General features: G+C 40.4%; 5 protein-coding genes across 8 annotated transcripts in view; 1 reads left to right on the forward strand and 4 right to left on the reverse strand.

The window, feature by feature from the left end:
* rtn4a (reticulon 4a) overlaps positions 1-5,908 on the reverse strand; it is a 14,120-nt gene extending 8,212 nt beyond the window's left edge. Inside the window, exons 1-3 of one of the 3 annotated variants that reach the window (XM_028468759.1) lie at positions 5,075-5,908; positions 2,800-2,853; positions 1-1,238 (exon numbers count right to left, since the gene is read on the reverse strand). The exon at positions 1-1,238 is cut by the window's left edge and continues 517 nt beyond it. In XM_028468759.1, the coding sequence (XP_028324560.1) occupies positions 1-1,238; positions 2,800-2,853; positions 5,075-5,699 (1,917 nt within the window). In that variant the 5' untranslated portion in view covers positions 5,700-5,908. The remainder of the gene's footprint in view (positions 1,239-2,799; positions 2,854-5,074) is intronic. The other 2 variants (XM_028468760.1, XM_028468761.1) reach the window with 2 other exon arrangements.
* A 6,623-nt stretch (positions 5,909-12,531) lies between these two features.
* rps27a (ribosomal protein S27a) lies at positions 12,532-14,569 on the forward strand. The gene is made up of 6 exons (XM_028468768.1): positions 12,532-12,605; positions 12,724-12,789; positions 13,484-13,538; positions 13,630-13,715; positions 13,783-13,914; positions 14,396-14,569. The coding sequence occupies exons 2-6, from the start codon at positions 12,742-12,744 to the stop codon at positions 14,543-14,545; spliced, it is 471 nt and encodes a 156-aa protein (XP_028324569.1). The 5' UTR covers positions 12,532-12,605; positions 12,724-12,741; the 3' UTR covers positions 14,546-14,569.
* A 2,593-nt stretch (positions 14,570-17,162) lies between these two features.
* Positions 17,163-43,180, reverse strand: LOC114476884 (bone morphogenetic protein receptor type-1A-like). The gene is made up of 13 exons (XM_028468878.1): positions 43,021-43,180; positions 35,706-35,798; positions 30,060-30,260; positions 29,442-29,604; positions 29,225-29,327; positions 29,038-29,137; positions 27,197-27,284; positions 26,968-27,097; positions 26,668-26,860; positions 24,154-24,451; positions 23,784-23,959; positions 20,845-20,975; positions 17,163-18,557 (listed from the first exon to the last, which is right to left on the reverse strand). Exons 3-13 carry the CDS (start codon positions 30,124-30,126, stop codon positions 18,432-18,434), a joined length of 1,575 nt encoding a protein of 524 aa, XP_028324679.1. The 5' UTR covers positions 30,127-30,260; positions 35,706-35,798; positions 43,021-43,180; the 3' UTR covers positions 17,163-18,431.
* A 3,031-nt stretch (positions 43,181-46,211) lies between these two features.
* On the reverse strand, positions 46,212-60,688 carry LOC114477126 (LIM domain-binding protein 3-like). 2 transcript variants are annotated; one of them, XM_028469239.1, is made up of 12 exons: positions 60,436-60,688; positions 55,461-55,612; positions 55,181-55,253; positions 53,245-53,291; positions 52,750-52,905; positions 49,774-49,863; positions 49,338-49,597; positions 48,454-48,775; positions 48,188-48,368; positions 47,657-47,777; positions 47,463-47,578; positions 46,212-47,385 (listed from the first exon to the last, which is right to left on the reverse strand). In XM_028469239.1, the coding sequence occupies exons 1-12, from the start codon at positions 60,529-60,531 to the stop codon at positions 47,296-47,298; spliced, it is 1,704 nt and encodes a 567-aa protein (XP_028325040.1). In that variant the 5' UTR covers positions 60,532-60,688; the 3' UTR covers positions 46,212-47,295. The 2 variants fall into 2 exon arrangements, with proteins under 2 accessions (XP_028325040.1, XP_028325041.1); XM_028469240.1 differs by lacking the exon at positions 49,774-49,863 and having other exon boundaries at positions 60,436-60,681.
* Positions 60,689-64,598: 3,910 nt separating this feature from the next.
* Positions 64,599-67,729, reverse strand: part of LOC114476638 (melanopsin-A-like) — a 9,390-nt gene continuing 6,259 nt past the window's right edge. Inside the window, exons 5-12 of the mRNA XM_028468439.1 lie at positions 67,621-67,729; positions 67,300-67,503; positions 67,043-67,214; positions 66,537-66,695; positions 66,326-66,433; positions 65,247-65,421; positions 65,005-65,154; positions 64,599-64,847 (exon numbers count right to left, since the gene is read on the reverse strand). The exon at positions 67,621-67,729 is cut by the window's right edge and continues 25 nt beyond it. Coding sequence (XP_028324240.1) covers positions 64,683-64,847; positions 65,005-65,154; positions 65,247-65,421; positions 66,326-66,433; positions 66,537-66,695; positions 67,043-67,214; positions 67,300-67,503; positions 67,621-67,729 — 1,242 coding nt within the window. The 3' untranslated portion in view covers positions 64,599-64,682. The remainder of the gene's footprint in view (positions 64,848-65,004; positions 65,155-65,246; positions 65,422-66,325; positions 66,434-66,536; positions 66,696-67,042; positions 67,215-67,299; positions 67,504-67,620) is intronic.

Genomic DNA, 67,729 nt, shown 5'->3' on the forward strand with positions numbered 1-67,729 from the left:
CTCTGAATCTGAATCCTCATTCTTCTTCTTGTTGTTGAAGTCGAGAGGCTCAAACTTTTCGAGCATTTTGGGAGAATCAGAGCAGGAAAACCAATCCTTCTGCTCAATCTTCACCGGTTCCTCTTGCTTTACCCTTAATGGAGGGATTACTTCTGCCTCTTTGACGAGATCAAAAGCCCCAAAGATCTTCTCCTCTGCTGCTTTGCCTTTGTCAGCGATCTTCACCTCCATCTCGTCAGCCATCTCCTTCAGCAGGGACACTTTGGCGTCGAAGGCAAACGGGTTGTTAGCAGACAGATTGATGGGAGGGTTGGGTGACTCCATCATTCGCCTCTCCAAGATGGGGCTTTGGTCCTCAGGGCTTCCCTCGGAGGAGCCAGAGTCCACTTTCTCAGGGTTGAGTGGAGAAGACTTCAGAATGTCTGGAAGTGAAGGAGGCAAGACTGAATCCTCCTCTTCCTCTTCGTCGTATTTCAGACCAGTCGATAACGGGTTCACCGACTGCAGCAGAGAGTCACTGAGCGTCTGGCCGCTCTGGGATGTCTTCTCCTCCTGGAGGAAGGATGGAGGACAATCTTCAGACTCTGCAGTGAGCCCATACTGAACCAGGTCTGGATTAGGACTCTCTGATATCTTGGTTGCACTGCCGTCGCTCTTGGACTCCCCAAAGTGAGAGTATCCGCTGTCGGCCAGTGGGGAAAAACCATCAAAGGGGTTGTTGTTCTTGGTTTCGTACATCAGGTCATCGTCTTCGTCAGACTGGTCGCCAACGCGCTCCGGTTCGTACGGGGACGAGTCCTTGGGGAAGGAATCCATGGAGACCTTGGATTTGTCTTGAGATGTAAGGAAAGGTGTGTCCCAGAGCTCTGTTGGGTTAGAGGAGGGAGGGTGAGACATTGGGGGGTTCACAGGGGAGGGGCCTGAGCTAACTAGCTTCTCTTCGGGTGAGACGGAGACGCCGCTGTCGTCACAAGGGTTGTGCTTCCCTAGACTCAGGTACGCACTAGCTAACGGCTCCATGAGCTCAGTATTCTTATTACGACCTGGTCCAGGGTCGCCCTCGTCATGCTCCACGGTGGAGGCGGGGTCAGTGAAGGAGGAAGCCAGGGTGATGGCGGGTCCCGAGGTGGGGGGCGGGTTAGGACTCTCGGTCAGAGAGAGCTCCTCCAGAGAGTCGGGGGAGTGAAGAGGGGAGAGGGGAGAGACGGGAGCAGGGGAGATGCCCTCCTGCCCGAGCGCTTGAGTAGAGAGGGAGGGGGGAGAACGCAACACAGCACACATCAAAGACACACCCCCAATCCTCACCCGGGTACAACAAGCACCAGGAACACCTGGAGGACACATCAGCCCAGAACAGAGCAGTGCTGGACTTCCGTTGTTCCACTCTTTAACGCATCAGAAATGATCAAAAACTAGTTGCGCTAACTTTGTGGTAATGTTCCAACATTGTTTGATCAATGTTTAATATTCAGTAGGATTTAATTATGTTAAAATGTAAATGATAAACACATTTTCAATCTTGTTTTTTACACCTTTTAAGGAATTTCGTATTGTTACAAATTTTAACGGTCGATTCATTTGAATATCTTGTATCTTTTGGTTATTTATTTTACTCTTTCCTTTTATTAATTGATATAATTTTAAATTATTTTTTCCCTTCTAGTATCATCATCGTTACAGATTTTTTTTTTACCGTTATTTATTTTGAGGGGTCTCAACAAACCTGTGCTTTTACTTTGAAGGAGATGGTTTCCTAACTGATTACATGTGCTTTGTCATTTCAAAGCTACCAGCAGTGATATTATGTAACATCTTTTGTATCTGATCCGGTCCTTTTATTTTTGAAGGATACTATTGTATTCTCATTATACAGGCAGTTATTTGGTACTTTCTCAATGTCGACCCACTGATTATCAATTATCTGTCTTTAGTTTGAATATTTTTTATGCATTTATTTGGTGTTTCCTGTTAAAAATGTTTTGGAAAAAGTTTTTATTCTCATTAAAAAAAAACCTCCCACGGTTACATTTGTGATAAACACTTGATGTAATGTCATGTGTTTAGTTTCCAGCACTGGTCTGTTCTCAGGACACACACACACGCACGCACGCACGCACACACGCACACACACACGCACACACGCACACGAAACAATGAAAACATTGTTTGTTTGTTTGTTTTGAATGAAATCATTTCATCACGTTTAAATAATTCAATGGAATCTTTTCACAAAATATGCATTTTATTATTTTTCTATTTTGCATCAAATATATATTAAGTACATTTATATTTTCTTCTTGAAAGGGAAACAAATTAGTTGTTTTTATAAAGTGAAGGATCTTATTTTCTGTTGTAAATTCAGAATTGAGCTTTAATTGAGCAAATTTTATTTTATCAGATGACAACATTTAATCAGAGAGTTTTACGGTAGGAATTAAATCAACCTTTAAAAAATCTACAGATGATTTGACATTTCCAAATTTTAAAAAAATTAATAAAATAACAAAACGAACTAGATTAATTTATTTTAAAAATCTGTTCAATTAATTTTATTGTGTAATTTAAATATGTAATTTAACTACTTTTTTAAATAATCATTTTATGAAATGTATTCCAAATTTCTTACGATAAATGTAATAAACTAACTGTAAATATATGAATATAAAGAACTTTAAATGCAATACTTTGGGAGCACGGTTTTTATCGCTGCCCCCTGGTGGTCACATCTGGACTTTAGGTAATCATCTGCTTAGTCTCTCACACACGCACACGCACACGCACACACACGCACGCACTTGCCTGTAGGAAACTGCATCAGAGGACGAAGATGAGCTGGAGAAGAAGAAGATGGACCTGTAGAGAAGTTAGCGACAGGAACAGGTTCAGGTGTTTGCTAAAGGTACAGTATCTCGTGGTGACGTCAGAGGTTTGGTCTGAGTTACTGATTACACACAAATCTGTGCAGTCAAACAAAACTCCAGCTGTTACACAACACACTGACACTTCCCTGTGAACTTCCTGTTAGTGCATTAAAAGCACATTTTTACTTTAAATATGATCATCTGTGTTCCTGAAGCGTCTTTTCAAAATAAGAGTCTCCCTGGGTGAATAAAGGGTTAATTAAACTTATCATTAATAATGATTTAGTTTGTGGTTCGTATTTATTACACGTACACAGAATAAATTAATTAGATGATTAGATGATCATGTCTTCAATAATTCATCAAATCAAGATTAAATTAAACACAATTATTGAATAAAGTCAGAATTAGATAATCAAGCCTGGCTTGGAGCACAAATGAAATCCTCGAGTCTGTTTTATTGATCCAGTGTGAAGCTTTAAATCAGAATAAATGAGATGATCAATCAAAAATGAGTTTTTGGAACAGCGTCATTTTTTTTTGATCATGTTTGAGGCTAATGTCAGAATGTTGTGATGAATGAATTCATTGATTGATTAGTACTGTCTGTCTGACTAATGGGTTGGTGTTACCTTCACACCTGATGTTTATCTTGCAGTCACTGAACTAACCTGAGATCAGAACGACATTTGTTAAAGGAAACTAACTGGTAGCTCACTAGTGTGTTTCAGACCTCCATGGTCCTGGACCTGTCATTCAAATCAGTTTAATAAGACTAATCGTTGGCTCTAGAAGGTTCTAGACCCTCCATTCCAGTAGGTGGCAGTAGTTTAGCTTATGATTAAACCTCTTAGTCACAGTTCAAAGGTTTCCTGAAACCTTCAGGATGATCTACTGAGTTTATGTTTATCAGTGATTAAACTTCACTGACTGATCGTCATGTTTTAGTCTCAACTACCTTTGAAATAAATATTTAATCTCATTTATTAGTGACTTTCTGATTTTTCTGATCTCGAGTCAATTAAGGCAGATGCGTTAATTAACCCTGACACAGAACATTAAACTACAGCCTTAAATTGTCTTACATTATATTAAACTACAGCAGTGAACAATACAAATGTATGTTAAAACACGGCATTGCAGCAAAGCGTTGAACTACATTAAAGTAGAGCCTTTAAACGCCTGTAGTTTGCGGGTGTTTCTTATTAAAGTGCAGGGTGTGGTTCGGCTCGGAAGGATTCCTTTGTTGTAACTACGCCGTGCTAATACGCCCTGCTTCCAATGTCGGACAGCTGCTTGTCCGTTACTCAAATCATTTTAACCGTTAACCTTTGAAACTGACGTGGCTGCACTAATTAAAAATAATAATAGATGTGATAAATCTCTGATGTCACAGCCTGATTCTGTGTTTAAACCACGCAGGAAGGCCACCTGTGGCCCGGGTAAAGGTGAGTTTTGTATCCGCTGCCAGTGGAGCCATGCACCGCAGAGGCCTGTCCGATAATGGAAGCACCGTTAGCAGCAGCCGCAGACACGCAGCAGATTGACGCCGCCCCGACCACACGGTGACCGGGTGGACACACCAGGAGGTTTACGATTAAACCCTCCACCAGTGGACCAGTGGATCCTGGGGCCGGAGGTTACCGATTACCGGGGACTCACCGGGCAGGGCCCTTTGTGTCCGGTCCCCGTTATCATTCACAAACAGGTGGGCCGCATCACCACGGATCACAGGCCCCGAAAACACCAAACACTAACAAACGTTCACAAAATACACGTTCAACTTGTTAAAATGAGTGAGCTAATGTCAGTAGACCCCATAATGCCCCCCAGGCCCCACACGGAGCTCCAAACATCCGCAGCGACAGGTCGACACACACCGGCTGACCGCGGATGGAGATCCGCCTTCGGGCTTCACCCGGTCGGCTAACCGTTTTCAGCCTCACCGTAACACTAACATCCTATTTAAGACAATCTCACCCGGTCTAATCTTTGGTACCGGGCCCATGTAGATGAGGTGTGAAGGGACCACACGGTGGGGAGTTACCGGGTTAATCCGCGGTGCTCGGGCCACGAAAAAGCTAACAAATGTTTCTTTAAAAAAATTAAATAAAATCACACTGTAAGCGACACCGTTAACAAATAAAGGTGTTAAATCGGATTTAAAACGGGATAAAGTGTGACTACCAATCGGTTCCCGGTGTAACACTCACAATAAGCTGGAGCCGAAGCGTCCTCCGTCGCCGGTCGTCGCTCTACCGCCGCTGCGGGGGATGGCGCTCTTTCCCCGGGTGTGTCTGCGGGGCGGGTTGCGGGGGGCTCCACCGCCGGGGCTGTGATCTGCGTGTTCTCCGGCTCCGCTTTAGGTGCAGTGACCGCGGGGTGCTCCAGGACCAAGGGGCCGGTGGTGGTAGTGTCCGGGACTGGATCGGGTTCAGTTTGGAGCAGCTTGACCTGTTCAGGCTCCGGGTCTGATACTTTCACCGGTTCAGTCTCTGGATCGAGAGCTTTAAAAAGTGCAGGTTCAGGCACTGGTTCTGGGTCTAATAAATTATGAAGTACTGGTTTGGGCTCTGGCACTGGTTCTTCTTCAGGCTCTGGTTCGGGGTCCAGGACTCGGACCGTCCCTGGCTCCTCCTGCGCCGTGCTGTCCTCGGCTCTGTGCCGCTCCAGGGCGTCCTGGGCCCCGCCGACCAGGTCCACGATGTCGTCCACGGCGTAGAGGTCGTCCCTGGGTCCGGGCTGGGCCTGAGGTTCGGGCTCGGCCTGGTAGTGGTGCACCTCATCGTTGAGGAAGGAGCTGGTGGAAGAAACCAGGTGCTGGTCATGGTCTGCCATGTTTGTTTGAAAAGTTTCCGCTTCCCCTAAAGTTGTGCTCAAAGTTCGGGCTCCCGTTGGGGTTCGGTTCGGGCTCGTCCTGGTAGGTTGGAGTTTGTGACGGGGCCGAGTGGAGCAGCACGCCGCTCGACAGTCGCCTCGCTTCGGACCCGAGTCTCAGATGTCCCCGGGACAGGGGGCGGAGCGAGATGACCAATCACCTGTGTCTTACTCTGTGACTGACAGCTGCTCTGGCCAATCTCTGCGCCGCCCACCACGCCCTACAGAGGACATAAAATTTCTAATGACGTCACTCGTGCTCCGTTACATAAAGGAGGTAAAACTTTTTATACGTAAAATAAATGTTTAGAAAATACAACATAAATAATATTTTTTATGAAATATAATTATAATGTATACCATAAAACATAATAATACTGAAATAACATTTATTCTACCAGGCTTTTTGCATCCAAACCTTTCCACATTTGTATCTTTTAATTTCTGAAACAAAGATCCACAATATTTAATTCGATAATATTGTGTCTATTCATTTAATTTTAGACCCAATTTGAAAATCTAACCACGATTAACTAAAATGTTGATTTTAATTATGATTCTAAAGCATGAAGACAGTGTTTTTTTTATTACAAGCAGTGTTTAATTAATTCATTATTAATGCATAGTGAAAACCTATTTTTATTTTTATTATTATTATTAATTACGAGTGTTTTTAAGATATTAGACCCACTTTAGTGGTTTTTAAAAGCCCTTTGTGCTGTCACTCCTGTAGATTCTACACAGCTTTCTACTTATCCTGAGTTACCATGACTACCTGTCAACATTGAGCTGTTCTGCAAAGCTGCATTTAACTCACTCAGTGCCATTGACAAGATAATTCGTCATTTCAAGATACAAAATATAGTGAGCAAAACATTCAACTGTGAGCCAGATAGAAAAATAATAATAATTTTTTTTTAGAAGGAAACCAATGTTCAGATGTTATAGTTTTTAATAAAGCAAAAATAAAAATTGCTTCAAAGTCACTGAGAGATTTTTTTTAATTAGAAAAAGCCTGTTCTATTTCATAATATTTTGTGAGATGTCTCACTATGGGATGTGACCTCTGTCTGCATTCCTCAAAAGCATTTATTTCAATCTGCCAATCCTGATTGGCCAGTGAGGCGTGTCCGTCCACTAGGGGGTGACCCACTTCCTATAAAAGGAGGACGTGGACAGACGTGCACCATTCAAAATAAGTGCCTCTTCTCCTCATTCGAGCAAGAAGGGTTGTCTGGTGAGACATCTCACTCATATTACTCATAGAACTGGGGTTATATACATGACCTAAAGTTCTATTTCATAATATTTTGTGAGATGTCTCACTATGGGATATGGAAACTCCCTTTGTGCAGACATACTTATCGAGCGGCACCAGCCTCTAGGGCAGAAGTCTGATCATGTTAAGACAGTAAAGCCGCCTGAGCCACGTGCAGGCCCGTATGCGGCTGCAGACCCTGACACGGGTAAGCCAAAGCAATAGCTTCCACCACCCAGTGTGACAGGAGTTGCTTAGTAACAGACTTTCCTTGCAGGGATTGGCCCAGGAGACGAACAGCTGATTGCTCCTCCTGAGGCTCCTTGTTATATTCATATAAGTGCAAATCACACGAACTGGACATAACACATTCGGCCGCTGCTCACCCTGTGAGGCAGAAAAGGCCAAAAGAGAAAACAAGCCCACAACCTTTGGCACAAAAGCCGGGTTGAGTCTCAAGATGATCCTCGCATCACCTGGGAAAAGCTGAGCGCACAACGGATGAACTGAGAGCGCATGGATGTCACTGACCCTCTTGGCCGAAGCCAGAGCCAGCAACAAGACAGCCTTAAGAGAGGCAAACTTCAGGCCTGCCTTCTCCAGTGGTTTGAAAGGAGGATGTTTAGGTCCTTCCAAAACCACTGCCAGATCCCACGGTGGCACCAGTGATCTGGATGCTGGGAGGAGCCTACGTGCTCCCTTTATAAACTGGCAGATCAGCAGGTGCTGACTGGTGGACTTATCCCCAATGCGATTGCTGCCAAATACTTTCACAGTGGAAAATACTTTTTTTTTTGTCAATCAGGTCCTGCAGAAATGACAAAATCACTCCCACCGGGCACTGAAAAGGGATGTGGTTCGGGGATCGCTGGGACTAAGCAACGCCTGTCACACAGGGTGGTGGAGGCTATTGCTTTGGCTTACTCGTGTCAGGGTCTGCAGCCGCCTACGGGTCTGCATGCACACTCGACTCGGGGTCTTGCCACATCCTGGGCTTTGTTCAGGGGAGTGTCTGTTCAGGACATCTGTGCAGCGACGAGTCGGACCTCGCTCCTCACGTTTGTCCGCTTTTACATGGTGGACGTTTCCGCCCCGTGTATGTCACAGACAGTTTTACTGTCCTGATGTGATCAGACTTCTGTCCTGGAGGCTGTTGCCGCTCGATAAGTATGTCTGCATAACGGTGGTTTCCATATCCCATAGTGAGACATCTCACAAAATATTATGAAATAGAACTTTAGGTTATGTATAAAACCCTGGTTCTATGAGTAATATGAGTGATCTGTCTCACCAGACAACCCTTCTAGCTGAAATGAGAAGAAGGTGTTTATTTTAAATGGTGCGCGTCTGTCCACGTCCTCCTTTTATAGGAGGTGGGGCTCCCCCTAGAGGACGGACAAACTTCACCGGCCAATCAGGATTGGCAGATTGAAATAATGCTTCTGAGGAATGCAGACAGAGGTCACATCCCATAGTGAGACATTTCACAAAATATTACTCATAGAACCGGAGTTATACACATAACCTAAAGTTTTCTCATCTTTTTGCTCTGAAACTGGCAATTTGTGGAAAACTTGCTCTATTCAACTGCTGATTATGGGGGAACTAAACAAACTATTTTTTTTCTGATGAAATTAGAGACTTTAGTCTTTCAGAATCTGGTGTCATATTTCAGATAGTCATAGTACAAAATATTCTGTGGGTCTTTTAAAATCAGTCAAAATGCTCTAAAACGGCTGTAACTGAATGAGTTAAGACAATTTTTGAAATAATTCATGAACGTATCATTGCAGTCCAAACAATTCACAGATTCTGATTCACAGAGATAATTGACACGCACACACACACACACACACACACACACCTAGAAAGAAAAACAACTTAAATTTTTTATCAACTTTTTACTTTTTAAATGAAACTGTGCAGTTTTTATGAAACTAGTTCTCTGACGTGCAGCTGTTAAACTTGAAAGATGGAGCTGGTCTCTGACAGTGTTTTAATTTAATTAAATTAATTTAATTTAATCCAAACGTGTTGTGTATCTTTAAGGTGAAAGAGAATAAAAGTTGAGCATGAAAGTTTGTGTTGCAAGTAAATGTGCTGCCATGGGTTAGCTTAGCTTAGCATCGCTGAGCGGGGTCAAACTGCAAAGGGGGTGGGGCTGTGCTCATGTCTCCATAAATTTAACATTGTTGTGTGTGTTGCTCATTGTGCGTTTGTTGCAGATGTGTGTATGGAATCACAGAGTTGTGCGTCTGTTTGTTGATCCAAAAGATTTTGGTTCAGTGTTGGTGAGAGTTTTTGGATCTGGAGCTGAGCCTGAGATCTGGAATTACACAGTGAACTGATGACAGGAGCACACTAAATATAACCCTACATGTACGTCTGTTAGAGGCCACACACACACACACACACACACACACACAGATACACACACAGGTCACATGTGACAAGCAGCAGCACTAACAGACTATAACAGTTAGCAATGCTAAAGCTACGCTAACCTCTGTTTGAATAAAACAAAGTGAGGTAAGGACATCCTGTCCCTCAGATCATTGGTTTCACCTGAAACCAGATACACAATCAGAAACACTCAACCAATCAGAGTGTTTCATTCACTGAGCCTCACGTTAGCACAAGGAGGCCTTTAAAAACATGCGTTCTCACCGAACACTAGCCCATTGTTAGAATCCGACTAGTGATCATGTTATCTGATGACTAGTCAGGGTCACAGTTTAACTGGTGAACATGTCATCTTGTGACACTCGTACCTGTGTTAATGTGCGGCGCCGATTGTAATGTTGCGCATGCTAAAATAAACTAATAAGCAGCAACATTTTGCAACTTTTAGCAACAAACCATGTTTTAAAAAATGTATGTGATTTTTTTTTTTGTTACTTTTGACCAAATTTACAGCAGTGTTTATTACATTTCTGATACTTACTTTTATTGTAAAAGATAAATCTAAATGTTAAATCTAAATGTTAAATCTAAATGTTAAATCTAAATGTTAAATCTAAATGTTAAATCTAAATGTTAAATCTAAATGTCATGGGTGAAACTAATTATTTAGCTAATATGCACATTCACCCGGAAGTACCAAAATAAAATCTCATTGATGCAAACAAGCGCTATCCACAGTCTATTCAGACGGAGTGTGTGCTCCACATTTAGATTTAACATTTACCATTTAGATTTAGATTTAATACTTACATTTAGATGTAACATTTAGATGTAACATTTAGATTTTATATTTAACATTTACATTTAGATTTAATCAGAATCAGAATCAGAATCAGAATCAGCTTTATTGACCAGGTACAGTTTAGAACAATACGAGGAATTTGACTTGGTAGTTGCAGTGAAGAAGACACATCAACACATTTAAATGTAACATTTAGATTTAAATGTAACATTTAGATTTAAATGTAACATTTAGATTTCATATTTAACACTAAGATTTAGATTTTATATGTAAAACTTAGATTTTTTATTTAAAATTCAGATTTAGGTTTTAGATTTAACATTTAGATTTAACATTGACGTTATATTTTGACGAGAAAAGTAAATATGACAAATTTCTCAAATAGTTGTTTATTTTAGGATGTACAACTTCAGTGCCCCATTATGTTATGGTTAGAATAATAACTGTGTTATCTTGTGATTGGTTTCTGACACACCACCGACATAGAGCAGCTGATCAGCTGTTACATGTTGACAGAGTTTAAAGTATTTATTTTATAGTCTGTGCTCAGAGGAAAGCAATGTTTCATTGTTCCATTTGTCCCTGTTCACAACCTGACATCATAGTGCTCATTAATCAGCATTATCAGCACATTACATCAGACACAGGAATGCTGAGTCACACTCACAAATACACACTAATGGGCCAGGCTGCAGTCGGCCATGACACCCACACCTCAACCAGTTTAGTCAGAGTGTGGGAAAATAAACACACAGAAAGGAACAAAAATACACAACAATATGTATTTTTATGGAGACATTTTGGTGTATTTCTCTGTCACTTGTGTTGGTATTTTTGAGATGTTTTTGCAGATTTATTGTTGTCAATTGTATTTGTGTGTGTTTTTGTGTATAAATGAAACCACAAAACACAAGAAAACATCAAAAACGCCCAAAACGACAGAAATATAAGGCACAATGACTCCAAAAACACTGCTGATGCTCTCATTGGTCGTTGTTGTAATGAGGATACATGAATGTTGATCATGTGACCCTCAGATCAGATGTGTGGATCTGTGGTTACACAGGTGCTCATAATCTACGTGTGTGTGTGTGTTCTTTACAGTTCATGTGATGTAATAAAGATTGTACTGTTCTGTGGTGAAAACTGAAAAATATTTCTGAACAGGGTGCGGCTGTGTGTGTGTGTGTGTGTGTGTGTGTGTGTGTGTGTGTGTGTGTGTGTGTGTGTGTGTGTGTGTGTGTGTGTGATTTTCACTCAGATTAGCAGATATGAGGAAGTATGATGAAACTGAACTTCTTGAACTTAAAAAGCAGAAACCAGCACTTCTGTAGTTCCACTGATAGCCACAGGGGGCGTGGTTTGTTGTTATATCAGGAAGTGTAAAGTTTTTTTGGTTTTTTATGATTTCAAAGTCCAATGCTTTTATTCCACCTTCTACATGTCTCATAACCAGGTCACATTTCTTAAAATAAAGCTACTTATTATTAGGGATAGATAAACTTCCATTTCTGTCTGTTCTACTAAACAGTTTTATATCTCTTTGCAATAAATTTTTCAACTTTTTTGGTGCATGTATCAATAGTTTTTTTTCTTTTTTTAATGTAGTTTCTTTCACTCGTTTCTAAACATCTAGATATCTATATACCGAGGTACGTTGTTTCCTTTTTAACAGTGAAAGGTCAGAACAGCTATGGATGCTCATAAACTCATATTAATTTTTTATTTAGGAGCCGTAACAAACGATGGAGCGCAACCACTCCAAAAGATAGAAGATTCACTCGTGACATTTAGTTTTAACATTTAGATTTAGATTTAAAATGTAACATTTGGATTTAAAACTGACATTATATTTTTACGAGAAAAAAATAAAACAACTTTCACAAATACTGCTGTAAATAATAATATTATTTCCTGAAATCACTTCATTCTACTTTCCAGTCCGTAAAACTAACATTATAAAGTGTTTCCTGACTTTAAAGGAATCAGGCCGGTCGCTATGGTTACAGCCCGTGGAAAACTTAAACTTATGTTTAAACACAATTTAACACAACTCGACTTTATTTATCTACAGTATTTAGCAGCTTTCATACATAGGACATGAAGCCCAAAGTGATTTACATAAGAACAGAAAAGAGAATAAAAGATCTATAAAAAGACTAAAAGGTTTAACAGTCAGACCTGCACATAATGCAAAATATAAATAACATATAAATAACAGACACATACAAACATTGACATGTAAGCGTTTAACAAAAACAAAACATTTATTTAACAGCCAACGTGCCTGATGGTAAATTAATCTTTTCGATCAGGCACCTCTGGGGCCACCTTGCCCCTGCTCATCGGCCCAGGAAACCCCACGTGTCTCTCTCTCCGTCTGCCGCCATTACAGCAGTCACTGGTAAGAATCGCTCCGCAATTAAAAAGCTTTAAAACCGCTTTTAACGCACATTTAACCCGGATTAAAGACCTGTACCGGGTTAGCGCGGAGCCTCATCTGTTCTAATCTGTCTCCGTAGGTGTTCTTTGACGCCAGGATGCAGATTTTCGTCAAAACCCTCACGGGTAAAACCATCACCCTCGAGGTGCGTTCATGGACCGGCACAGTGGAATGATGCATTCAGGGACTTTTAAGATAGGAATGTATTAGTTAAAGGACATAAAAGTTAAAAATGTGTGCACAGCAGCATTTAGATAACCCATATTTAATCGTGTTTTATTAAAAGTTTTGGTAATGCTAAGCTAGCAGCGCTTAGACACGCTTGTGTTAGTATGTAGTTTTCGGTTTGAAGCTTTTCTCTGTATTTAACAAAGTAATGCGATGCTCGTAGGACACATGTAACCCTATAGAAAAGTTGGAGATTTACTATTTAGCAGTGTAATGTAGGCTAGCATATATAGTGCAACTTATTACTCACCTTAGTTAAAAACGTTGCTCACTGAGGACACCTGCTGGTCAATATTTACGGGGTATTTTTAGGATATTGACCCACTTTAGTCATTTAAAAAAAAGCCCTTTGTGCAGTCACTCCTTTAGATTCTACACAGCTTTCAACTTATCCTGAGTTATCATGACTACCTATCAACATTGAGCTGTTCTGCAAAGCTTCATGTGAGACAATTTTATGAACGGTATCATTAAAGTCCAAACAAATTGCACACCCTTGAACCAAGTAGCAGCCATGTTGAAAGTCTCAGGTCAATCTGAGATATTTGAGGAACACAGATTCTTTGCTTCATTTATAAATGTATTTTAACCTGACTTTGGTTTTGTTTCAGGTTGAACCCTCGGATACAATTGAAAATGTAAAAGCAAAGATTCAAGATAAGGAGGGTAAGACTTGATGAGTCATGTTTGTGACTCATGATGTGAATGATTCTAATCAATAAGTGGTAAATGACCTGTTGAACGTGTGGTCCTGCAGGAATCCCTCCTGACCAGCAGAGGCTGATCTTCGCTGGGAAGCAGCTCGAGGACGGACGCACACTGTCTGACTACAACATCCAGAAGGTGAGTTCAGAGTGACACGCGTCATGTGACGTTAGGAGAAAGCTACACCAACGGTGTGTGTGTGCAGGAGTCCACCCTCCACCTGGTGCTCAGGCTTCGCGGCGGCGCCAAGAAAAGGAAGAAGAAGTCGTACACCACCCCCAAGAAGAACAAACACAAGAGGAAGAAGGTCAAACTGGCCGTGCTGAAATACTACAAGGTACGACTCGTCTGATTGGCTTAAACGCTCCAATAACAACATTTTCCTCAACATTCACAGGATTAGAATCTCATTAAAGTGAAATAATCTAATCAGAGTTTAATGAGACATTTGTTCTGATCAATAATTCCCACGCTCAAATATTTATAGTTTGCGATCAAAGATCATCGTCCATAATGTTCTTTAAGAAAATAATAAACCTAATGTGAACATGTGATCAGTGAGTTAAAGATCCATTAATAAACAGAACTATTGACCAATTTTTAGGTCGTTTACATTTATTATATTTCTATTTTCCATCTCATCCTTAAAAAAAGCTAAATAATATTATTTTAATCTGAAACACTGCCCTCTGGTCAGTTTTATCAGTAAAGTGTGAATAATTCCAGGATTAAATTATGTTTGTTATAGCGGTGACTTTTTGATGAAGCTCCTCCCCCTGCTCTGATTGGTCACTCACTATCACTCTCTCTCTCCTCAGGTGGATGAGAACGGGAAGATCCACCGTCTGAGGCGTGAGTGTCCTGCTGATGAATGCGGCGCTGGTGTGTTCATGGCGAGTCACTTTGACCGTCACTACTGTGGGAAGTGTTGTCTGACGTACTGCTTCAACAAACCTGAGGACAAGTAACCAATAAACAGCCTGGAAACCTGAGCCAGCTTCCTGTCTTTATACACACAAGCAGAAAAACCTCATTAACTTAAATCACAGTCATTTCAAAGCCTATAAAACACTTTCTACATCCCTTCAAAATAAAAGCTAGTCTTAAATTTCTTTACTGCTCTGTAATCTGTGCACGTCTGTAACAACCTATACCAGAACAAACTGTAAAGGCTCCACCTAGAGGTGAGGGTGTGTCACTGCAGCTGATTTAATGTAATCGACCTTTAGTAATACTGTGTACAAAACCAAACACGCAGTGGTGTTAAACTCTGAGTCTATCCATGAAATCTAGGTCAACATATCCCACAATGGGAAACTATCTGATTCTATTACAGCTGGTATGAAGTGGATCAATCAACCCAGAGTATGTAAACCTTGGGTTACTGACGTGCATGCATGACAAAAAGCCATCATCAATGGATCAGAGAATACTCAAACTACCATGGTAACCACCCAGAATAGTGATATATTCACCCTGATGGTGAAATAAGCTGGTGTTTGATGAATATGATCCTGTTCTAAAGGTGTGTTCAGTCTTCAGTGATTATAGTGATTAAATCACCTGTAATTAATAACACTTTATGATCACATCATCACTTTATCTCTTCAGTGACGTGACGAGTGGTGAATAATATGAATAAAATGTGTCTGAGGAGACGTGTCAGCATCATAGGATGTCTGTATAGAGAGTCCTCCTGTTACACTGGATATAAACACAGTGACTGATGCTTCATATCTAATCATTTATATTGATTTTAATGTAATATTATCACCAGATTCATCTTAATGTCATAAAAAACATTGAAGCAGGACTCGAACCTGCAACCCATTGCTTCTAAGAGCAGCATCACAACTCACTGCACCGTCATAACTTCAAAGAGCTGTGATCTACAGATTTAACTGTATAACAATATAAAACAATAACCAAGCCTTAAAAGTGTATTAATTTAAATGATCATCTCCTTTATATTATCTACAGGTTTGTATTCAGTGAACTTTACTACAGACGTCAGTAGATGTTTTAATGTAGATCATCCTCTCAGTGTTTGTCACTAAATGATCTACATCTACAATGTTAGAAAGAAAACTACAGTTATCATAAAAAACTAAAACATAAATCAACATTAGTAATGATGTGAACACGTCTGTGGTGTGTGATGTCACTAATGTGTTTCAGAGAAAAGTGTTAAGGTTCATTAAAGTGTTCAGGTGGGCGGAGCCAGGTAGAAACCCAGGGTTTCTTTGATAAAACCAGGTTTAGTTCACGGACAATGTTACCATGGTAACATACTCAGAGTTTGAACATAACCTAGTTTATGGAATAAACCTCTGAACATTTACCAGAATAGTCTCCAATCAAACCAGAGTTTGTACAGTTATGTCCGTGGTTGGTCATAAAACAGGTACCACTTAAACCAGAACACCTTTAAATAAACTGTCCAGTCAGAGGGCGGGGCAGACACACCAATCAGGAGGGTGGAGTCTGTATGGTAATGTCAATGCACAAAATGACTCAAAAATGTGCATGTTTTATCCTGGGAATTAGCTTTTTTTTTTTTTTTTTAGATGTGTAGATTTCAGATGGAAGTGATTCTATAAATTACAATTTAATTAACATCTGTTAATCAGGTTTTAAAACAAATTAGCTTTGTGTTAACGTTAACAGAGTTCAAAGTAAGGTCTGTGGCCCATTTTTGATCCACCACAGCATCGAAGTTTGTTCATTTGGAAGAAAATGAGTGAAAACATTGATTATGAAGTGAAACTGTAAAATTCAGATGTTTGTGCATCACTGATGTGTTTAACATTTAATTTATGTCCACGTAGTCACAGCTGTGGTAAACATCTGGATATTTCCTTTATTAAATGTGGGTTGAATGTTACTCTTGAGTAGTGTAGTTAAGAACATCTCAGAGTGAGCTTTCAGCAAAACCTTTAGATGAAACATCCTCAGGCTTCAAAATAAAAGTCAGACTAAACGGCCTCAGGCTGTAAAACAGGACATGACGTCATGTGCTGCTTTGTATTTAATCAAATATTAATTTTAACCCAACCTTATTTGGGTTGTGATCATAAGTTTCTGGCGACCCCAGAGACATTTATTCTTTTTGTTTTTAAAATTAGTTTGATTGTAATAAAGTGGCAGGATTACAGCACAAAGTACAGTATTTTATTAATTTACATTTGAAAAAGCTAAAGTATAGAATACAGTTGTTTGAGATCGTGTGGTGCTTTAATTTGAAAAATATACCTTTAATCTGTAATTTTTAAAAATCAATTTTAGAGATTTCAGGCGACCCCATTGGGGATCACAAACCCAAGGTTGAAAAACTTGTTTAAAAAACAAATTAATACCAGCATTTCAACTTACTTTGTCACGAGTACTTCCGGTTCCTTCAAAATAGAACGTCATGTCCTGTTTTACAGCCTAAGGCCATTTAGTCTGATGGCTTTTATTTTGAAGCCTGAGGACGTTTCACCATACACAAGATAAAATGAGTTAATCAGATGCTTTAGGAAGAATCGTTACCATGGGAACAGTCTAACCTGTGTGTGTGATGCAGGAAGGAGGCGAGACGCTGCGTGTTGTTTACTAAAATAAGGTTATTTAATATTTACTGATAAACGGGTACATTGGACAGACTGCGTACAGTAAACTCATAATAAGGCACAAAGCAGACAGAGAAGCTCCGCCCCCTGTCGACCACACACGTGCACTGCAGGTGCCACGCTGAACACCGCCGATTACGCTAGCGGCTGCTAATCCCAATACGTCTCAACGAGAAAAACGACAAACACACATTTTAAATAACAACAAATACGTTACTAATAACACGTTGCAAGCAAACAGGAAGTTCGATTATTAACCAAGAGTCTGACAAAATAAAATATGTTGAATGAGTGACAATTAGTCTGTAACTGTCAGATCGTCTACGTAGTGGGCGGAGCTTAAACTAACCTAACTCTATGACTCCCAGTTTTCTCATCGGCTTTTTTCCAATTTTATTTTGGAATAAATGAAGATATTCAAGATCGGATGATTTTAGCAACAACGTGATTGGACGAGTCCAACATCAGTGGGCGGAGCTAACATGTGCATATAAATGAGTAAACATCTATGTTTAAAAAGTGGGTGCGGCTTGATGTCTTCACTCATCAAATCAAATGTTTACCTAAATGACTTGGTCTCCGCCCAATGATGTTGTCCTCGACCAATCAGACACATTTCATAATAAAGTTGTTAAATTGTCTTCAAAGACGGACGAAAGGGACAAACAGGACGGCAGACGTCACCGTGGCAACGTTTATATACAGAGTAAAATAATAGTACCTCAGTAATGTGAGCGAAACAGGAAGTGACCATGGCCTCAGGACAGGAAACAGGAAGTGACCATGGGATTTAACTAAAGTTCATTCCTTGCAAACATCAGAGCCCCGCCCCACCCCCATTTCCCGCCAAAATCCGGCTTTCACAGAAAGCGTTGAAAAAAGGAAAAGGAGGAGGAGCTTAGATCCTTTAAGTCCCGATGATGAAAGCAGCGCTACATTAGAACAATGGGGGGTGTGGCCTTTAGTCTTTTTTTTTATCTCCACCTCTTAATGACAAGAGCAAAAAAGGGCGGAGCTTTTATATATCCTCCAGATTAGTATATTTTGAATGCAAAGTGGGCATGTCCTTTAGATCCTCCCTTAATTGAGGGAGTGGGTGGAGATAATTATAAAGGAGGCATGTCATATGCTAAAGCTCCTCCCCTGATGACCAAGGGCTGAATTTCTATATTCTGATGAAGGCGTCCTTTAAACTCCACCTCCTGAGGGGTGGAGCCAGCAGTGGAGTGGGCAGAGCCTGCTCTCAGATCTTGATGTCCTGTGATTCCACCATCTTAGCCAGAGTCTTCTTCACTCTGAGAATGGTGAGGCGGGAGGCGGGGCTATGAGCCCAGCACTCACACATCAGCTTCAGCATGGCTCTGAGGCACTGAGGACACACACACACACACACACACACACACACACACGGCAAATTTATTTGTATAGCGTATATTTCATACACAAGGCAACTCAATGTGCTTTACATGATAAAACATTCAATTGTTTAAAATCAATAAGAACATTTAAAATCATCAGTAAAATCATCATGACATCATCAACATGACCATAAATCTCTCTCAATCATAGAAAAAAAGTTCCTTTAACTTTGATTTTAAAATGTTCACATGTGATGCTGACTTCAGCTCTGCTGCAGTTTGTTCCACTTCTTTGCAGCATAACAACTAAACACAGCATCACCATGGTTACTGTGAGCTCTGGGCTCCACTATCTGACCTGTGTCCATAGATCTCAGAGACCTGCTGGGTTCATACCTGACTAACATCTCACTGATGTATTCTGGACCAAACCCATTCACACATTTATAACCAGCAGCAGAACTTTACAGTCTCCTCTGAGGCTGACTGGGAGCCAGTGTAATGTGTTCTGACCTCTTTGTTCTGGTTCAGACCTGAGCTGCAGCGTTCTGAACCAGCTGTAGATGTTTGATGAAGACCATTACAATAGTCCAGTCTGCTGGAGATAAAAGCATGGACCAGTTTCTCCTGATCTTTCTGAGTCATTAAACCTTTCACTCTGGAGATGTTCTTTAGGTGGTAGAAGATGTTTTTGTGATAGATTTGATCTGATGCTGAATGTCAGATCGCACGCGCCCACCGACACACACACACACACACACACACACACACACACACACACACACACACACACACACACACACACACACACACACACACACACACACACACACACACACACACACACACACACACACACACACACACACACACACACACACACACACACACTAACCATCTGTTCCTTCATGCTAATGTAGGCTGCTCTGTTTGTGATTTGTTAGACGCTGATAACTCCGCCCCTTTAACCTGTTGGTAATCAGCTGATCTGGGATTGAATGTTTGGTTAGTGAAGCTAACAGAGAGCTATCAGGATTTATTGATCCAGGTTTTTACTGTGTGTGTGTGTGTTTGTTTGTGTACTGTAGTGTGTGTGTACTGTAGTGTGTGTGTGTGTGTGTGTACTGTAGTGTGTGTGTGTGTGTGTTTGTGTACTGTAGTGTGTGTGTGTACTGTAGTGTGTGTGTGTGTGTGTGTGTACTGTAGTGTGTGTGTGTGTGTGTGTGTGTACTGTAGTGTGTGTGTACTGTAGTGTGTGTGTGTGTGTATTTGTGTACTGTAGTGTGTGTGTGTGTGTGTACTGTAGTGTGTGTGTGTGTGTGTGTGTTTGTGTACTGTAGTGTGTGTGTGTGTGTACTGTAGTGTGTGTGTGTGTGTGTGTGTACTGTAGTGTGTGTGTGTGTGTGTTTGTGTACTGTAGTGTGTGTGTGTGTGTATTTGTGTACTGTAGTGTGTGTGTGTGTGTGTGTGTGTGTGTGTATACTGTAGTGTGTGTGTGTGTGTGTGTACTGTAGTGTGTGTGTGTGTGTACTGTAGTGTGTGTGTGTGTGTGTACTGTAGTGTGTGTGTGTGTACTGTAGTGTGTGTGTACTGTAGTGTGTGTGTGTGTGTATTTGTGTACTGTAGTGTGTGTGTGTGTGTGTACTGTAGTGTGTGTGTGTGTGTGTGTGTTTGTGTACTGTAGTGTGTGTGTGTGTACTGTAGTGTGTGTGTGTGTGTGTGTACTGTAGTGTGTGTGTGTGTGTGTATTTGTGTACTGTTGTGTGTGTGTGTGTGTGTGTGTATACTGTAGTGTGTGTGTGTGTGTGTGTACTGTAGTGTGTGTGTGTGTGTACTGTAGTGTGTGTGTGTGTGTGTACTGTAGTGTGTGTGTGTGTGTTTGTGTACTGTAGTGTGTGTGTGTGTGTGTGTACTGTAGTGTGTGTGTTTGTGTACTGTAGTGTGTGTGTGTTTGTGTACTGTAGTGTGTGTGTGTGTACTGTAGTGTGTGTGTGTGTGTGTACTGTAGTGTGTGTGTTTGTGTACTGTAGTGTGTGTGTGTGTGTGTGTACTGTAGTGTGTGTGTTTGTGTACTGTAGTGTGTGTGTGTGTGTGTGTGTACTGTAGTGTGTGTGTGTGTGTGTACTGTAGTGTGTGTGTGTTTGTGTACTGTAGTGTGTGTGTGTTTGTGTACTGTAGTGTGTGTGTGTGTACTGTAGTGTGTGTGTGTGTGTGTGTACTGTAGTGTGTGTGTGTGTGTGTGTGTGTACTGTAGTGTGTGTGTGTGTGTGTGTGTGTACTGTAGTGTGTGTGTGTTACCTCGTCACTGTTCCAGCGGTTAGAAACACTAGGTCTGCTTCCTTTCACACAAACGACCTCCAACATGTCTTCATAGGACGGATCAGATGGAACCAGCTCATAGTACGGCAACTGGTAGTCCTCCACCATGCCTGCACACAACAACAACGTTAACGTTAAACAACAACATTACACAAAGGGCCTATGTTACAGATCTAGATAACTATATTCTGGATTCATCTCCGTTAGCGGGCTTCAGCTAACCAAACATTGTCTGTCAGAGAGAAGCTGTTCTAGGAATCTAGATCACAACAGTCTGACCTAAGTGTGTTGATTTCTGTCTGGTTAACCAGTGCACTCTAGTGACGGAGAAGGATATTACAGCGTCAGACCAATCACACACAGAGAACTGTAGAATGTCACAAATGAGGAATAAGTCTATAAAAATTTGAATCCATAATTCAGATCAAAAACAACACTGTTGCTGCAGTAAAAGCAGAAAGTAATTAATGCAGGAATTGATGAGTGTTAATTGATGAGATTATAAATGAAGAATAAACACTCTGTTCACTTTCTTTTTTACCTTGTCTGTGTCTCTGATGCTGTGTTTATACAGATCTACATCATTAGGTGGAATATATTTATATTATCTACAGCAGCGATTCCCATTCTTTTTGTCCCATGTACCCCTTTGCATTTTTGTCAAATCATGTGTACCCCCCTTCATATCATACAGTGAGGCAAAAAAGTATTTATTCAGCCACTAATTGTGTAAGTTCTCCCACTTAAGGTTTTCACACACTGTTGCTGGTATGTTGGTCCATTCCTCCATGTAGATCTCCTCTAGAGCAGTGATGTTTTGGGGCTGTCGCTAGGCAACACGGACTTTCAACTCCCTCCAAAGATTTTCTATGGTTAGAGATCTGGAGACTGGCTCGGCCACTCCAGGACCTTGAAATGCTTCTTACGAAGCCACTCCTTTGTTGCCAGGGCGATGTGTTTGGGATCATTGTCATGCTGGTCCCTTTGCAGAGAAACAGCCTCAAATCATGATGTTACCACCCCCATGCTTTACAGTAGGTATGGTGTTCTTTCTCCTCCAAACACGACAAGTTGAGTTTTTACCAAAAAGTTCTATTTTGGTTTCATCTGACCATATGACCTTCACCCAATCCTCTTCTGGATCATCTAGATGTTCTCTATCAAACTTCAGACGGGCCTGGACATGTAGTGGTTTAATCAGGGGGACACGTCTGGTACTGCAGGATTGAGTCCCTGGTGGCGTAGTGTGTTATTGATGGTAGACTTTGTTACTTTGGTCCCAGCTCTCTGCAGATCATTCACTAGGCCCCCCCGTGTGGTTCTGGGATTTTTGCTCACCGTTCTTGTGATCATTTTGACCCCACGGGGTGAGATCTTGGAGCCCCAGATGGAGGGAGATTATCGGTGTCTTGTATGTCTTCCATTTTCTAATAATTGCTCCCACAGTTGATTTCTTCACACCAAGCTGTTTACCTATTGTAGACTCACTCTACCCAGCCTGGTGCAGGTCTACAGTTTAGTTTCTGGTGTCCTTTGACAGCTCTTTGGTCTTAGTGGAGTTTGGAGTGTGACTGTTTGAGGTTGTGGACAGGTGTGTTTTATACTGATAACCAGTTCAAACAGGTTCCATTAATACATGTAACGAGTGGAGGAGGAGCCTCTTAAAGAAGTTACAGGTCTGTGAGAGACACAAATCTGGCTTGTTTGTAGATGACCAACTATTTATTTTACAGAGGGATTTAATAATTAATTCATTAAAAATCCTACAATGTGATTTTCTGGATTTTTTTTCTCATGTTGTCTCTCATAGTTGAGGTTTATCTATGATGAAAATTACAGACCTCATCTTTATAAATGGGAGAGCTTGTACAATTGGTGGCTGATTAAATACTTTTTGCCACACTGTAATTACCATCTTCATAATTTCATGTTTTGTTTATATGTGGAACAGCGAGTTCTCATAAACCCCTAAATGTGACTCAAACATTGGTTTCCTAAGGCTTCATCTACAAATTCAAACAATGTGTGTAAAAAAAAAAACAATATATCATACAAATTATATGTGATTACTTCAATAGTAAATACATGTTAATTATAAAATGTAGCCAATTATTGTCTCCTATTGCCAGAAGTGTGATAAAATGGCCTTTACAGTATAAAAAAATCCTGTTTAAATACAGGAAAATATAGTAGTTTATTGAGCAATAGGTAAATTGTGGTGAATGTGCTAAAATAAAAAAAGCCTAAAAAGGAACAAGGAACTTTTCCCAACAGTTTTTAATCATTTGTTAAATCTGTCTGAGTACCCCCTGCAATGTGCTCATGTACCCCTAGGGGTACACGTACCCTAGTTTGGGAACCACGGATCTACAGGACCGAGGCTCTCAGTATCACCACACAATACATTAATGAATGAATTTATTCATTAATATATTGTGTGGGTGTGAAAGCGCCTGATGCACACAGGCTTTATCAGCTTATCAGATATAAATATCTGTTTACTAAATGATGTCATCAGTAAATGAAAGGATTGCATCAATGTCTAATTATTTTATCTCCCGTTAGAATCAGATCAGATCCACACAGTGACGTGTTCACACATCACCTTTTATTGGACAGCTCGTTTTCTAAGTGATCTGATTGGTCAGGAGGCGGGACTTTATCACTTGCTAAGATCCTAGCCAGAACAAAACCTGCGCTTGACCAGGTTAGTCGTTCAGCAAAAGTTACCATGGTGATTTAGCTCCGTAAGACGTTAGCGAGCTTCGTAATCCAGCACACACTGAAGTTAGTGTGAAAAATGGTAATCTAGATTCGTAGCTTACCCCCAAAAAGAACAACAACAACGTCAGCACAGCTCACTGTCTGTGTGGATTAGTTGTGTGTGTGTGTGTGTGTGTGTGTGTGTGTTTGTGTACCCCCAGTGACGGTGCGGCGGGCCATCTCCCACACCAACAGGCCGTAGCTGTACATGTCGGCCATGACGAAGGCCTGGAAGCTGCTCTTATTCAGACTCTGGTCCAGAACCTCAGGAGCCATGTAGCGACGCGTCCCCACACGGGCACTCAGAGGGACGTCCACCTCGTTAGTGTCGCTAGGGCAACCACACCACACAACGTTAGAATAATTGTTTACAAAAAAATATAAATCAAATATAGCTTTTGTTTTTAATCCATCTTGTTAGTTAATGGATCAAAAATATTTAAAATATTTTGTGTATAATATTATAATTAAGAATTGATCAAATATTTTTAACAGATGAATAATCCCCTAGCCACGCCCCCTGACCTGTTGAACTTGACGGCCAGGCCGAGGTCAGCGATGCAGCAGGATCCGTTCTTCTTGATGAGGATGTTCTTGCTCTTCAGGTCCCGGTGTGCGATGGCGGGCTTCCCCTGCGTGCCGTAGATCTCTGTGTGCAGGTGGCACAGGCCGCACGCCGCCGAATAGGCCAATCGCAGCAGGCCGTGCGTGTCCAGTGTGCTCAGACGCAGGAAGTCGTACAGGGAGCCGTTCTCGTGGTAGTCGGTGATGAGAAAGAGCTGCGTGAACGCACTGCTGCCGTTGATGTCTGCGGCGATGAAGCCTGTGTGTGGGGGGGGGGGGGGCAATCAATAAACGCCATGAAGCCACGCCCTCATCATTAATCAGGGTTAGGGTCAATTATAATTGTAATCAATACAATATTACATAACTAACAGTAATTGTAATTGGAGAAATCTGTTGCTGTTGTAATCATAATTTAATTGTAATTGACTTCAGATAATTCTCTTTTTAAATGATATTGTGATGAAATTCTATAAAGTTTAATTTATAATAAATATGAATATATTATAAATGAAATGTTTCACAAACTTTTCCCACTACCTGTCTGTTCTCTTCACGATCATTTTACCATTATTATCACTAATATATTCATTGATTAGGAAGCTTAACAAGGTAATCAATAGGTGATAAAATAATTAAATTATAGGTAAATCAGCTGTAAAATACTCTAATAAATATTAAGACATGGGTCAAACTGACCCGTTAGCATTAGAGTTGCTAATAAAAAGCTAACACAAGAAGAAGGTTATGTTTAATAAGGATTATTTATTAAAGTGATTGTGATTGTAATTAAACTGTAATAATTGAGAACAATTATAGTTGATGTTCAGAGGAAGAGTAATAATTTTAATTTTAATTGTAATTTGAAAAAAATGGTGACCCCGTAATTGAACGTGAAGAATTGAAGACCTAACTGCAAACAACCAGAAGTATACCACCTCAGTTTTCTAATGGCATCAGAGATGATGATAATCCTATAGACATAGAAAATAGTTGGTTTTTTTGGGTGAATATTGGTCCTTCACTTGCTAAAGATATTGTATTAAAGGTGCAGTAGGTAACTTATAAAAGTGATTTTTTGTCATATTTGCTAAAACTGTCACTATGTAAAGACAGCATTACATGAAACTAGTAATCTGTTAAAAAAAAAAAAAAAAAAAAAAAAAAACAGGCTCATTAAGTCCCGCCTACTGCAAATTGCTAGAATCCACCACAACTGAGCATATCAGCACTTTTATTTCCACCAAGTGATTAGAAGTGTGTGAGATCGCAGCAGCGTGACCTGACGTGGACGAGCTACAATATTCAAAGGTAGTGTTTCTATGGCGCTCAGCCTGGGGGGAGGAGATAAAGGAAGGAGGAAGAGCCAAGACATCAAACACTCCCCATCTCCGGCACACATCCAGGTTGGAGGGGACCCTAGTTTAGTTGTGTGGTTTACACGCCAGCCTCTGGGGGAGGAGCTTTGGAGGCAGGGCAGGAGAGCAGCAGGGAGGGAGGGATCTGAAAGTTGTACTTGTTCAAATTTGATGCTAAGTCCTCTCTCTCCTCCAAGTTACCTACTGCACCTTTAAGAGGAAAACTTACTTCTATAAAATGTGCTAAACATGACTCATTTAAATGCATTTGATCCTCCAACTCCAAATGAAGAACTTCAGACAATATTAAAGATGAGGGACGCAGCACCAGAACACAATGAAATTAGAGCTCGTCTAAAAAAGAAAGTAGCTTCCTGTATTATTGAGCCCTTGAGGAGTTGTACTTACACATCTTAAATTAGCCAAAGTAACTCCTTTGTTCAAATCTGGTGATTCCAGTTTGTTTAACAACTACAGACTGATTTCTGTTTTACCCTTGTTTTCTAAACTACTTGGGGTGCTACATGCCAAACATATCTGAATAAGATTTTATTGATACAAAAAACATTCTAAGAATTATGAATTGTTCAAACAGATTGTCCTGATCTGCTCTCTGCAGGAAATACAATGTTGTGACAATATATAATGTTAACATCTATTGCACTTGTTTCTTCATGTATAAAGATGTGCATATGTCCAATGTTATACTCAGAGCTTGTACCAATTTTTTCCACATATTCTTCTGATGCTCATGCCTACTATAGCAGAGATTAGCATCTGTCCTTCTGTAGAACTTCAACCAAAACAAATACAGTCAAATATAGAGGACCATCCCTCTGAATTATTTATCTCTCTCTAAAAACTAAATCCACTTTGGACTCTTTGTTAATACACAAGTAATCTGTAACAAGTGTATATATATTTAAAACATTGACCTACCTGCTCATGCTGTTCATGTTTAAATTGACTTTATGGAGGTGGTCTTATAAGACCTCTAATAGTCTTCTCACTCACTCCTGCACAGCTATGTTCTCTTAACTACTGTATACTGTACATGTTGTCATGTTGTTTGTGCAAATAAAATCTAATGAAACGATGTAATTGAATGATGTGGTACCTAGGACGTTGTCGTGCCTCATGAGGACCGTCTGGTAGATCTCAGTCTCTCTGAACCAGCTGCTTTCCTCCCTGGTGAAGAACACTTTGACGGCTACTTTCTCTCCCCTCCATCGGCCGAGCCACACCTCCCCGTAGCGGCCCTTACCAATCTGACGAACCATCTGGATCTGCTTAGCGATGGTTCGCTGCACCTGTCAATGAAAACAACATGACTCAGCACCCAGTGTGTGTGTGTGTGTGTGTGTGTGTGTGTGTGTGTGTGTGTGTGTGTGTGTGTGTGTGTGTGTGGTCCTCCTACCAGCAGGGGGAGCCCTGAGCCGGTGCCTGAGCTCTGATGAATCAGATCTTTGATAGATTCTCCTGCTGGAATAAACACTTCCTGTTCCACGTCTTTGTGGAAACGCTGATGCTCACTCTGCCACTTATACCTGGAACCAGTTCATCAATAAAGTTATTAATAGATTCAACACAAATTACAATAACGCTCACTGCCTTGTGTATGTGTGTGTGTATGAGTGTGTGTGTACCTGTAGTAGCAGACGACTGTCACACAGATCAAAGTGCAGCAGCAGACAGTCATAGAGATGAGGAAGGCCAACCAATGAGGGCTGTTCTCTGAGGAGACAAAACATCATCATCATGTCGTGTACTTTGTTTGTACCTGCTGTGTATGTGTGTAGTACTAGATGTGTCCAGTAGGGCCAGTGTGTGTGTGTGTGTGTGTGTGTGTGTGTGTTATATATATATATAGTGTGGTACCTGTGGTGTCCACAGGGGGCAGTGTGTGTGTGCATAGACATACAGTATATACTGTATAAAGACTAGATGTCAGCTCGCTTCCACATGACACTGTGCAGTAGTGGTTCATGTACGTTTTAAATAACAATAACTTGCTCAATATTCTATCAATTTTCTACGGTTTAGCTTGTTATGAAGGTCAGAGGTGTCGTTATAACACTGCATTTATGGATAAATATATTACACTTCTGGTCAATAATTTTAGATTACCCACTTATTTTCCCTTTCCATTCCCAACAGTATGAGCTACTAAAACTCAGCATACAGAATGACAACGGGAAAAATATTATGTTTAGTTTAAACAAGTAATAATTCAAAGTAGTGTATTATATTAGTAATATTTTGTAAATGTGACAATTATTTGCAACAAAAAAAAGGTGCAAAATTTCCCTTTAAAAATATACATCATTAAATGTTGCATGTGTAAATCCCTCGAGAAAGAACTTGTGTTGTGTCAGCATCACTGTCCCTTTGTAACAGGACCTATACTGTAAATACTTCCACTAAGTAACTAATGATTATCCTAAATATAGTCATACTATTTTAATATGTTACATGTGAAAAGTGATCCCACAGGCTCTGGTTCTAACAGAACGCTGATTACAGCATCCGTAGCTGCACAAATGTCTGAAATCTTCACTTTAATCTTCACTCAGTAATTTGTTAAAGGAAACTTAACGTAAGATGTTTTTTAACAAACTTTTTTAATAAGTTAAATCAGGTTTTCTCAGCCTTAAACAACTATGCTGCATGATTAAGTTGTTTTTTTAAGACAAAATCTGCAATTTTTACATTTGAAAACATGCAGAATTGTAGCCAAGTTAATAACGTTTGTAAGAAAACAAACCATATGTAAATCTGTCCAGATTTTAGTGAGATAAAAGTATTTACGTTGAGCAGATCACTCACCTTCACTCTGGTTCCACACACACTGTCAGACATCTAGCCTTTATATATGATATCTGTGTGTGTGTATATACAGTATATATATAGTGTGTAGTACCTGCAGTGTCCATAGGGAAGTACCCCTGAACTGCAGTACACAGTTCAGGGCGGAGCTTAACATCAGCATGCTATTGGCTTTAAGTTCACAGTTCGGGGCGGAGCTTAATGCATCATGCTATTGTGCTGTGTGATTCTCATACAGTTAAAAATAATCAACCTCAAAAAAAGTAAATTGTGCCATATAAATAATTATATATGTTACATAATTCTATAGGCATAAATAATAGATATGGTTAGAGTTAGAGTAAGTCTGAACACGATTCATTTATTGAACGTTGAGCGCCGCCCCGAACTGCAGGCTACAGTCAGGGGCTTCTCTCTATATCAGGGGTCCCCAATCCTGGTCCTCAAGAGCCCTTATTCAGCATGTTTTAGATGTTTCCTTCTTCCAACACACCTGATTCAAATGATGACATCATCATCAAGCTCTGCAGAACCCTGATAATGATCCTGGTCATTTCATCAGGTGTGTTGGAAGAGAGAAACATCTAAAACATGATGGATAGGAGCCCTTGAGGACCAGGATTGGGGACCCCTGATATATAGGGAGCAGTGTGTGTAGTACCTGTAGTGTCCATAGGGGGCAGTGTAGGCTGCAGTTCTCTGTTGCAGTAATCTATGTTGCAGCACTCTATGGTCCTCCTGGTCTGAGCATTAGGAGAGTCCTGTCAATCAATCACAGCAGCCAATCAGATCACACACACATTTAAGACCATATATAGTGTGTGACAGATTGTGTAGATGTTGTGTACCTTGCACTGAAAGTGTGATCCTTCGTATTTCATACATCCTGATGTGAGCTGAACTTCACCGAGGTCATCCTCCTCAATGATGGCGAAGCACTGACCGTTTGTTCTACACATACACACGCATACGCACACACACACGCGCGCGCACACACACACACGCATACAGTCAGTGTGTGCATACAGACGTGCGTAACAGATGTGGGGGTTTAAAGGTTCTCACTGGCAGGTGTTGTTGACAGCGTCATCAGGACAGTGACCAGAGCAGAAACAGCTCAGGAAGCGAGGAAGGTCCTCAGGAGGCACGGTTGAGTCCTCACCGGGACGACGCACCTCAGGTTTTACACCAGTCCCCTGGAGGACATGATCCGGGTTCTGACCTGCAGCTGGACCAATCAGAAACAGCCAAACATCGACTTTAGTCGCTGAAAGTGGTTCCTCTCTCTGGTGTTTAATGGAGGAAGTGATCTGTGTTGTGGAGCTCCGGTTGGTCCTTGGGGTCCTGAGCAATGTTTCCGGAGAACAAAGAGTGTTTGGAGCGCTTAGCGCCGCTAGCGCTGCTCCAGGAAACGCTGGTGTGCAGACAGGAAATTGGAGCGGCAGTAATAAGCTCAACAGCTTCCTGAGTGCACGGACAGCTGCTGACTCACAATAACTAAACATTAAACTACACACTACACATCTGGATCTGTCAGAGAAGAAAATCTTTCAAAACTAAATGAGCAGAATATTAAAAAAAGACAACTATTATCTAAAAGATAACAATCACCAGTGAAGCTCTAACACCACTACCAACACTCTGAAAATCCACAGGAAGTGCTTCCCTCTGAGTGTTTTTTACCGTCAGTGTGGAGCATCAGCAGCAGAGCGGCCGAGGCCACGGCCCAGCACAGCCTCAGGCCGGCCATGCTCAGCAGGTCTAGGACCAGGTCCAGGACCAGGACCAGGATGAGGGGGCGGAGTCAGGGGGAACCCGGCACGAGAGGCTACCCTCACAGTATCTGCTCCTCAAGGTTCTCAGAGGTTCTGCAGGTCCACAACCCTGAACAGGGAGAGAAGATCAGGACTGTTCAGTGAGGCAGGGGTTCTCAAACTTGGGGTCAGTACCCCACTTGAGAAACATTGGGAGGGGGTCTCCAGATGCCTTCAACAACCAGAATATTTTTTTAACAATTTCAGCCTATTTTTACATATTTTTACACTTTTTCTACAACTCCACCAAACTCACCATATTTTAATCTATTTTCATCACTTTTTCTTGTCATATTTTTGCTCCTTTTAATGTATTTTTGCTATATTTCTCCCATTTCTGACACTTCTACATCACATTTCAATGACTTTACACATTTTTTCCACTTTCCAGACATGTTCATCACTTATAAACCATTTCTACCACTTCTACATCTAATGTCACATATATTGATCCATTATTGTCAGTTTTAACCTCTTTTCACCATATTTCATGATTTCACCACATTTTTGGTCACTTTGAACCATTTTATTAGTGATTAAAAGCAGGATTTCCATCTTTAAGATGACTATAATAATAATAATAAACGTTCCTGGATAACAGTGGATATTATTCAGATGAATAAATAAATGTAAGTGTAATGTTCAGATACAGTGAGGGTCTCCACTCTCTGGGACCTTTATTTTGGGGCTAAAAAGGTTGAGAACCACTCTAGTGAGGGACGTGAACCTATGCTGGACTTTTTAATGTCTGCTGATCAGTGAACTGCTTCAACACAACGAGGAACACACGTGTGTGTGTGTGTGTGTGTGTGTGTGTGCGTGTGTGTGTGTGTGTGGTTTTATTCTAAAACAGTAACACACTGATCTAAACTAAAGTGAACACACAGTGTGTGAACTGTTGTCGAGCAGGAGAGAAAACACACAACAACAAACGTAGACGCACACCTGAAGGCGCCGCTCAGCGACTGCAGACGGAGATAAAAACACAAAGAGACATTCAGACGGAGCCTAGGGTGAAAATACACCTCCCCCACACACACACACTGAGACACACATGCACCTCCCCCACACACACACTGGCTGAGGTGTCGAATAACTTTCCCTCCTCTTCTACCTTCTCAGTCATGTTCAGACAGGCCACACACACACACTGATAAAGTTATCATAGTAGGTGACTAACATTCATGTTGATGATAAAAACAACAGCTTAAATAAATTATTTATCTCACTATTAGATTCAATCAGCTTGACACAAAATGTAAACAAACCAACTTATTATCTTAATAATGCCCTGGACCTTGTTCTACATATGGTTTAGATATTGATCACCTGATAATTTATCCTCAAAATCCTATTCTTTCAGATCACTTCCTGTTATCCTTTGAATTCAGAATATCAGCCTGATTAAACTCTGAGAGTAGAGTACACTATAGTAGATCACTGTCTGAAAAAGCTGTAGCTAGATTTAAAGATTTACTTCCATCACTGTTTACCTCTGATCCATATGATATCTCAACAGAGAGTAGCTATCAATGTCTAACGACAGAGAAAATAAATGATCTTGTCAACAGTGCAATGTTGTCAGTGCACACAGCTCTGGATGCTGTTGCTGCACTTAAAAAGAAGACGATATGTCTTAAAGGAGACATATCATGGTTTTAAATCCTTCCTTTTTAGATATAAATCATACAGTTGTGGTCTATATAAAGTGGAACTGCACTGCTTGGGTCTGAATTCCTCATTATTATAGCTCCACCCCTTTTCTACCCCTTTTCTGATGTACTTCTAAGAGCAACTCGTTTTGGTGCTGTCTCTTTAAATGCAAATGAGACATTTCATACCCCGCCCCCTCTCCAGGTTCAACTCCACCCTGCTCGGCCATTTTTGTAGTTTGATAGAAGAGATACGATTATGTAGCGGAGCATAAACTTTTTATTCAGAGGTTATTTACAAAATGTCAACAACGTTAGACTTGTCCATCCAGCCTTACATGTTCCAGCCAGAGTCTGACCCAGTGGAGCGAGATGAAAATGAAGATGATGAACCTGCAGAACCCTAACAAGTGAGCTAACACAAGCACCGAGCTAACGCTAGCGCCAAGCTAACGTCACGAAATGCATTTTAATACAAAGACAAAAACGTCAAAATGAAATGACTAATGAAAACTTTAGACTTAAATTAAATCACGTAGGCCATATCATCAAGGATCTAAAACGAGCACACAGCGCTAACATATGAAGACGGCGCAACTGCTAATGCTAACAAAACAATGACAGGGACGTCTTATCATCACTTTTTAGCGTTATTTACAGCTTACCGAAGTGCTCTGTTCATCGTCTCCAAAGATAGAAGGAATTGAACCCTCAATCAGACAAAGTCTTTCTGTAAATCCTTCTTTATACTGGTGGAGGTTGATGAAGCAGTCATCATTGAAGTGCTTCACACACACTAAAATGACCTTACCCACAGATGTGGTACATTTCTATAAAAAATAAAACTCAACCAGACACTTTGAAAAGGTTCTGATGCTGGGAGACGGTGTACTGAAGCGTGTGGGTTACTACATCCAACAACCCAACATTTTGACTTATCCTCTCGTAACTTCTGCATCCTGGAGCTTGGACTACAAAATAAAAGCCAGAAATAAAAATGGCGACTTGCTCGAAGTGTTGGACCTGGAGTTGATGAACTAATTTGGCAGTTCTGCTGCAAATACTGTGACGTAATTGTTCAAAAAACGTAATAGAGAATAGAAAAATCGAAACAGATTGAAAAATATGACCAAAACAGAAAATAAAGAAATCTACGGAGCATCTGAAGAGATTAATTTGAACTTTTCTGTACTTCTAAACAATCTAAATATACAACAAAATGCATTTAAGGGCTAAAACAGTGGATTTAACATGATATGTCCCCTTTAAAAAGGTAGCCCCCTGGTATATATCTGAATTGCGTCTTTTAAAACAGGCATCGTGAAATTTAGAAAGCCAGTGGCTCTCCTCAAACATGATAGAAGTTCATATTGCTTGGAAAAAGAGTTTAACTTGTAAAAAAAAAAGCACATCGCAAAGCTGGAACCTTTTACTATTAAAGTTGAATAGTAAAAGATTCCAATAGCCACAGCTCTGTTGAACCCTCTATTCCTGTCAACCTGAGCAGTGATGACTTCATCAACTTCTTTACTGATAAAATTCTAACAATTAGAAACAAAGCTAATGTCCCCCCTGCAGGAGTGATCAATACTTTATTAAACAAAGCAGCTCCTGAAATATCCTCAACATGCAGCTTTTATTTACATAGTTTCACTCCAATTGGTTTATCTGAACTGACCTCAATAGTTAGTGCTTCTAAACCAACAACCTGTCTTTTAGATCCAATCCCAACTCAACTATTTAAAGATGTTCTTCCACTAATCAGCACTAATATGATGAACTGGATTAACACATCTATAGTAACAGGTTAGGAACCACAGGCCTTTAAAACCACTGTAAACAACTCTATATAGAATAAAGCAAACAAATCTATGGCTTTACCTCTTCAACATATCTAACTTCACGTTTCGTGAAACACGTAAACATGTGGACAGCACTTCTTAAACACTCTCTGAACTTAACAGGACAGTCTATAAATGAATAAAATAAACAGATATAAATAAATAAAATAAAGCTTACTAATATCTAGTCAGTAAAATCACATACTAAAGTGCAGGAAAAGTAAGGAGAACTAATATCTGCTTTAACAAATTAACCAAAATCTAACTCCCAACAAACTTAAAATAAATAATTACTAAAATGTGAAAAATAAAAATAAAAAAAAACCAAAAAAACAAAATCGATACTTGGAAGCAGAACCGATTAATAAAATCGGCATCCAAAAAAAAAAATCACAATAAATCGCAAAATCTATTTTTTCCCCCCACCCTTAAAAAACTCACAAAACACATGCCATACAGTAAGTGACTGAAAATATACACATAAAAAAATATGCGAAATGACTTAAAAAAAAAAAAAAAAATCACACAAAACAAAAAGAAATACAAATCTCAAATATTACGAGCACTCAAATTAAAAAAAACAACAACAGTGTAGGAATGTTTCAGTGAGTGAGTTTTTACTCCTCCTTTACAGAACATCCAGCAGAACACACACACACACACACACACACACACACACACTCCTTTATCAGATTACAGCAGGACCCATTACCCACAATCCTTAGAGGCAGCGGTGCAGGACCACGACCTGCCGACGCCACTGATACTCACACTGCCGCCACCCTGTGTGTGTGTGTGTGTGTGTGTGTGTGTGTGTGTGTGTGTGTGTGTGTGTGTGTGTGTGTGTGTGTGTGTGTGTGGACTCGATACAAACATTACTTATGGATTATTAATGTTTATCTATTTCTATCCCTGCGTCCACCATTACCGTAATTTCTGAACAATAAGCTGCTACTTTTTTCTCACACCCTGCAGCTTAAACAATGACGCGGCTAAATTGTGGATTTTTCCCAGTTTTATAAACTTCATGCTGCCACAAAATTGAGCTCCATTACATTAGACCAGGTGGAACTATGAAAAGTGTTAAGATTAAATCATTGTTGCTCGCACTGAATCACACTGCCTCACCATAGCAACGACAGGGAGAAATGCTGTCAGAGAGAGAGAGAGAGAGAGAGAGAGAGAGAGAGAGAGAGAGAGAGAGAGAGAGAGAGAGAGAGAGAGAGAGAGAGAGAGAGAGAGAGAGAGAGAGAGAGAGAGAGAGAGAGAGCGAGAGAGACCGCAGCCACAGCAGCAGTGTGGATACAGTAAACGTATAGTAATAGTAACATAACAGTATGAAGTTACCAAATCACCACGTTGGATTTGTTCAGAAGCAATGGCGTCCGTATTCTGACTCGTATTCTGAGTTATTGTGATGCGGCCAATAAAACAGTGCGCTTTATAGTCCAGAAATTACCATAATCAGTGATAAATAGGGAAGTAACGATTCACTCAACTCCTGATACGATTCGATTCACGATACTGGGTTCGCAATACGTAGGGGTGAGTGTTAGCAAGGATGTTGCAATACAATACGTATTTTATTCTCTGTCACCCTCTGACCTTGGATTTCACATGTTCTTTCATTTTGTTTTGAAGATGTTTCCACACTTCTGATTTAAAACACGGTGGTGCGTCCTGAATTTCAAATCCTAAATGGATAGCGCCCCCTGCTGTAAAAAAAAAAAGTACTGCGCTTCAATTTCAGAGTATCGATGTGAACCGTGACACCTTTGAATCGATTTTTACCTGCCTCGTGATTAATCTGTACATCCCTAGTGATAAATGAAGACGTGTTCTATGTCTCTCTCGCACACACACGCACACACACACACAAAACGTCTCCAAAAAACCAAACAATGACAGAAAAATACACAACCAGAAAACCAACGTATAAAGGTAAACAGTTCAGTAAGCTGCAGAGGAACATGTGGGAGTGATTTAGTGTGTGTGTGTGTGTGTGTGTGTGTGTGTGTGTACCTGTGTGCTGCTGGCTCCATGGTAGATGAGTGCCGCTGCACAGCTCCATGGGAAGTGTAGTTTGTTCAGATCAGTCCTTCATCACCACAGCAGCTGAAGGACACAAAACTACATTTATTTTTTTTTTATAAACAACAGAAAATAGCCTGAATTACCAAAAACTAATAGAAAAAGTATTTTATATCAAATACATGTGGAAGAATAAACCCAACAAAAAAATACTAAAAATTAAAAATTATAATTTTTTCTATGTTTAAAAAAGATTTTAAAATTAACTTGTGTGTGTTTAAATTAAGTACTTAAAATAATTAATTGTAATTTCGTAGATTTTTTTTTGGCTGCTCCGTCCAAAATAATGTCACCATACGCACTCGCACACACTGAAATAATGGTCGCATATGTGACTATTTTGGTCGCAGTCTCCAGCCCTGCATTTAAATGCATATGCGTTTTATTTTTTTCCAAATTCTGTTTTCGACATCAATTTCTTAAAATTCCGTTTTTTGGATTTTAACGATTCTCGATTCCGATTCTTTGAGTTGTGCAGGTCACAGATTTCACGGAGAATGTTTTCATCTGAAAAAACCTTTACGCAGGTCATTTTTATTAATTCAGTAGAGTAAGTTTAAAAAGGATCAAAAACAGAAGACAACTAATTCAACAACATCATCCACTTTACTTTGAGCCTTCAGAAAAGAAGAGTAACCTGTAAACTCTGCACTACTGACCTAGCACAACTGTACTACGTCTCTGCACGATCACCTTAAACAAAAACAGCAGCACGGTGAGTTTACTCCACGCAAACATACTAATAAGTTATATAATGTAGACACATGATTGTCGTTTTTTAATAAGTGAGAAATATTGGTGCTGATTTGATCATAATTAAATTCTGTCATTTATTTTGTGTGTTTTAGGAAGAAATGAACCAATATTGGTGATTTCCTGTGCAACAAGATACTCACCCCGCAGCAATGTGCACTATTGTTAGACAATGTTTTAAACATGTTAACAAATGTTGTGTAGTCGTAAAAGCTGATTACGTTGCTGTTTAAAGCTTTACAAACATGTTCTATCAGTTTGTTGTTTACCAGTTCATATTTCAGTCTTGCAGCTAAGTTATGACTGAATGAGAGACATAAATGTTTAAATCCTATTCACGGATCTTTTTCAGACAGCAGGTTTTTTGTGTCCAATTTTTTTCTGGACAACCTTCTGATGGATTTTACTTAAAATTTTAGTTTAAAATCTAAGTTGTTTTATGCCATTGGCACTTTATTTGAAGGATTATTCATTATTTACAATTTCAAAGCATAAGCTATAAAGCTGTTTCCCAGGTATAAGCCGTGTGTACAAGAAAAAATTATAAAATGCAATTTACTGCAATATTATTGTTTTATTTCTGTGAAAATATGTTCTGAAAGAGTCCTTAATAAACTTTGTTCAGGATTTTAAACTACTTTAGGAGCCCTAAGGACTGCCATGATGAAAACTTCATTGGAAATCTCCTCATGACATTTGCTAGAGTATGTATAGGTCAGTGTTTTGATGGCAAAAGAGTTCGACAAAGGATTACAAACACAGAAAAAAAACAACTCCAGGTATGATTTTGATGAGAATATGACACTCCAAAATGGTTAAAATCTCTAAAAAGTCTATGTTAAATGATAAAAGCCCTTTTTTAACAATCAATTAATCGTAAAAATAATAGAAAATTTATCGATTATCAAAATAATCGTTAGTTGCAGCCCTGATGGACTGATGCATAAACATGCAGACTTTCACACGCACTTATTAAACACAAACGAATCTTTGTAAACGGAGTAAACGAAACAGACTTCTCCGGACGGCAGGCACTAGGACCTGGAGGCGGAGTAAATGCGTCCCTGTACTGCATGTACAGGCTGTAATATCACCAGTTTATCATTTTACCAGTTGTTAGAGCTACTGTCTTTATCAGGGAGATAATATTTATTACTAGATTCTGTTTTCATTGTTTGATTCTGTGATTCCATTAACATAGATTTTATAGACACTAGTGTAGATGTTAATGCACTCAGAGACTCACTGTAGCGCATACAAGCCTGTCCTGTAACCATCTCTGATTGGCCAGCAGCCCAGGAAGGCGGTTCTGATCGGTGAACATATATATCACTCAAATGATGGAGACGGAAGAAAAAACCTCCAGAGTCTGAGGTTACGTTATCTAGCGATGGGAATTGATAAGAATTTAGCAATTACAATTCCATTATCGATAATGTTTATCGATTCCTTATTGATTCTCATTGGGAAGGAATAGGGAATTAAACAATACAAATGGATTTGTTTACTTTAACTATTATATTATCTTTGTCTTTCATTTCCTGCAATATCAGCTCTATTTTAATCCACCAGCTATAGATTGTTTTCACTGGATAATAATACTGTATATACAAAAGCGCGATAAAAACCTGATCAACTATTATTATTATTATTACAACATATCACACATTTTGGCTACAAACATTAGATAATATTTACAGTGCTCCTTTTGAACTTGAACAACTTGATCCAAAACTAATTCAGACATAAAACAAAGAATCAAAGAATCTATTAACCAAAATGATTTAGGTTTCACAAAAACCTGACAACGTCCTCACAAGGAGCAATAAAAACTAACCATCTGTATAAACTGATCATTGTATCAGTAAGAAAGACATGAGTCGCAGTGTGTGTGTCTGTCTGTGTGTGTGTGTGTGTGTGTGTGTGTGTGTGTGTGTGTGTGTGTGTGTGTGTGTGTGTGTGTGTGTGTGTGTGTGTGTGTGTGTGTGTGTGTGTGTGTGTGTGTGTGTGTCTGTGTGTGTCTGTGTCTGTCTGTGTGTGTGTCTGCAGAGGAGGATCATCTTTCACTCTGAGTGTGTGAGCATCTCTGATGGGTCTGGATCCCCTCCTTCATGGACCAGACCAACCTCTGTGTGTGTGCGTGCGTGTGTGCGTCTGTGTGTGTCTGTCTGTGCGTGCGTGCGTGTAGCCCACTGACTCCAGCAGCATTAACTGGACTTTTCCTGCAGACTGGTCTGGTCCCATTACAGACAGAAACAGTAAATCAACAGGATACCTTCAAAATAAAAGTCTAAGCATTGGCCCTGCCCAATCAGCTGCTGGTATTGGTTGTGGTTGCTATGGTGATTCAGAAAGATACTATTTATAATGTTATTGTTTTGAAGTCAGAATAAAGTTGTGTGAGAATGATTGAAACATTGGAGTCATCAGTAGATCCTCTTCCTCCTCTAACCTGATTTATATAGAGCTTTATCACCACTGTAACAGTCTCAAAGCTTTACATATCAGCTCATTCACCCAATCACTCTCACATTCACACACCAGTGGGACAGGACTGACATGCAAGGCGCTAGTCGACCACTGGGAGCAACTTAGGGTTCAGTGTCTTGCCCAAGGACACTTCGACACATAGTCAGGTACTGGGATCGATCCCTCAACCTCTCGATCAGAAGATGACCCTCTACCACCTGAGCCACGGTCAGGTGGTCGTAGGTCGTGATCTCATCACTCTTTGTGTATCTGTGGGCCACTCTTATTTTGGTGGGGCTGCTCTGCTCAGTTGTCAAACACTGAGATAAAATCAGACCTAACTTTTCCAGTGCAGCCACTGGAAAAGTTGGTAGCACCAGCACAGAATTTGGTCGTGCCCTTTTTTTAACGTGGGGGGGGTACAGCATAACCATACATGCTGATGAATAATTGACTTAACTGGTGTACTGTATGAAGTAAAGATTGACAATGACTAGATATATTTGCTAAATGTTTAAATGTTTTAGTGTCAATATTAAGTTATTCTGCAACAAGCAGTGGCTGAAATAACAGGTCATTTATTTTATATCATTTCAAAAGATGTAAATCATAACAACAGGTTACATTTATTCTGTTTTTTTATTTTACAGAAATGCTGTACATGAATTAATTTAACAGTAACATAACCAACTTATCATCTGCATTGTTTCACCCCATGAATTAAATTGAGAGGGTCCAGCTCTGATAGTGGGGTCTCCTAACCCTCTTCCCCTGGTCAGGGGTCTGTAACCTTTACTCTACAAGGAACCATTGAACCTCATCTCACCTGGATTAAAGTCCTCCTGGAGCCATAAATACCTTCTCTATGAAGACAATACAGTGGATTACATTATATACAGTTATAATTAAATAGAATAATGTTTGATTTCATTTATATTAATAATGTAAATGGAAACTTAAAAACAGTTTAAAATAAAGGTTTTTTTTAGTTAATGTATATGAAAGGCTACAAAAAGGAGGTGAAGTATGAAGGTGCTGAGCACAATGTGATTTATTTTAGGTTAATAAATTGTTATGTCTTGATTTTATTTTATAGCCTTTGTATAAAAAAAGGTGACTATTTCAATGTTTGTTTTTTTTTTAAAGCTATATGGAGCCATTGCCATTTACTCTAAATGGCAATAGGTGATATAAACCATTTATTTTTTACTGAGCCACATGTGGGGCACCGAAATGTTCGTTCTTATTTGGTCTGGTTACTACTGTTTACGTCAGAACCGGTGCCATATGGGTACCGCGTTTCTGTACCCAACCCTAGTCCTGGCTGCATTAAACTCATCCTAAACCACCACAAACATCATCTAAAAACAACGCAAATCATCACTGACTCCTAAACACAGAGCCATCAGTGCCCGTTTCACTTTACTGTGCCTGTAAAGCTCCGCCTGTTTTTGTGTCGCACAGCGGCGCTCCGTGAGAACATGATCAGATTTAATCCTCTTCCCCTGCTCAGTGTTTGATCTGTTATGTCTGACAAGGAGTGGACGATATGGGAAAAATATCATATCACGATTTTTTTCATTAAAATAATTTGGACTATTTTAAAGTTATTTACCAATAAAACAAACCAAATCACTTACTTAAAATCATCACCCTAAATAGAAAAAAGGAATAAATATAATTTAAAACAAGGTCATTTTCAAATATTTTTTAAATTGTATGTAAGTAATTTATCAAACTGGTTCTAAGTATAATTAACATCAAACTAAAGGTCTGACATGTTCTTATAGTCACAGTCTTTTTACTTTGTTTAACTAAAGTAGTGTAGCATTAGCATTAGCATCACTGCTACATAACAAGGCATCATATCAGTCTAGTGATTTCTATTAGTTATTGAGGTAACACACTCATATTAATAAAATCATACTTTAAACAGTGTTTGAACGCCTCATTTCACACAGTTTATACATTCATATCCTTTACAAGATAAAACGTTACTGCTTTGGTTACATTAGGCCTGGGTGATATGGACCAATATTCATATCTATATATTTTTACTCTAAATGACAATAGGTGATATAAACCATTTATTTTTTAACAATAGTTTTACAATAAAAACAATAATAGGTCAAAGTCAGTGGAGCCACAAAGACCCTTTTATTAATCACTAGCAGCACAATAACTACATTTTGACTTTTTCCTTCATTAAGGCTAAATGTGATTAAATGATGTAGTGATGATTTTTCAGGGCAGCTCTGAGTTGTTGAAAGTAGTTTTAAAAGTAAATCACATTCAGGACACTGTCTCTTTAAGAATGTGTAAACAGCCCCGTTAGCTGCAGCAGCAGCAGATCTCTGCTGAGGAGAGACAGAGTTAGTTAGAGAAGAGAAACACATGCAGTGTTTCCTCAAACATCTCTCAGTGTTTAACAGACAGACATCTGCACTGAGCCTCTGACAGACAGTCACTGATACAACTGACTGTGTGTCGGTGCACGGGGTGGGGGGGTACTGCTGCTTTGTTTACGCTCTTAATAATTCTTCAGTGTCTGTAACGCTGACATACTGACTAATAAATGGTGTGATTTGGCAGAAAAAAACGATTGGATGTTCTGTGTATGAACCACAGACATATGACACAGACATGCATAAGTAGGTCGTGAATCAGCCTGTTTTTATGAGCGCTCTGAAAGTAACTTTTCTGAGGCTAAAACTCCAGAAAACAGGTGAGTTTTGGAAAATAAACCTCAAATACTATGTTTTTGGGGTTCTTAAAACAAATGGAAATGATGGTGAAAAATAGCATCACCTTTGAGTCAAACAGTTGTTTGTTTTTGTACTTTTTTAAAAAACTATTATTAAATCATTAATTCATAAAAAGCTCATTAAACACAGAGCTTTTCAGATTATTAACTATACAACGGGTTTAATTCTGCTATCAGGACCAAACCGGAATTTGTAACGGCCCGCTTATGTCCGCAGTCCGTATGTTTGAGACATAAGCTTTAAACTTTTACATGAGAGCAAAAAACAAACATGTTTAAACTGATTAAATAATAATAATAATAATAATAATTCTCCGTTGACTCAGACTGTAGTTTCTATCATTTTCGATTGGTTTCCGTGTTATTTTTAGCGTTTGTGTCTAATTACAGGGAAGCTAACTGAGCTAAGCTAACACAGGAATGCGGAGACAAGCTCGGACACAAACAGCGGCTCAAGTCCTTTTAAAGTACATAAAGCACGAGTAAAATGACAGAATATAGCTTTATATGTTCATATCTGCGTTAGTAGTCGACATTTCTGTAGTTTGATCTCATTTTGAGCCTAAACACAATCGAGGGAAAACTTTTTTCCACGACAACAGCCTGGCAGGTGTTGGAAAACTGCTGGTTGTCGGATTATCTGGAGACTACGAATAGGTCTGTTTCTAGTTTTAGACGAAAAGCTCGTGTAACAATCAATTATGCGTTAATATTTGTTATAAACTGTCATCAAGCATTATTCTTAACTATGGACAAAAGCGACTATTAAAGGGAAAGTTCGTAAGAAAACATGCTAACGTTAGTTTTCAGATTTGTTTAGGATGTCCCTCCAACAATTAAGTTGAATAAAACAGTTAAACCTCTAACTAATAGAAATGAAACATCCATAAATGGGATTCATTTGTAAAAAAAAAAAAAAAAATAGGACACAGAGAGAATCGGCACCCCGGAAATCAGTCACCAGTTACACAGAGACACGACTTAGTCCGTAACACCGAACACGTCTATCACCTGGCGCCAACGTACACATGCACGCTCGCACGTGCACGGACACATTCAAACCCAGTACACAACTGCCCGTATCGTGTTGTTCACACAATAACACACACTGTTGTTCACACAATAACACACAACAGCTCGTGAAGGTGCACGCGCATGGCGATGCCGTTCGTTAGCATTGACTTTCAACGTGAGCGCGCACAGCTCCAGCAGGTAGTCCCAGCCCCAGACTTTCACACACTCAGTGGGTTTAAATCCTACCTGTAGGCAATCGGAAGGATCCTAGGGTCTTCCACAATCCTCCTGCCGGGCTTAGGGCCTCCCTATCCGGGTCCACGGCCCCGGAGAATCCTAAAAACTAAGCCGAAAATCAACGCTTCAGTCCCGGCGATGCTGAGGCTCCGCAGAGGACCGTCAAAGATCCTCAACCCAGCGAGAGAGGCGAGATGGGTCACTGCGGAGTCATCCACTCACACTAAAGCTATTACCATAATAATAATAATAATTATTATTATTATTTTAAACTTATTTTTCTTTGTGTAGAAAACCAACCAAAAAGGTTTAAATGCATGAAACGATTCCTAATACGTAGTAACTTAGTATATAATTACTTACTCCACCCAGTCACATTCTTTGTATTATTTTTAAGCTGGACTTGGTCAATAAAGGATATTTTATCTAATAAAACTTTTCTGATACTATATGACTTCTGCAATTTATTCTGTTATTTAAAGTGTGCAAATATCACGTGGTGTTACTGTGTGGCCATGACTTCTGTTTAGAAAATAATCTTTAAAATGACTCTTAATCTATTCACAATTCTTTTCGACTCTATTTTACTTCTATAATAGTTTTATATAAGTATTAGTATTTTTATTTTCATCATAGTATTCATGCAAACTCTGTCTGATGAATATTTTATGAAATATCATGTAGTGAAAATTCTTAGCCGTCATTGACCCTGTTACAAACTACAAATTAAATGTATTACAAGCGTCTAATATTCTCCTTATAATTTAGTTTACTGTCCTTCAAAGTGAGAGCTCATCTCTTAATGTGGATCTTTGATTCCAATCACAGCAGCTCAGAAAGCGGCAGGCTTTTATTTTGAAAACTTGCTAAAACGGCACCCAGGCACCCCCTGGTGGAGAAAACCCACACCAAACAGTCAAACACTGACAATGTTTTTTATGGTGTTTTAACTTATTTTATTCAACAAAGAAATCTTCCAAAAGTTTCAAACTCAAACATTGGTTAAACAGTTAAATACTGCTGATGTTGCTGTTGTTAGTCGTTTAGCAAACTTTCCTCCAGAAAACACGTAAACTGTATAAAATATCACAACTTTGACGCTTCACTAACATTGATATTTATCGTACAGTTTACTGACAGTAAAGTGGGACTAGTGTAGATCAATTATAACTAGCAGTTTACAGTATATGGTTTACTGTCATCAATAACTGCAGGAACAGAAAATCCTTTGGTTTGTTTTTAGGAATTTGGGGAAATGTGATTGTTGAAAACGGTCTAAAGTTTGTGTTTAATTGGCCTTTTCCTTTCTTTTATCAAACATTTCTAATTTCTAAGTATTTATTTAAGTTACTAAAGTGAGTAGTTTGTCCAGTAGACACGAGATGACGCTAAATATGCAAATCATGTCATATCTGAACAACAATAAAAAGCACTTTTCCTTTCATGTCTGTTAAAATAAATCAAATGTATTGTATGTTGTTGCAGTTCCTCTATTGACCACCAGGTTGACCTGAATGTGATTTTAAAGCTGCGGTTCCACTCATGGCCACCAGGAGCTGCTATAACTATTAGAAATAAACGTTTCTACAAAAACTTTATCTTATATAAACTAGTACAGTGTCCGTCGGTAGTATGTATTCATATAGTGGGAGGAGCTTAAGTAGAGTTAATTATGTCCAAATAAGTATGTGTTTGAAGGTTGTATATACAGTTCATAGAGGTGTACATACTGTACTCTGTAGTGTTATAAAGGGTTTATTTATGGGTGTAAAATAAAATAGTGTGTGTGATTTATCTGGTTTAATTCTATGAGACATGAACATAATAACTAATAAATGTGTTTTTTACTAATTTTTATATTTTTCTGTAATGCATGTTTTTTAAAGTCATTATGTGTATTTTGGTATCTTTCTATTGTCTTTTTGTGCATTTTTTTGTGTAATTATTGTTTTTGTTGCCATTGTAATGTAATACTGGAGTCATTTTGTGTATTTTTGTATCTTTTTTAGTGTAGTTTTGTACATTTCTGTTGTCATTTTGTGTATAAATATTTAGTTTTGTGTATTTTGAGTCAATTTCATATTTTTGTTGTTTTTTTGTGTATTTTTCTGTAATGTATGATTTTCTGGAGCCTTTTTGTATATTTTTTGTGCATTTCTGTTGTCGTTTTGTGTACTTTTTGTATAAATGTTTAGTTTTTTGAGTCTATCCATAAACTCTAGGTCAACATACCCTCCATGGTAAACTCTGTGTATCTGATTCATTACAGCTGGTATGAAGTGGATCAATCAACCCTGAGTATGTAAACCTTGGGTTACTGATGTGCACGATAAACAGACATCATCAATGGATCAGAGAATACTCAAACTACCATGGTAACCACCCAGAAAATAGTGATTTATTCACCCTGATGGTGAAATAAGCTGGTGTTTGATGAATATGATCCTGTTATAAAGATGTGTTCAGTCTTCAGTGACTATAGTGATTAAATCACCTGTAATTAGTCACACTTTATGATCACTTCATCACTTTATGTCTTCAGTGACGTGACGAGTGGTGAATAATAATAATAAAATGTGTCTGAGGAGACGTGTCAGCATCATAGGATGTCTGCATAGAAACTACTGTTATCACAAAAAAACTAAAACATAAATCAACACAACATTAGTAATGATGTGAACACGTCTGTGGTGTGTGATGTCACTAATGTGTTTCAGAGAAAAGTGTTAAGGTTCATTAAAGTGTTCAGGTGGGCGGAGCCAGGTAGAAACCCAGGGTTTATTTGATAAAACCAGGTTTAGTTCACGGACAATGTTACCATGGTAACATACTCAGAGAAGAACATACCTCACGTTTAGGAATGAGATACTCAGAGTTTGAACATAACCTAGTTTATGGAATAAACCTCTGATGAATGAAACCACAGACTATCTGGGAATGATGCTCATATTCAAGCACTTTAGTAAATCTGATGTTAGAAACAGAATTAAAGCAACAGACCTCCTCTGTTTACACTCCTAAGCTTTTAACTTTTGTGTAATTGTTTTAACAACTGTAAAGTATTTTAGAGTTTTTGAAGAGCACTTATAAATAAAATATATTATCATTATTGATGGGACAAGTGAGATTTCTGAGTGTGAAAAGGACAGTATGAGTTCTCACTGTGAAAAGGTAAATTTACGAGGTTAATCATTCACTAACCAGGGCCATGATTATTTTTATTAACATATTATTTGAATTACATTTACAAATTTAAAGGAAGTTCACAAGAAGGACATGTCTATAAGTGAACTGGAGTAACACCACAAGCTGAAACGGTTTGAAAAGTCAGGAAAAACAGAATTTTATAGCTTGTGTGCAGCATTAGCTTTAGCAGCATTAGCTTTAACAGCATTAGCTTTAGCAGCATTAGCTTTAGCAGCTAACTTGGTCTTTCTGCCTCGGAGACCGATGCCATGTTTGCGCAAAAACTATTTGAAGGAATCAACGCTCCAATGTGTAAAATGATCTAAATCTCTGTCAGACTGGTTTCCTACAGTTTATCCCTCTGACCTTTGACCTTTGACCTAATGCAGAAGAACTGAACCAGAGCGAGATTTTAACTCAATTAACCCAAACTTCATTACCGACCAGGATGTCAACATTATTATTATTATTATTATATAATAAATAGCTTTTTCTTGATTTTGTAAAATGTTGAAATAATGGAGACCACAAACTACATTTATAAAATACCTGAAAATATGTCCACTATCAGGTTAATATCTTTACTTTTTAAAGTGTAAGGAAAACATCTTAAGATTTATTAAAAACAACTTCAATCTTTTTTAGAAAAAAATGTAGAATTTGCAGCTGTAGTTCATATTTTGGCCACATGGGTAGAGTTTATTTGAATGGGTCTTAAATGGGTATTTTCTTGGAAGCATTGATCAATATTGTAAGTTAAAAACCTTTAGAATGTTTAGATAAAAGTTATTTCATGTTTAGTGTGTGATTAAATAAAATATCTGTGAATTCACACTAAAATCAATGCATGTTAGTGTTAAAATAAGAAGTGGAACAAAGGCAGAGCACCGTGTTGACAAAACATCAACAAACATTAATAAATATGACATATTTAAATATTACGTCAATCGCAGCTCATTTGTTCATTGTCGGGATGTTTAAACTGTTTTAAATGTTGTATTTAAAACTAAAACGTCGCAGTAACGACTAACATCCTGAAAATGTAACGACAGCAGGAAGTTGTGCTGACGTTTCTGTGAGGATCCAACAGGGGGCGCTCTACACGTTGATGGCGTGCGCGTGCTTCTTACACAGAGGTTTGTCTTTCTTAGAGTAGAAAGGTTGACCTTCAAGGTTCACGTGACACACCTGCAAACACACACACACACGGCAAGAGTTAGACCAGCTAACTAGCTAACTAGCTAACGTTAGCATGGTAAACATACCGCGCAAACAAAGCAGGTGTCGTGCCAGGTGTGTCCCAGAGCTTCAATGAACTTATCTCCAGCTTCTACCGGGAAGTCACAACCGTGACATTTGGTGCTGAACAGAGCGATGTAGTCTGTACACACACACACACACACACACACACACACAGGTCATCAGATGTGTGTGTAACCATGGTAACGTGTGTCCGTACCTTTCTCACAGTACGGTTCTCCGTCCTCCATGTGGAACAAACTGTTCCCGAAGGCTTTCCCACACGCTGCGCACACAAAGCAGGTCGTATGCCACGTCTGACGCAGTGCGTGCATCACTTCCTGTAGCATCAACACAGGTGTGTGTGTGTTACACGTGTGTATTATGATAATATTAATTATTATTAATATTACATTAACACTTGCCGAGGTGCCATCCATGATTGAGTTCAAGTGTCCCAGATCACTTTTAATTGATTAATATCTTGTCCTTCAGGGTGTGAATCCTTGTCAAACTATCTACTCTTTTATAGCAAAGCAATATTATTACATGAATTACAGACAAATAGTTAAGTTTTAACATTTAGCCGTCAAACGAGTTAAATCTGTTTATACAAACACACTAACGAGTGCTACGCTAACTAAGCTAGGTATAGATGCTTGAGCGCACAAAATAAAAAGATAAACTTAGTGTACGAAAGGTGTGTAGAGGTATGTGTGCAGGTGTGTGTGTGTGTGTAGGTGAGTCCCACCCCCATGATCTTGGTGCTGCAGCGAGCGCAGGTTGGGGCGAAGAACTCTTCGTAGCAGTTCTCACAGTAAACGCTGTTTTGTTCCTCTACAAAACTGACGTCAGCCAACGACATGTGACAGTAGTGACAGTTAAACTCCTCAGGGTGCCACGAGCGCCCCAGAGCTACGAGAAACGGCCCTCTGCACACACACACACACACACACACACGACTTCCTGTGAGCACAGTATCATAATTCCTGTTTACGACGCAGGGTCAAAGGTCACCTGATCACGCTGTTGCAGGCACCGCACAGTGGCGTGCGGCTGCTGGCGGCAAATCTCTCCGCCCGCTGGGCCACACCTCTTGCAACAGGTGAGAAAGGGGCAGGGCTTGAGGTCATGGGGGCGGGGCTGGGAGCCGCCTGCGAGGGGTTGGGGATGTAGGCGGGCGGAGGCGGGGCAGCCTGCGGCAGCATCTTCATGGTGGTGGTGGTGGTGGTCTTACTGGGCTCAAACTTGTCGGCAAAGCTGGTGTCGGTGATCCAGGGCGGCCTATTGGAGGAGGCAGATGCGTCCGAGGGCGGAGCCGAGGTTGGCGCTGGGGGAGCTAATGAACACAGGCGGTAAAACATGTGATGAACGCATTAATTTGAACCAGAGCCGTTTAGAGAGAAAGTAGCGACAACTCGGTTCAATCCAATGGTCCGTTTTTTTACAGCAATGGCGGCTCATGGAGCCTCAACAGTTCCAGGAAGTGATTAGTTTACTATTGTAGCCAATGAAGCTAGAGCAGATTAGACAGTTTGTGATGCACTTTTGAACGGTAAGACGTTTAAATAATTATATTGGATAATACTATTATTATTATCAGCGTATCTAAACCCATTAACATGTGCATTAAAGCATGTTGGTGGATTATTATATTATATCTTCAGTATGTTATCATTATATACACAAACACATGATGTGTACTGTATAAATATTGCAAATCAATGCAGTTATTGATAACAAATTACGGAAAATCCCAGTTATGTCTCTTAGAATCAATGGATTAAAATCTTCTGAGGAACTATTTGAGTCTACATGAATCATGTGACGGTCGAGCATTTTGAACCATTGTCACAACTCTCTCTCTAAACGGCCCTGATTTAAACCAAAGAGCGCCTCACCTGGCTGGGACGGGTAAATACAGGCAGTGCTCACCACCTTCGGAGGGGAGGAGCCTACAGGAATCTGAATTGAGCTCTGCTGGGTGGGTGGAGCCTGCTGGGTGGGTGGCTGCTGGTACTGCATTGGGATTTGTTGGTAATGCTGAGGGGGCGGGGGCTGCTGGTAATGCATAGGGGGCGGGGCCTGCTGAGGAGGGGCCTGCTGGTATTGCTGAGGGGGCAGAGCCTGCTGATGCATGGGAGGGGGCGAACCAAACTGACTGAAAACACAGAACCAGAGTTTTAATACGAGTAAAATCAATCAGGTGATCAATAACTAACATAGAGGACTAGTTAATGTTGGTTAATCTGAACCAGTCTGGGTTCAAACACACTCAACCATAAACTAGTCCAACAACACCAAAGCTAACCAAGTTACTCACAGCTGATTGGTTACCTGTTAAAGGCATCCAGGATTGGAGCAGCAGCACTAGGGGGTGGAGCAGCAGCATTGGGGGCGGAGTCAGCTGGAGCATGCCCAGTAGGGCTAGAGCGTAGAGCGGTTAGTGAGAGAGAGCAGAGGAGTCACAGCGACGCATGCAACATACACCACACACACACACAACACACACATCACACACACACTACACACACACACACACATTACACACACACACACATTACACACACACACACTACACACACACATTAGGATGGATTTGTAAAAACGGTGGAGGATCCTATTAATCCCTCAGTAGGGTCTCTCAGGTCAAACAGTTGACGGGTCAGAATCAGAACGGTTCCAAACCCACGCGCGTTACTAAATCAGAGGAAGCACATTTCGCCCAGAATGGAGCTACAGAGCGCCTTCTACGGGTCGCTGATGATCCCGCCCCAAGGGGAGGAGTCAAGTACATCCACTGGGTGTGGTTCAGGAGTGAGGGAAGCATGGATGGTTTTCCTGCTGCTGCCCCCCAACCCAAGTAGGACAAGCAGGAGAAGATAGATATTGGATGGATGATGGATGGATGAATACGATATTATCATCTAACATTGTAGCATAAGTTTAAAGTTAAATTATCCTAAACAAAACCTCTTTTCTACAAAAAAAATGACTTAATCACATCCTTAGAAACATTCAGAGCTTTCATCATCATCGTCATCATCATCATCATCATCATCGTCATCATCATCATGACTCAGGAACAGAGAGTGGAGTGAAGGAATGAAGCTACAGAGCGTCATCATCACAGGAGGAAGAGGAGGAAGATGAAGATGTAGAGGTGTGTATTTACCTGCTCCTCATCCTCAGCTCGTCCTCCATCACTGTAACAGACACACTGGTTCAAAAGGCCGTTTCCCATCATGCCTCAGTGTGAGAGTCACAAAGTGCTGAGTCATCAGCCACTCACGCGTGGGTTAATACTTAGCGGGTCATCAGTTACTCCTCAGGTCAGTAGGTGGCAGCAGAGAGCTCAACCAGGCTGTGCTGTCGTGACATTAGCTGGGTGATTCCCGGAGTCAAAGGTCAAAGGTCAACAACCTTAACTGGTGACTGATTGTTAGCTTGCCGTGCTCAGAGGTCAGTGATTGGCTAACAGAGACACGAGTGTTTGAAAAATATGTGCTGGTCCTTGAACACACCGCCCTCCGTGCATGTGGCGTGCGTGAGGATCCTGAAGCTCTTGGACTGCGCTCGCACCGACACTCGCTCAACGCCGCCATCGCTCTCAGCGGCGAGCACGGCCTGGTAGACAGGTGACGACACGTCCACCGGCCAATCGCTGACCACCGCTGCACTACTGCAACCACACACAGACTCAGCCCCGCCCACAGCACCAGGTGGGAGGAGCCTCAGGGGGTCGACTTCGAACTTTTTAATCCACAAAAGCAATTTTAGTCAGAACAAGATAAAGCTTAGTTTGAGCAAATAACAACAAAACAACAACAATAACAGTAAAAATAAGAAATGTATATTTCCTAATTTATTCATTTAACAAAGTAATTATTAATAACAAACAAATATCAACATTTCTAATTAATAAATACATTTAAAAAATCACATCACATTTTTCAAATAACATAATTACTTCTAAATATATCTTAATTATTTATGTAACTTTAGAAGACTGAACCTTCAAAATAAGAGGCCAATATGGATATTATTTTCTATTGTGAATCATGAACAAGTAACAGTTAAAGAACAACTGATGACGTTAACAAACACAAACATGTTGTTTACACTAAACAATAAAACACAAACACAAAGTCAACAATCAGACAAAAGGAGAAACGCTCACTTTGTTTATCTATGTTTATCTTTGTTTATCTTCAGAGGGGTGTTCCATAAAGGAAGGTTAACAAACTCTGAGTTTATCCATAAACTCTAGGTCAACATACCCTCCATGGTAAACTCTGTGTATCTGATTCATTACAGCTGGTATGAAGTGGATCAATCAACCCTGAGTATGTAAACCTTTGGTCAGTTACGTGCACAAGACCGATAAAAAGCCATCATCAATGGATCAGAGATGACTCGAGCTGCCATGGCAACCAAACAGAAAATAGTGATTTATTCACTCTGATGGTGAAATAAGCTGGTTTTTGATGAATATGATCCTGTTCTAAAGATGTGTTCAGTCTTCAGTGACTATAGTGGCTTAAATCACCTGTAATTAATAACACTTTATGATCACATCATCACTTTATGTCTTCAGTGACGTGACGAGTGGTGAATAATATGAATAAAATGTGTCTGAGGAGACGTGTCAGCATCATAGGATGTCTGTATAGAGAGTCCTCCTGTTACACTGGATATAAACACAGTGACTGATGCTTCATATCTAATCATTTATATTGATTTTAATGTAATATTATCATCAGAGTCATCTATACGTCATAAAATATGTCATAAAAAAACGCTGAAGCGGGACGCAAACCCACGACACATCACTTTCAAGAGCAGCGTCACAATTCACTGTGACATCATAACTTCAAAGAGCTGTGATCTACAGATTTAACTGTATAATAATATTAAACAATAATCGAGCCTTAAAAGTGTATTAATTTAAATGATCATCTCCTCCTTTATATTATCTACAGGTTTGTATTCAGTGAACTTTACTACAGACGTCAGTAGATGTTTTAATGTAGATCAACCTCTCAGTGTTTGTCACTAAAAGATCTACATCTACAATGTTAGAAAGAAAATTATCGTTATCACAAAAAACTAAAACATAAATCAACATTAGTAATGATGTGAACACGTCTGTGGTGTGTGATGTACAACACACACACACACACACACACACACACACACGCACACACACACACACACACACACACACACACACACACACACAGTGCTGGCTGTGTGTGATTGTAATCTGATTAGTAGCGTTACACACACTCAGAGGAGGTTGCAGGTTCTCACCCTGCGGCGTGCTGCCCCTGGCTCTGTCCAGCGATAGCATCTATGATGGCGTCCTGTGAGTACAAGCTGATGGGCGTGTTGTACTGGGCGTGAATGATGGTGGCCTTCCCCCCGGGACCCTTCACTTCGATTGGTCGCTGAGCGCTAAGGGAGGGGCTGTGGGGGGTGGGGGGTGAAGGTTAAAGGTCACGTGCAGGTCAAACATGCTCAGAACAGGAAAAGCTGAAAACCGCCCCGCCCGAGACGATGTCGATGATGATGGAGAAAAATCATAAACAGTGTGTGTGTGTGTGTGTGTGTGTGTCAGCCTCACTCTGACCTTCATCTCCATCATAAATATAATTAAAAGTCATCCATAGCTGATCATCCTCTGATGAATCAATGAATTAATTAATCATTCAACAAACAGCTGATCTATCTATATACATCTACAATAAAAAGCACTAACTAGTAACTGGTTACTATAGTAACTTGTACAGACGTGCAGGCACTCACTCAGCAGACGAGGAGAGGAAGGATGGAGCAGCAGGAGGAGAAAAGACCTTCAACACAGGAAGAGGAAGAGAAGGGATCAGGAAGTGAACAGGAAGTGACCAGGAAGTGAACAGGAAGTGAACAGGAAGTGAGGTCAGCAGGCTCTGCTCAAAGTGTGTGAGCAGAGAAAACATCAGTGCGCGCACACACACGCACACACACACACACACACACACACACACACACACACCATTCTGTTCCCTCATGGTGTTCATTATTGATATATCTACTAAAGAGTATCTATAGTAGATTATCTATAGTAGATTATATAGTAGATTATCTATAGTAGATTATCTATAGTAGAGTATCTGTAGTAGAGTATCCATAGTAGAGTATCTATAGCAGAGTATCTATAGTAGATTATCTATAGTAGATTATCTATAGTAGATTATCTATAGTAGAGTATCTATAGTAGATTATCTATAGTAGATTATCTATCGTAGATTATCCATAGTAGATTATCTATAGTAGAGTATCTATAGTAGATTATCTATAGTAGAGTATCTATAGTAGATTATCTATAGTAGAGTATCTATAGTAGAGTATCTACAGTAGATTATCTATAGTAGATTATCTATCGTAGATTATCCATAGTAGATTATCTACAGTAGATTATCTATAGTAGATTATCTATAGTAGAGTATCTATAGTAGATTATCTATAGTAGATTATCTATAGTAGATTATCTATAGTAGATTATCTATAGTAGATTATCTATAGTAGATTATCTATAGTAGATTATCTATAGTAGATTATCTATGGTAGATTATCTATAGTAGATTATCTATAGTAGATTATCTATAGTAGATTATCTATAGTAGATTATCTATAGTAGATTATCTATAGTAGATTATCTATAGTAGATTATCTATAGTAGAGTATCTATAGTAGATTATCTATAGTAGATTATCTATAGTAGATTATCTATGGTAGATTATCTATAGTAGATTATCTATAGTAGATTATCTATGGTAGATTATCTATAGTAGATTATCTATAGTAGATTATCTATAGTAGAGTATCTATAGTAGATTATCTATAATAGATTATCTATAGTAGATTATCTATGGTAGATTATCTATAGTAGATTATCTATGGTAGATTATCTATAGTAGATTATCTATAGTAGAGTATCTATAGTAGATTATCTATAGTAGATTATCTATAGTAGATTATCTATAGTAGATTATCTATGGTAGATTATCTATAGTAGATTATCTATGGTAGATTATCTATAGTAGATTATCTATAGTAGAGTATCTATAGTAGATTATCTATAGTAGATTATCTATAGTAGATTATCTATAGTAGATTATCTATGGTAGATTATCTATAGTATTTAAACAGAAGCTCAAACTCATCTAAAGGGTTTTTTCAGGAGCGTTTCTCCTTCAGATGGGGGTCAAAGGTCAGCATGTCCTCAGAGTCCTCACATTAACATTTAGATAAAGAATAAACTCACTATAGTCTAGATTAATGACATCAGATTGATAGATTAGATTAGATTAGATTTCAGAGGTCAAATCTTCTTCTGTGGTCCAATGGTGAAGCTCTCTGAGGAACACGTGCTCCCTGACCTCTGACCTTACGTACCCGGCCTGCATGGCGGCCATTTTCCTCAGCGTGTCCTGTGAGTACAGGCTGATGGGGGAGTTATACTGCCTCCTGTGGGGCGACTCTGTCACTGCAGGCCTGGAGCCGTTTACCTAACCAGGGGTCATGTGATCAGTGTGGTGTCACGTTACACCATTACAGGAAACGTGAGCATGTGGTTGGTTTTTCAAATTAAAACTTGTTAAATTAATGATCGTTTCGTTTATGTTTCTACCTGAGCTCTGATCTACCTCTCTCTCTGTCTCTCTCTGTCTCCTGCAGTGTTGCATTGTGGGTGAGTTACCTGTTGGTGAGGGATGAGAGGGATGGTGGTGGCGTCCATCCTGGGCGCGGCCATGGGGGGGGGGCGCTTTGCCCTGGGCACACAGAGAGGACACACTGTGACAGGAAGCTCACCTCAGGAAACAGGAAGTGCAACTACAGGCTGCATTTCAAAATAAAGCTCAGAAGTTAGGTAGTTTTACACAAGGTCATGTTTCTGATCTAAGGTTTTGTACAGCAGACTCAATCTGGATCAGATCCAGGTCTCTGACCCCTGACCTCTGACCTCTGACCCAGCTTACTTGGCCATAGTGAGGGACAGGTTGTAGGTGGCCATCTTGATCTTGTTCTGAGCCTCCAGGTGAGTCATCCCCTCAGTGCTCACACCATCGATCGCTACGATCACATCCCCCTGGATCAGGTTTCCCTGGGACGCCTTAGAGCCTGGAGTGATCTGTACACAGAGCAGGAAGTGACCTACAGACCCTACAGACACACCTACAGACACACCTACAGAATCTACAGACACACCTACAGAATCTACAGACACACCTACAGAACCTACAGACACACCTACAGACACACCTACAGACACACCTACAGAATCTACAGACACACCTACAGACCCTACAGACACACCTACAGACCCTACAGACACATAAAACATTTGTTTAAAAATATGTTGAAATTCTCTATAAAACTTAGTGAATGATTGGCACATGCAGCAGACCAGACATTTATTGAGAATTTCAGGTCTCCTCTACGAGCTGGAGGGATCAGACCACTGATCACACCTCAGACTTCATTTATTACAAAAACAAATCACAACATTTAGGTATTCTTCATCCACAGTGTGTGTGTGTGTGTGTGTGTGTGTTCAGGTATTCAGGTTAGAAGTTAACATTCTGACATCCTAACCATAGCTCTAGAATCAGTGTAGAGAATCTGACACAACACACGCACACACACACACACACACACACACACACACACACACACACACACACACACACACACACACACACACACACACACACACACCTCTGCATCTATTTTAGCAGTGATGCCATGACCTTTGACCTTTGTCCCTGCAGGAGGTCATGACAGAGCTCAGGTTCGCCTGCCTCCATCTGTGTAAGGGGGGGCGACACTTTTCACTGCTTGTTACCCGGGGCAACGAGGCAGACCAGTACCATACTCCTGACACTATGATGGTGGACTCTGGAGCTCCTGGAGGAGACGCTCTGTAACTCAGGTCCAGACTTCAGCATCTAACAGAGCTATGGACCATCAGATACCACCAGGAGGACTAGATTAGAACCATCAGATCAACCTTTATCTGTTCTCGTCCTGTAGAAAAGTCTATAAAAAGCATCGAGCCTGTCAGCAGCTCCAGCTACTCACTGTTACACTGCAGACCTCAGTGTGTGTGTGTGTGTGTGTGTGTGTGTGTGTGTGTTACCTCACATATCATATATCTCAGCAAGTGCAAACAGGAAGTCTTCACATCAGTACAACACACAGGGTGACATAAAAACCCACAAAACCCTAAAATATGAGTCCACAGCAGGTTCAAAATACACACACACACACACGCACACGCACACACACACGCACACACACACACGCACACACACACAGTCACACACAGAGTCACACACACACAGTCACACACACAGTCACACACACACACAGGCTGTGAGCTCTCCTGACCTCAGATCCCCCTCACACTAAGGTCAAAGGTCAGGGACGAGGGCTTCCACAGAGTTCTCAGAGAACCTACAACTTTATCGTCACAACACAATAATCATGTCCATCCCAGCCTGTGATTGGCTGATCTGGTTCTGTGAAGATCAGCAGGTCTGGTCCTGGTCAGTAGATGATGGAGACCACTGAGAGTTCCAGGGGCCACAGTGGGGGACAGTCACTGCTGTGGTATCTGTCAATGTGTCCTTGGGCAAGGCACATCACCCACATTGTCTAGTGTGTGAGTGAGTGTTGGTGGTGGTGGGAGGGGCCTATGGTTCACTATGGCAGCCTCGCTTCTGTCAGTCTGTCTGTCAGCTGTGGCTACAATAGTAGCTTACCACCAGTAAGTGTAGAATGAAAAAATAATGTCTTAGTTCTGTAAAGTGTCTTTGAGTGTCTATGATAAAGCACTATATAAAATTGATTATAAGTTTCATTATTATGAGAATAAAAAACACAAAACAATGTCAACAAAGAAGGAATATGAAATGACCGCTGCACAGACTGTACATCTGTAACCAGTGGCGGGCCGTGCATTCACACCTGGGCCTTCAGCGAGGTCCTACACCAGTCAACCCAGCGCCCCCCGAGCCAGATCTGGACCTCTGGAGCCATCTGGTCTGCAACGTCCCTGACACTACTTCATTACATGGAAACAAATGTGATGGATGGATAGTGTTTGTCATGTCATTGCAGCCTACTGTACCTCAGAGCTGTCAACGCTGTCACCTGCTTCCTCATGTGTCACGTTAAAAACAGATGATTGGGACGAGACAGTGTCAGTCCTCTGTCCTCACGGTGCTGGTGGGAGCAACACCATTAACAAGGATGAGGAGGGGCCATGCATGCTTCCGTGCACCTGGAGTGCACAGAAGCATGCATGGCACTCCAGGGTGAATTTGGTCTCCAGTGGGCTCAATTCAGACTCTACCGCAAGGAGACATTTTCGGGCTCGGGAGGACCAGACCTTTCCACTGATGCCTGGAACGGCACAGTCCCAGCTCTGAATGTTGAGTTATTGCGTGTCAGCAGCCAAAGTCGAGTCCACCCGAAGACAAAGCCGAAGCTGCATTGATTTACAATATTTACTGTATACCATACACCATCATATGTATGTGTGACTGACGGCACATTGACCCAGCGTCATCTTGGAAGATGATGGCCCTATATGAATATACCTGCGTGGGCGTGTTTACTTGAATAATAGAGTTAATAATAATAAAAATAATATCCAACATGATTATTTATTATTTAAACGTCTCACTGTTCAAAAGTGCATCCCAAACTGTCTAATCCGCTCTAGCTCCATTGGACTGCAATACTCAACTGCTCACTTCCAGGAACTATTAAGAGGCTCCATGAACCACCATTGCTGTAAAAAAAAAAAAAAAAAAAAAAAGGTCCATTGGCGTGAACTGTCAACAGCACTGACTGGTGCTACAGCAGGTCAGGCTACCATGGTCAACTCGAAAGCTAATTGGTTAACGATTCTAAAGGCCTAAGGCCAGATTTTAGACCCTGGCAACACATGATGGCTAATTATGACTGGATAAAAGCTATAACATAAAGGCCAGCCCTACAAATATCATCCTGAGGCTGGAACCAGAGCAATCAACAGGAAAGCTACAAAACAAAGAGTATAACTATGTGGAAAAATATATACAATGTATATCAATATATCAAAATTAAATGTATATTCTGCTTATGTTTAGTCTGTAACTGTCTGTAACTAAATACAGAAACAGATCTATTCTTTATACGTCTGTAACTAAAGACATGAACAGATCTAACCACAATTCATTTGAAAGCCTCTCTCTTGAAATGTGTAATCCCAAAAAACAAGACAGAAAAACCCACTTTACTGGTTATAGTTTATCTCCTCCTGGTCCATATTCAGAGTTTCTCTCTGAATTCTCTGACTTTGTCACTAATCTGGTGCTGAGCACTGATAAAGTTATCATAGTAGGTGACTAACATTCATGTTGATGATAAAAACAACAGCTTAAATAAATTATTTATCTCACTATTAGATTCAATCAGCTTGACACAAAATGTAAACAAACCAACTCATTATCTTAATAATGCCCTGGACCTTGTTCTACATATGGTTTAGATATTGATCACCTGATAATTTATCCTCAAAATCCTATTCTTTCAGATCACTTCCTGTTATCCTTTGAATTCAGAATATCAGCCTGATTAAACTCTGAGAGTAGAGTACACTATAGTAGATCACTGTCTGAAAAAGCTGTAGCTAGATTTAAAGATTTACTTCCATCACTGTTTACCTCTGATCCATATGATATCTCAACAGAGAGTAGCTATCAATGTCTAACGACAGAGAAAATAGATGATCTTGTCAACAGTGCAATGTTGTCAGTGCACACAGCTCTGGATGCTGTTGCTACACTTAAAAAGAAGACGATATGTCATAAAAAGGTCGCTCCCTTGTATAAATCTGAATTGTGTCTTCTAAAACAGGCATCGTGAAAATTAGAAAGGAAGTAGCTCTCCTCAAGCAAGGTAGAAGTTCATACTGTCTGTAGAGAAAGTTTGTTAACTTACAAAAAAGCTCTCCGCAAAGCTAGAACCTCCTATTATCCACTTTAATAGAGGAAAACAAGAACAATCCTTGGTTTCTATCCAACACTGTAGCCACGCCCACCAATAGCCACAGCTCTGTTGAACCCTCTATTCCTGTCAACCTGAGCAGTGACGACTTCATCAACTTCTTTACTGATAAAATTATAACAATTAGAAACAAAGCTAATGTCCCCCCTGCAGGAGTGCTCAATACTTTATTAAACAAAGCAGCTCCTGAAATATCCTCAACATGCAGCTTTTATTTACATAGTTTCACTCCAATTGGTCTATCTGAACTGACCTCAATAGTTAGTGCTTCTAAACCAACAACCTGTCTTTTAGATCAAATCCCAACTCCACTATTTAAAGATGTTCTTCCACTAATCAGCACTAATATGATGAACTGGATTAATACATCTATAGTAACAGGTTATGAACCACAGGCCTTTAAAACCTCTGTAATCAAACCTCTCCTTAAAAAACCAACCCTTGATTCTAGTGACTTGTCCATTTATAGACCAATATCTAATTCTTGAAAAAGTCATCACAGGTCAACTATGTGATCATCTACATAGGAACAATTTATACAGAGCTTTCAGTCTGGCTTTGGAGCCAATCACAGCACAGAGACTGTCTTAGTAAAAGTAACCAATGATCTAGTCTAGCACCAGGTGTTTCCATAGAGGCAAACGTGCTAATACTCTAGCATGTTTTTCTAGTCTGTACGTCTATGACAAATGACATGACCAGATCTATCCTTCATACATCTACAGTCCTGATCCATCCATTGGAGGATGTTTGAAGACAAATGAAGATAGAATTTGAATCATTCTACAAATCATGAATTGACTCCACCCCCCACCCTGGATCAAAGTCTATGATAGACAGTGGGTTCCATGTGTGATTTATGATAGACAGTGGGTTCCATATGGTGGTCCTCCTTACCCTAGAGATGGTGAGCGGCGTGTTGAAGTCCTTCCCTCCCTGTAGTCTGAAGCCCCAGGGCCCGGGGCCGGCCAAAGTCACACTGTAAGAGCTCATCCTGTACGGGCCGAGGACGGAGGTGAAGAAGAGGAAGTGTAGAGGTGATGAGGAAGAGGAGCGTCAGCAGCTGAGACCGACCACAAGTGACCAGAATAGTGTGAGAAGGTCCCAGAGCAGAGTGGGAGGAGAGGAGGACTTATAGGGAGTGAAAGGAGACACCAGATATTCACCCTCAGATATTCAACGAGTATTCATGGAGCGCCGTGATTCACTCAGACACATTTAGACAGAGATTGTTCTGGACCGGGGGTGGTGGGGGGGGGGCTAAGGAGGAGGGGAGGTTTCCCTCAGGAAACATCTCGTTATCTCAACCAGATAAAAAACTGAATACCAAAGAGATTAAAGAGAAGGTCAGACACACACACACACACACTAAGCTAGTTTTTTGTCTTTGTGTGTCTTCTAGTATTTCATGTGTGTTTCTTTGTGTTGTTTAGTGTGTGTGAGAGTATGACCTCCGACCTTTGTGTTTTAAACTCAGTGAGTCAGTCTGCAGGAACGAGGCGGGTGGAGTTAAACTGTGTGTGTGTGTGTGTGTGTGTGTGTGTGTGTGTGTGTGTGTGTGTGTGTGTGTGTGTGTGTGTGTGTGTGTGTGTGTGTGTGTGTGTGGGTGTGTGTGTGTGTGTGTGTGTGTGTGTCTGCGTGTGTGTGTGTGTGTGTGTGTGTGGGTGTGTGTGTGAGGGTGCTCTTGATTACAATCATCCTCAGTGAGGGGGAACAGCTGAGTGAGTGGGTGGGACATATCCATCAAAGTCGTCATGGTCCTGGGGGGTGTTGCACAAAACCAGAATAAGGGATAAAGCCTGGAAAAATTATTTATCCTGGATAAACTTATCCGCAAGTCAGTTAAACGAAAGCAGGCCAAGTTTATCCTGGACAAGTAACCATGGTGATTTAGCCTCTACAGCTAACCTGTAACCATGGTGATTTAGCCTCTACAGCTAACCTGTAACCATGGTGATTTAGCCTCTACAGCTAACCTGTAACCATGGTGATTTAGCCTCTACAGCTAACCTGTAACCATGGTGATTTAGCCTCTACAGCTAACCTGCTGCAGATCAGGTTAATAACCAGGATAAAGTTATCCCTGCTGTGGCTCTGCTGTCAGTGCTGTGAGAAATGAGTGTTTTACAGAATGTGTTTGGTTGTTATACATGTTTTTCATCCAAATATTATAAATAGTCATTTAATTTGTTCGTTCACTTTTAGTTTTACAGTTTTTTTCACTTGCTAACAAGCATTAGTCAAAACTCTTACAGTTTTTTTCCGAATTGCTTAAGCAGTAAAACTCAAGGTATTATACAATTTTCAAAACCTTACACTTAAGAAGTAAAACATGATGTGCACCACCATAAGCACAATATCAGCCTCAGACTTTTTGCAAAACAATACACAGTGATTTGCAAAACACTAAACACACTTGTATATATTTGACACAGAAGTACCCGTCAATCATGAAGTCACTTCCTTGAGTGTGTGAGTATTTATTTAACTATGTGCACTCCTTTTTCTGCTTTTCCATTAGACTGGAGGAACAGGGGGCTTGAAGTCACATGTCTGATATCACATTCCTCAGCAAAGTCCTTAAACTCCTTCCAACTGTAACAAGGTCCATTGTCACTGTGCACAATCTGAGGAATCCCTCATAAGTATAGGCTTCATGTGTCCAATACCACAGTAGCGCCATCTCTGGATAGTTTGATAAATTACCAGCAGATCATTCTTTTCATCCAGGTGAAACAAATCAGCCCCAACTTTCTGCCACGGTTCAATCAATCAATCAATCAATCTTTTATTTGTATAGCGCCAAATCATAACCAATGGTATCTCAAGACACTTTACAGTAGAGGTTCTTCTGGAAAGTCTGTTATTATCATGGGCTCTTGATGTCTTAGACACGTTTCACAACTTGAGACCATTCTGACAATGTCTGTATTTATTCCTGGCCAGTATATGGTTGTTCTTGCTCATCTCTTGCATTTTTCTATGTCTCGATGCCCCTCATGCAGTCTTTTTAGCATCTCTGGTCACATTGCTAGTGGAATGACAACTGTGTCTTTTCTGAGCAGAAGCCCATTAAGGACACTCAGCTCCGCTCTGATATTACAGTACTGCTGACAATCCCCTCTAGGCCAGCCAAGCTTTATATTTTTTTATGACTCTCTGTTTCTTCTGCAATCTGTTTGGATTTCATGTCAGATACAGGAAGTGTTTCAGTGAGCAGGTTTCTGTGGAGCTCTCACTGTTTGTTGTGGCTCAGGAGAGAGCGTCTGCAAGAACAATATGTTTACCTGGTAGGTTTTTCTTTATTATGGCAATTAGTGGCTTATGGTCCGTTTCAGCCGCAAATGTCAGTAGACCATATACATACTGTAGCTGTGGAACTTCTCAAAGCCATACACAAGTCGTAAACACTCTTTCTCAATTTGAGCGTGTCAACATTCAGCTGTAGTCATTGTTCTTGAGGCATTGGCCTCCAATCCTCTCCCTCAGCTTGCAATAATACTGAACCAATCCCATCTTTTGAAGAGTCTGTTGATATTTTTGTTTGTTTAGATGTGTCATAGTACGCCAACACCGACACACTCTGTAGTGGGTGTAGTCTTTAACCACTCCTCTTCATGACTGTCAGACCACTTAAATTCACATCCATCATACAACAACTATCTCAGGTGCACTGTTTTTGAAGACAGGTTAGGGATGAATTTGCCAATGAAATGTATCATACTCAGTGCCCTCAACACACCTTTTTTATCTTCTGGTCGTGGCATCTCCAGTATTGCACTCACTGTAGTGAGTAGTGTAGGTAGACAAACGTACAACACACAATAAACACAAAAGAATGCACAAATAAGGAGAGCTCTGAGCCGCACAGACGCAAAACAGGACCCATGCCTCTGCCCATGGGTCCTGCTCCACTCTGTGTACACCACTCATTCTTCATGAGATACCACGCCCACAAAGAATGTGTCACAGAGAGCAGTTTCTTCCACTGTCTGTATACGTTCATTTTGGCCCTTTTCACTTTTTGAGAAGCATTGCTTTGCAAAATGATTTTGTCCTTTACACTTGTTGCAGATTTTTCCGTAAGCCGGGCACTGTTTTATTGCATATTTGATGCCACACCTTTTACAGTCAAAAGTCTCTGTGCCCTGTTGCCATTTAGTGTACGCTGCTCTTGGTTGACACTACGGCTAATGCTGGACTGTCTGCATCCCTCGCCATTACACTGAATGTTTTAGCATGTTGCTAGTTCACTAGCGTGGCAGATTCTTACAGCACCAGCAAGAGTTAACTCAGTCTCTTTCTCTGACTTTTAGGCTTTAATCCCAAACACAATCTGATCACGAAGCATTCAAAGCTTTCAGCTTTAAATCTGTCAAAAAAGCATCAATATGTGACTGTTTCATTTGAATTGCTGTTGCGAGAGTCAAATTTATACCTTTGTACAATTTCAATGGGCTTTGACTCAAAGTGATTTTTCATCAGGAATACGAGTTCTTGGAAGGATTTATCTCGTGGCGTGTCTGGGCTGAGAAGGTTACGCATCAGACTGAATGTCGACCCCTCAACAACACGTATAAGTATAGCTTTTTGTCTGTCTGCATTATTCATTTCATTGGCCGCAAAAAACTGCTTGAGTATCTCAGTAAACTCATCCCACATTTGATTCTTGGGGTCAAACGCTGCTAGCGTGCTAATAGTAGCCATAGCTTCCTTCTTAGCCTGAAGCTAATAACGGTCCTCTGCTCACCCACCGACTTTGCACTTAACGTCTGAAGTGTTCTTCCAACGCCGTCCTCCACAGACTAGGATAATAATAGAGACCACACGCATGAACAAAAACATATCCCGTCTATATATGAAGTTAGTCTGCCCTCTGCTGGACTTCCTGTGTACTGCAATACTACACAAAGGAAAAGTGGGGCTGACATAACAGAACACACACACACACACTTTTAAGTTAAAAAAAAAAAAATGTTTATTTTTACCAAATAAAACACATTTATGGAACATTTGGAGATAAATATTACATAAATAAACAGAACAGAAAACATGGGGAACAGAATGACCAAAACATCACAAATATCATCATTAGCTCTGAGATAAATAATTAATATTAATATTATATTATATTTATATTATACCTATGAGGAAGGCCCCGCCCCTGCGTTGTTATAGGGCGCTTTGGGCCGGGTCCGTGAGCTGTTTTGTTCCACAGGGAGGAAGGGGCTGGTCTCCGTGGTTACCACAATGCTCGGGATTCGCACAATGGAGCTTCTGGTCACATGACCATCAGTGAAGTCAGTGCTCTGTGAGAAACAAACAAATTAATTAACGAGTCGTTCTCAAAGTCTCTGGTTTTACTCTCATTTGTGACTCTGCTGCGTTCATTGAACATAGAGACGTCTACGTACGTCTGTAGAGAACAAAGACTCACTGACTCACTGACTCACTGACTCGTCTCACCCTCTCAAAGATTCCTGAGTCTCGACTCCTCATCTTGATGCTGGACGTAGGTTTGAATCCCAGCTCCGTGTCCCTGAGGTCATGTGACACTTGACGACTCGCGGCTCGTGAGCTGGAGCTGCTGAGGTCAGCCTCAGTGTCAGTCAGTCCCTGAACACACACACACACACACACACACACGCAGACACACACACGTCTCAAACCTCAGCCCACATGACCCCGTGTGACTGCTGGGAGCTCACCGATTCGCTGTCAGAGGCAGAGGAGAGGCGGGACTTCTTAAAGCTGAGGTCAGAGGTCTGACTGGTGACGGTGGAACGACGTGTGGAGATGAAGCTGCTGCTGGTAGAACGGAGCTCACCAGGACGCACGCACAGCAGCATGCCTAGGCACGGAACGTACCTCACTAGAGTCAGCCTGAGGAGAGGTAATGAGTCAGTGAATTAATGAGTCAGTGAGTTAGTGAGTCAGTGAGTTAATGAGTCAGTGAGTTAGTGAGTCAGTGAGTTAATGAGTCAGTGAGTTAATGAGTCAGTGAGTTAATGAGTCAGTGAGTTAATGAGTTAGTGAGTTAATGAGTTAATGAGTCAGTGAGTTAATGAGTCAGTGAGTTAATGAGTTAGTGAGTCAGTGAGTTAGTGAGTCAGTGAGTTAATGAGTCAGTGAGTTAATGAGTCAGTGAGTTAATGAGTTAATGAGTCAGTGAGTTAATGAGTCAGTGAGTTAATGAGTCAGTGAGTTAATGAGTCAGTGAGTTAATGAGTTAATGAGTCAGTGAGTTAATGAGTCAGTGAGTTAATGAGTTAATGAGTCAGTGAGTTAATGAGTTAATGAGTCAGTGAGTTAATGAGTCAGTGAGTTAATGAGTCAGTGAGTTAGTGAGTCAGTGAGTTAATGAGTCAGTGAGTTAGTGAGTCAGTGAATCAGTGAGTCAGTGAGTTAGTGAGTTAGTGAGTCAGTGAGTTAGTGAGTCAGTGAGTTAGTGAGTCAGTGAGTTAGTGAGTCAGTGAGTCAGTGAGTCAGTGAGTTAGTGAGTCAGTGAGTTAATGAGTTAGTGAGTTAGTGAGTCAGTGAGTCAGTAAGTTAATGAGTTAGTGAGTTAATGAGTCAGCGAGTTAATGAGTCAGCGAGTTAGTGAGTCAGTGAGTTAGTGAGTAAGTGAGTTAGTGAGTCAGTGAGTTAATGAGTCAGTGAGTTAGTGAGTCAGTGAGTTAGTGAGTCAGTGAGTCAGTGAGTCAGTGAGTTAATGAGTTAGTGAGTTAGTGAGTTTGTATAAGGAGAATTCTTAGTTCTTAAGTCAGAGACACAGTGAGTCAGCTACCTGTACTTGGGGTGTGTGATGGCGTAGATGATGGGGTTGTGAATGGCTGAAGCTTTGGCGATAACAGCAGGAACTGAGTTCATGTACGGAGTCAACATGTCTGCATATCTACATCAAAGGAACATCAAAGGAACATCTCAGTGTTGTTTATCGTTAGAAGCTGGTAGTTAGTTACTAACTGGTGTAACTAACTAGTTGTGTGTGTTCGTACCCAGCGAAGGCGGTGAGGGCCACGGCTGAGTACGGAGACCATGAGAACACGTAGAGCAGGATGATGATCAGAGCGATCTTGGCCATTTTCCACTCATTCTGCAGACGCTGGAAGCTCCTCAGAGAGTCCCGCCCACCACCGCTGATCTTACTCACCGCCCTGTAATAATAATAATAATAATAATAATACATTTTATTTGTAATGCACTTTATATTTGATACCAAACCTCAAAGTGCTACAAGATTAAAACAATGCAACACAACATATATTAAAAGACAGGACTAAAAAAAGGCATTAACTGTTAAAATCAGCTTGTGTAAAAAGGTGAGTTTTAAGTCTTAAAAGCAGGGCCCTGAGGTGGTCTAGCAGGGTGTTCCACAGGCGGGGGCAGTGGCCTCAAAGGCCCTGTTGCCCATTGTTTTGACCCGTGTTCTGGGCGTGACCAGACGTAAACAGCTGGATGGTAAGTAGTGGTTAGCGCTCAGCGCTAGGAGGTTCTAACTCACTGGTTGGTGGCTCTGATGGCTCTGAAGATGAAGATGTAGCAGAAGATGATGATGAAGAGCGGCAGAAAGAAGACAAAGATGAAGAGCAGCATGGTGTATGCTCGCACCGACGGAGTGAAGGTCATGTAGTCCCACGAACAGGAAGTTAGGAGACCCTCAGGAACGTACGCACCTGGAGAGAGGGGGCGGGGCTAGTCAGCATGTTTGTTAAGGGGTTGCCAGTTAATGCCAATGTGCTAATGCTAACATCCACTCACTCCAGCCGAAGAACGGCGGCAGGCTCCAGCCTAGCGAGTAGATCCACGCCGCCACCAGGACCAGCAGGGCTCGTTTCCGTGACAACACACCAATGGAGGTCAAAGGTCGCGTGATGACAAAATAACGATCGACAGCGATGATGGTCAGAGTGATCATAGAACAGATACCGAAGAGAGCGCCGCAGAACGCGTACAACTCACACGCTGTAGGTGGAGAGAGAAGAAGCAGCTAACAAACCAAATAACTAACTAGCTAACTAGTGTTAGCTTGTTAGTTAGTTAATTCATTTTTGTTAGTTAGTTAGTTAGTTAGTGATGTACCTCTCTCTCCAAATATCCACCTCCTGTTGATGCTGCTGATGAAGAACACAGGACTCTGAGTGACGCACATCAGTAGATCAGTGAGAGCCAGGTTTATGATGAACATGTT

The sequence above is a fragment of the Gouania willdenowi genome, chromosome 15 (genome assembly GCF_900634775.1).
Source record: "Gouania willdenowi chromosome 15, fGouWil2.1, whole genome shotgun sequence".
In the NCBI taxonomy this organism is placed as follows: domain Eukaryota; kingdom Metazoa; phylum Chordata; class Actinopteri; order Blenniiformes; family Gobiesocidae; genus Gouania; species Gouania willdenowi.

Bases quoted from the DNA above. Each gene is read 5' to 3' on its own strand.
- rps27a (XM_028468768.1), top strand. From the start codon at position 12,742: ATGCAGATTTTCGTCAAAACCCTCACGGGTAAAACCATCACCCTCGAG. The intron at 12,790-13,483 runs GTGCGTTCATGG...GTTTTGTTTCAG, and splicing joins GTAAAACCATCACCCTCGAG to GTTGAACCCTCGGATACAAT. The intron at 13,716-13,782 runs GTGAGTTCAGAG...GTGTGTGTGCAG, and splicing joins CTGACTACAACATCCAGAAG to GAGTCCACCCTCCACCTGGT.
- LOC114476884 (XM_028468878.1), bottom strand. From the start codon at position 30,126: ATGGCCGGCCTGAGGCTGTGCTGGGCCGTGGCCTCGGCCGCTCTGCTG. The intron at 23,960-24,153 runs GTCAGGGGGCGT...TGGTTGCCCTAG, and splicing joins CTGGCCGTCAAGTTCAACAG to CGACACTAACGAGGTGGACG. The intron at 18,558-20,844 runs GTAACACACACA...GTGTGTCCTCAG, and splicing joins ACCGCTGGAACAGTGACGAG to TGCCTCAGAGCCATGCTGAA.
- LOC114477126 (XM_028469239.1), bottom strand. From the start codon at position 60,531: ATGAGCTCTTACAGTGTGACTTTGGCCGGCCCCGGGCCCTGGGGCTTC. The intron at 52,906-53,244 runs GTGAGTGCCTGC...CACCCCCCACAG, and splicing joins TTCCTCTCCTCGTCTGCTGA to CCCCTCCCTTAGCGCTCAGC. The intron at 49,864-52,749 runs GTGAGAACCTGC...TCTACGCTCTAG, and splicing joins CAGGGGCAGCACGCCGCAGG to CCCTACTGGGCATGCTCCAG.